At 43.6% G+C, this 72,089-nt stretch overlaps 2 protein-coding genes across 4 annotated transcripts in view; one reads left to right on the top strand and one right to left on the bottom strand.

The window, feature by feature from the left end:
- The window catches only part of LOC115460403 (charged multivesicular body protein 4c-like), a 55,397-nt gene extending 42,384 nt beyond the window's left edge, over positions 1–13,013 (bottom strand). The window contains exons 1-2 of the mRNA XM_030190184.1: positions 13,003–13,013; positions 6,544–6,770 (exon numbers count right to left, since the gene is read on the bottom strand). Coding sequence (XP_030046044.1) covers positions 6,544–6,736 — 193 coding nt within the window. The 5' untranslated portion in view covers positions 6,737–6,770; positions 13,003–13,013. The remainder of the gene's footprint in view (positions 1–6,543; positions 6,771–13,002) is intronic.
- A 30,432-nt stretch (positions 13,014–43,445) lies between these two features.
- ZFAND1 (zinc finger AN1-type containing 1) lies at positions 43,446–71,435 on the top strand. Of its 3 annotated transcripts, none has more exons than XM_030215973.1 (8): positions 43,446–43,509; positions 52,025–52,067; positions 60,847–60,886; positions 62,307–62,434; positions 62,543–62,634; positions 67,097–67,218; positions 69,258–69,413; positions 69,592–71,435. In XM_030215973.1, exons 1-8 carry the CDS (start codon positions 43,494–43,496, stop codon positions 69,760–69,762), a joined length of 768 nt encoding a protein of 255 aa, XP_030071833.1. In that variant the 5' UTR covers positions 43,446–43,493; the 3' UTR covers positions 69,763–71,435. The 3 variants fall into 3 exon arrangements, with proteins under 3 accessions (XP_030071833.1, XP_030071823.1, XP_030071841.1); XM_030215963.1 differs by lacking the exon at positions 43,446–43,509 and adding an exon at positions 43,689–43,754; XM_030215981.1 differs by lacking the exons at positions 43,446–43,509; positions 52,025–52,067 and adding an exon at positions 43,703–43,754.
- The last annotated feature ends 654 nt before the right edge of the window (positions 71,436–72,089 follow it).

Raw genomic sequence — 72,089 nt, 5'->3', positions numbered from 1 at the left:
CTCTCTCATGATTATTCATTATGGATATCCTGAAAACCTGACTGGCTGGGGTGCCTCCAAGACCAGGTTTGGGAACCACTGCTCTAGGAGATGTAGAAAATATTTCCTCACAAAAAAAGATGGTGGATACATGGAATGGGCGGACTCCCAATGGACGTGCTGAAGACAAAAGCAGCAACAGAATTTAAAATTGCATTAGAAAAGCACAAAGGGATCCCCTAGCAGGAAAACGGTGAGAGGGATGACAAGGACTGGCTGGTGTCTGCAGCACTATATCCAAGGGTACAACTGGGCGTACTGATTGGTCTTTATCTACTGTCATATACTACAACAGCACCAGAAACCAAGTTAGGAGGTTGCAATAATACAAATGCTTCTTTCTCTCCTTCAACAGTAGGAGCAAGGGGAGAAGTGTTAAGAACAAAAAAGGATGGAAAAAGAAAGCATAACTTGGTAATATGTAGACTGTGGGCTTGCCTGGTTGGTACCAGTGGGCTACAACTCCTATGACACAAACTGGGTTGGAGATGGAAAGTCAACCTTGCTGGTTTTGATAGCTGCTCTTATTATTCAAAAGTTAGAGAAAAGATTTTTTTTTTTGTTTGGGGGGGGGGAGGGGGGCTTTGCATGTGGGATTAAGTACGAGAACTTTTATGTTCTTCTGACCAGGCAATTTTCTACTACTGATTAGTTGATTCAGACTGTATTGGTTGGCATTTTATACCAAATCCTTCTATCATTTTATGCTGCTTTTGTTGGCCAGCTATAGCACCGATCCTTCCCATGCATTCCCACTTTTACCTAGAGTCAATGCAGAAAGCTAGCACGGATGGAAGCATGTGGTTAACGAGACATTTGCATGCAACTTTATGGCTGCATGATGTTTCATATAGAAGGTAACATCAAGCCTCTCAAGACTTGTTAACTGTAAAGTCTCAATATCTTGAAGTACAACCTTGGCACACCAGCACACACCTGAAGTCTCTTTATTTTTCTTTAGTTTCCTTTATTGAATAACAGATCTGTTCAAGAAGGCATACCACAAACATCCATCTTAAATACTAAAAAAAAATAAGAATGTACACAACCTAGACACAACCGAAATCTTATCACTTGACTGATTATCCTCTTTGCTATTAGGGAACAAGCACTATCACTTTTATCCCTTTGTCAAATATGGTCTCTCCATAGTCGATGACATAGTGTATGTTATAATCCAATTATCACTCAGGAACTTGCATGCAATACCATAATATATTCTTCTTTACCATGTATGTACGCACATGGTATGTATAGATAGATAGATAGATAGATAGATAGATAGATAGATAGATAGATAGATAGATAGATAGATAGATAGATAGATAGATAGATAGATAGATAGATAGATAGATAGATAGATAGATATAGACCATGAAGTGGAGTGGAGGAGTGGCCTAGTGGTTAGGGTGGTGGACTTTGGTCCTGGGGAACTGAGGAACTGAGTTCAATTCCCACTTCAGGCACAGGCAGCTCCTTGTGACTCTGGGCAAGTCACTTAACCCTCCATTGCCCCATGTAAGCCACATTGAGACTGCCATGAGTGGGAAAGCGCGGGGTACAAATGTAACAAAATAAAATAAACTGTTCCATGTATGTTATGTTCCATCTATGTTACTATGTATGTATACACCTTAATGCAACACCATTTGTAATTCTGTTACCTGGAAATGGCAATCGCCATTACGGCAAATGTAAGCCACATTGAGCCTGCAAATTGGTGGCAAAAATGTGGGATACAAATGCTACAAATAAATAAATAAAATAAATAAACACAGATAATTTACTCACAGTCAGATGTTCAGAAGTGTGGCCCCAGGGCACAGAGACTCCATAGTTCTGAGAGCTGTATCAGTGGTTGGAGGTAGAAATCTGAAGAGAGGCAGCTTTATTGCAGAGGTGAGAAAATAGTTGAACAGGTAGAAGTAGCCCAGTGCTGGGTGACTGGAGAGTGCAATATCTCATTAGGAAGATATATTCAAGGTAAAAAACCAAGTTCATTCCAAGGAGTGAAGCAGGACAACTGCTGTCTGAAGCAAGATGGAGAATGCCTCATGGAGAGGGAGGGAGAGGCTAAGAAGGGCTCACACAGGCCCAGGGAGGAGGGGGTAAATAGACCAATGGGGGCAGAGCCTGCCACTAGGTGGCAAGGGTGGTCCCAGAGGACAGCCCTCAATTAGAAGGAAAGGTCGGAACGCTGGAGGGGAGGGGACACAAGCCAAACTTGCCTGCAGGGAACGCTGGATGGGAGGGCAGGGCACAGGACAATCGCAGGACATGGAGGGGAGGACAGAATTGCAGGACATCGAGGGGAGGGCAGGGCAGAGGAGAATCGATGGACATGGATGGGATGGGAGGGAGGAGAGGAGAGAATGGCGGGCCACGGATGGGATGAGAGGGCAGGGCAGAAGAGAATCGCTGGACATGGAGGGGATGGGAGGCGAGGGGAGAATCGTGGGACACGGATGGGAGGGCAGCGCAGAGGAGAATCGCTGGACATGGAGGGGAGGGCAGAATCGCAGGACACGGAGGGGAGGGCAGGGCAGAGAAGAATTGTGGGACACCGAGGGAAGGTCAGGGCAGAGAAGAATCATGGGACACGGAGGGGAGGGGAGAGCAGGGCAGAGAAGAATCGTGGGACACGGAGGGGAGGGCAGGGCAGAGAAGAATCGTGGGACACGGAGGGGAGGGCAGGGCAGAGGAGGATTGCTCGACATGGAAGGGACGGCAGGACAGAGAAGGATCGCTGCAAATGTAGGGGAGGCCAGAATCGCTGGACATGGAGGGCAAGGGAGAGAGGAGAAATTGCTTCGACGAGAGCCTTAAAAACATAATCACCATTACAAGATAGCCTTGGAAGTGCCCGTTTCATTTTTTTGAGAAACGGGCCTTTTTTACTAGTTTCTCCATAAAGCTTATCTCTTAGCGCGTAAATGTATATTAATACACTGAAGGAAAGTGGAACTTTCTGCCTTAGCACAATGGCAAGTGTAGATGATTCAAATGGTAGTGATGGACAAAACAGCAGTAGAAAAGAGGAACCCAAAAGAATAAGCAGATTTTCAAAAGTTTGGGAGTCATTTTGGAAATTACTGCCACAAAAGCCAGGAATGCACTATTGAATGTTTGATTGGAAGAAGTTATATTGTAATAGGAAAATAATCAAAGCAGGGCTGGACACAAGAGATTGCTCGGTCTGTTTTTCATTATGAACTGTAAAGGGGGGAGCAGGGGAGAAAAAGGAAAAAAAAATAAAATGGAAGGAGGAATTTTTTTTTTAATTCAAAACTGTCACTGTGCTTTTAGAGTGACGTGTGGGAAAACAGTTGAAAGTTTTATGACTGTGATAGTTTTATAGAGCTGGCAATAAAGAAAAGTTTGTGTGACATCATATGACGGCAAAAACACATAGATTTTTCTGTGACCCGAGTATAGGCATGTTCAGGGGTGGAATCTGGGCAGAGTCATGGTGTACACACATTATTTTATGAAATATGCATATACATTTATACATGCTCTTGACCAACTGTAGATATCCACAGCTTCCATTTAGCCACAATTTCTGCAGGATTTTTATAAAGACATGAAGGGGCTCATTTTCAAAGCACTTTGACTAACAAAGTTCCACAGGTTTCTATGTAACTTTGTAATTCTAAGTGCTTTGAAATACATCTCACAGGTATCTATGTATCTTCATAAAATAAACTTGGAATAGAAGCTTTTTTTGTCCTGCCCTCATAGGTGCCCTGTTATGAAATTACTCTCATTATGTACGTTGTCTAAAAAATCCATACTAAGACAGTATTATTAGCTTCCATACAACTCAAGCCAGTGTTTCTTATTCTATTTCAGTTTACAAAGCTGGTCATTTGTTAAAGTTTATCAACACAGTAGTCATCATGGGTGGGCTGAACAAAAAGAAGTGAACAGTAATTGTGCTTATTTAGATGCTATGAAAGGCAAAGTATAAGCATTTCTGGTACATTTATGCTACACTGATTACAAAGAGAGCTAATCCAATCAGAATGATAAAATGCACTGATTCTTCTGTGCTTGCACAGTTCATTTGGTAAGACACTTAGGACCCGATGATAAGTTTCCCGGCACCATTCCGAATAGCGCTGTAAAATTAGCGCCAGAACAGCATGGGGAAACAACACCCTGATGTTCAAAACTAATAGCATGCAAATTTATGTGTTTTATTAGTTTTGATCATTGGGTTACTTCTGTGGGAGGACTGTGCCTGGGCATTTGCCCATGGCACAATCCTCCCGCAGAAGTTGACAGGTCCAGGCTGTCAAAAAAGGCTGGACCTGTCAAACAAACTGATGCAGGCTGGAGGTCTGGTGGACATGCAAGCTGGCCAGCCTCCCCTCCCCGGACAGAGGACCTGGTGATCTAGCTCCCCCCCCCCCAGCAGAGGACCTGAACCAACCCCCAACCCCCTAACAGAAGAGAGGGCTGGAGGTCCAACCCCCCCCCCCCCCCATATCTTAAGATGACAGAGAAGGGAGTAGCACTCCCTCCTCCTTCCAGCACTGACTCCAAAATGTTGGCGCCCTGCCCAGTGCATCCTAGGATGCGCCGGGTGGGGCTTCCCTACCGTATAACGGAGCGTTGGATCAAAGGAAAGTGCTAGATGTGGTGTACTTAGATTTTTAACAATGCTTTTGAAGCAGTTCTGCACAGGTGACAAATGTTGTGCCCTCATTATGGGCCAAAACATGGCTGACTAGTTTAGAAATTGGTTGAGTGTAAGGCAACAAAGGGCAGTAGTAAATGGAGTTCACCCTGAGAAAAAGAATGTTACCAAAGGTGTGCCGCAGGGATCGGTTTGCAGTCTGATTCTTTTTAACATTTGTTGTAATTGATATTGTAAAAGGGTTGTCTGGTAAATTTGCCTCTTTGCAGATGACACTCCGCAATAGGATAGAACACAGCCATCAGCTAACTCTGTTGTGCCAATCACTATGATCATACTTCACCTCTGCTGAAACAATATCATTGGCTCCCCATTGAGCAAAGAATCACTTAGAAAATTGCCACCCCCACTTTCAATGCCTTTAGACTTGGTATCCCCAACTATCTCTCTTGTTTAACTATTCCTTATTCCTCCTCCCAAACCCTCCATTCACTAAATGATCACCGCTTAGTTTTGCCTTCTCCAAAATGTGCCCACTTGGAATCAACCCGTCACAGCGCATTTTTCTTCCTGGCTCTCCGTAGCAAATTCTCTTTTAAGGATTTTAAAACTGAGCTGAAAACCCGGCTTTTCCACTTAGCTTTTGGTGAAACAGTTTGCTGAAATTACCAATGTTACCCTTCCACCCTGTCCTTTTGTGTGTTTGCTTTATCCTCTTTTTGCAATGCTTATGTCTCTTAACACCTTGCCTTCCTATACATTAATGGAGTTATTTTCTTGTTTCCTATTTTTTAGCCTGTACACCGCTCTGTTCTGCCTGTCAGCCAGAGCGGTATGGATAGTTATTGCAAATAAATAAATGAGAAGGGATCTAGTGACGCTTAAGGAATGGTCTAGAATTCAGCAGTTAAGGTTTAATGCAAAAAAAATGTGGGGTCATGCATTTGTGTTGTAAACAGCCAAAGGAGCAGTACAGTAGGGGTGAGCAGCCTCGGTCCTCAAGGGCTGTAACCCAGTTGGGTTTTCAGGATTTCCTCAATAAATGGGCATGAATCTATCTGCATTCAACAGAAGCAGCACATGCAAACTGATCTCATACATATTTATTGGGGAAATCCTGCAAAGCTGACTGGGTTTTGGCCCTTGAAGGCCGAGGTTGCCCACCCCTGGTATAGGGAGTGAAGTGCTTCTGTGCACGAAAAAGGAGCAGGACTTTGGCCACCTTTAAGATTATCACATACAATCTCACCCTAAAGACAGAAGGTGACAGCAAAAGCCAGATGGATGCTTGGGTGCAATGGGAGGGGAATGGCCAGCAGGATAAAAGGAGGAGATAGTGCCTCTGTATATAGTGCCCCCCCCCCCCCCCCCCCGCTCCCAGCGCTCTACTACTACTACTACTACTACTTAACATTTCTAGAGCGCTACTAGGGTTACGCAGCGCTGTACAAATTAACAATTAAGGCCGGTCCCTGCTCGGAAGAGCTTACAATCTACAAAAGTACTAAAAAAAAATATCCTAACTTGTAACCCACAATGAGTTCCTGATATAGTGTCCAAGAATGTATAACCCAAATTAAGCATTTACTCTCCGGCCATCTCGTCGTGCTGCAGCATCATCACTAATGCCCCCAAAAGTGCCAAGCATCACTCGGCTAAATCAGCTTATATGATGGAGTGACAGCTGCCCCTCAAACCCGCTCCGCACAAATTCTGGGCGACTACCGTATTTGGGGAAAAGTCCGAGTAAATTATGGGTTACAGTGAAAAAAGCCCTTTTTCCCCCCCAACCTCACTGAAAGCCCCTCCCCCCTCCCAGCAGAAGCCAATAAGAGAAATCCAGGGCTGACAGCTCCTCTCACCTCTCTTGTTCTTGGTGCCGTGTTTGCGGGCTGTCGCCAGCTCCTGTTCTATCTTCTTCTCCAAGTACTCCTGTTTCTTGGTCAGCATTTCCTCGGTCTCCCGCAGTCGGCCCAAAGCCTCCTGAGGCGTCGGAGCCCCGCGGCTCCGGGAAGAGCCTCCAGGGCCCTTGAAAAGTTTCGTCAGTTTACTCATCTCCCCTCGGTGTCTTTGCTAGTATTCACCACAGCTCCGTCTCCGGGACCGCGTAACACGAAACCCACCGGAGCGAACCCGAGCGACCAAGTTGCTTCCGGCACAGCAACACCTGTGCGGCCGTACTGTGACGTCGACAGAACGCCAGCTTTGTGACGTCAGAAAAGAAGCAGGTTCTACCGGGTCGCTCGCCTGGGGCTTGGGCAGGAGAGGTGTGTGCAGACTCTCGTGGCACTGAAATTACTCATTCACTGCCTGAAAATAAACTTGTCAGTTGTCACACGTTCGTTGCATGGGCCCTCCCCCGTGCTATTATACTGAAAAAAGTTATAAAAATACTGGGACAAAAAGTAGTTGCAAGACGGGCCCCGTACACCTTGTAAATGTAATCAAATGACTTTCTGAATGGAAGCTGAGCTGCTTAGAGAAAAAAAAAGTGTTGACTTTTAAATGTCATTTTTTTCAACTTGATTCCTCGTGGCCGGAGGAAATAATATTAAGCGTTAAAGAGGATGTCATGTTTTTTTTCTAGTGCATTTTGAGTTTAGATTTATTACTTGCTTTTTTCCAGTAACTATCTTGAGTAGACAGGTGTGGTAGCGGCGTTAGTCCACTTTTAAGGTAATCAATAGAAATAAAACATGGAAAAGAAAATAAGATGATACCTTTTTATGTCAAATACAAAAGGGTATCATCTTATTTTCTTTTCCATGTTTTATTTTGTTTTATTTCTATTGATAACCTTAAGAGTGGACTAACACGGCTACCACACTCCTCTACTATTGATTTCCAATAACTAGTAATTATTTTATGTAGTGCTATTGAATGTGCACAGTGCTAGTGCTCTACAATGGTGATAAGTATTCAAAATCCATATGTTCCTGCATCAGAGAGCTTAGAATCTAAGGGGTCAATGCAGTGAAGTGTGCTAGGCTGTAGCTTGGCAAAAGTGTATATACAAGGGCCTATGCACAAAGATACCACAAGCCTCAACATGCAGTTACCTCCAGACCAGGGGTGGACTGACCATATGGGCAACTGGACAGTGCCCGAGGTCACAGAGGCTCTCTCCCCCCACTGCAAACTGCAGCCCCCCCCCCCCGAGCCTCAGTGGGCCCTCCCTAGTCCCACCTTGAAAGGCCCTGGAGGTCTAGCAGCCTCTTCGGTTCCGGGGCAGGAAAGAACCCCACTCTTTCCTACCTGCTGCTGCTATTCTGCCCGGCACCACCGCTGCCACATTTTGAAAATTGCCATTGGATGCTGAGACTTCCTTGCGACTTCCGAGACCCACAAAACTACCTCAGGAAGTCTCTGCAGCCATTTTGAAAGCATGACAACGCTAGGCAGAGCAACGGCAGTGGGCAGGAAAGAGGAGGGTTCTTTTCTGCCCCCGAAGAGGCCACTAGACCACCAGGGCCCTTCAAGGTAGGGCCCAGGAAGGTGCAATAGTGTGCAGGAGGTGGATGGGGGATACGGGTAGTGCCTGGGGGGCCCAGAGCATTGTCAGTCTGCCGCTGTTCAGACATTACTGGACAAGTGATGCACAGAGGAGTTGAGCATGGGTATTAACTTATGTGGAAGACATGGTTGCAAGGTGCATTGAAATGAATGTTGAGGCCATTAAGCTTTCCACTCCACTAGGCCAACAAGGTCTTCCTAAGGTAGGCATGGGGAGGGCCTATTGGGGGGGGGGGGGGAGAAGTAATCATGGGGGAGGAGAGACAAAGAGAGGAGGGCTGCTGCCAGGGGGAGGGGGCAGCTTGGCTTGGCTCGGGACTGGGACTTTTTTGGTCATGTGTGGGAGGGGGGAGAGTTTCGTTTACGGTTTCAGTTTCTACCGAAACCAAGTGATCAATTTTGGTTGCAGATTTGGTTTCAGTAAAAGCAAAGATCCTGGGTTTGGTCAGGCTTTAACCCCATCCCAATTTGGTCTGCAACTGCAACTGAAAAAAAGACCCTTTCCCTGGTGTTTTGTGCATCCCCCCCCCCCCCAACGACTCCCCCCCCAGATCATAACTCAAATGAAGCAGTGAAGCAGTAGCGATAACCATTCGCTTCTGCCTCCAGTGTCACCATCTTGAAAATGGGGTTGCCCAGCTTCCCGGTGCAGGCCAGGGGAGGAGGGGGTCAGTCTGCCATATAAGGGAATTTTTCCCTTATTTGGTAGTTGGGCAGAGACTACCAAATAAGGGAAAAATTCCCCTATATGGCAGACTGAAAACTCCCACCATCACCACCACCGTGCATCGCAGGATGCAGGGGCTGGGCTCCGCCATTTTTCAAGATGGTGGCACCAGAGACAGGAATGAATGTGCATTGTTCCTGCCTCCTTTGAGATATGACCTGCAAGAGAGGTTGGGGGATGAACTAGAAACCAGGAAAAGAGGGTTTTATCAATCACAGTCACAGTGAAAGTTGGGATGAGGGGTGCACTAGACATTAGGGAAAGGTGGGTTTTATTTACAGTTAGAGTCAGGGCAGAAGGGAGATGAATGGGTGGGGGATGCACTAGACACTAAGGATGTGTGATTAAGTTGGGGGTAGCTGGAGAGGGCTGATGCAGACTGCTGCAAATATCCTTTTTTTTTCTTCTTTGTAATCACCTTTCCTGTCAGTGCCTAAACTAATCACTGCTCAGGCACTGGCAGGAAGGTGACATTTTTCAATGAGCTGTGGATTACTGGCATAATTATAATGTGGCAGTAATTTGCATGCTCATTGATTATAGTATGCCTCAGCATTTCTCGAGCTCTAATTTCATGGTAGAGCTGCAGCTCTACCACAAGGCTTTCTGAATCTGCGCCACCGTGTGAAAAAGCATTTTGTGCATGAGCTAACTGCACTCAATACTTCAGGTCTTACAGGTACAACACATTTAAATCCCATGGTAATAAATATATTAGGTATTTAGCGCAGATGCATATAGGTGTAGACAAGACCCAAAGAGGAGCTGATGCAGAAAGCTGCATGTTAGAACCATGTGCCCATGGCTTAGCGCACAGTTTCTAATGCAAACCTTAACAAGAAGGTTTTGCTGACTCATACTGTACACTAAGCATATGCAAATTCAAAGTGTACAAAACTTGCACACTGATCAGGGTAAGCCTACTGGGCACATGCGCACAAGGTTCTCTGTTGAAAAGGCAGCTAGTACTGTGCACATTTCCAAGCAAAACAAATCCGTTAGCACCCATCTGTGCCTATGCTGGAATATTATTCTGAGGATAAAGGTCATCATTGAAAAAATTGTATGTTCAAGACATTTTTGCAATACCGATATTTATGCGCAGTACAACATTCCAGCACATGCGCAGATATAGAGGTTTTTCTACAGTCATCTCCCATTCTGTTATAAAAAGTTGTTGGTACTGTTATGCTCTCAGCAAAAAGAAGAAACAGACATTAATTACTATGAACTGGCATTAAATCCTCTCAACTAACCCTTCTACACCTCCTCAGACCTGGCACTCAAGTTCTAGCGTGATGCTCACATACTTCTTAGCATTAGGCCAAATAGCTAATGGTCTTACTACCATTCATTTTAGTATGCTGTGCCCCAGTGTCCTATGTGTGGGGTTGCATAGTGTTACCTGTTCTGTCCTCTGACAGCCTTGCACTAGTTTATAATGTGATCTTAAAATGTGTTTAATGTTTTTGCTGTTATTCTCACGTCTCAGGATTTTCATTGCTGAAGTTCCCACTGCAAAGATATGTGAGCAATGCATTGTGTGTAATGTAGTTCACAGGCAATGCAGCCACACTTGCCTGTCTGTATAAGAACTGTTACTATTGGTTTGTGCTGCTGCCTAGACCTCCTCACTTTCTCAGCCAAGCTTGGCTCCTTTGTCTACCTGCTATCATTTCCTGGTCATTCTTACTATCTCTGTCCTGAGAGGTCAACCAGGTACGACCTTTCCCTCCAATCGAGGGCTGTCGTACCAATCGAGGGGGAATACCTGAGGAAGGAGATGATGGGCTGGGAGGAAATACGAGAAGTGGAAGGACAGTGGTCCAGGCTGAAAGAAGCTATAAATAGGGCCACGAACCTTTATTTAAGGAAAGTAAATAAAAGCAAGAGAAAAAGGAAACCGATATGGTTCTCCAAGCCAGGGCAGTGCCGACACGGTAAGCGAGGTAAGCATGGCAGGAGGGCACCATCCTCTGGGGGGTGCCCCGACGCACCATGCTTACCTTGCCCTCTTCTCCCCAGATCCTTGTCCTTTTTTTTTTGTTTAAATTTACCTCTCCGGCGCGTGGCAGCGTAGCGTTAGTGAGGAGGCGGCGCTCCCCCGCCCCGACATGTCAGTCTCGTCCCTTCGCTCGGTTCCGCCTTCTGACGTCAATGACATCAGAAGAAGGCGGGACACTGAGCGAAGGGAAGAAGACACGTCGGGGTGGGGGAGCGCCACCTCCTTCTCACTAACGCTATGCTGCCGCGCGCCGGAGAGGTAAATTTAAACAAAAAGGAAAAGGATCTGGGGAGAAGAGGGCGGTTAGTGTAGTGATCGTTTTCGGGGGGGGGGGGGCGCGCCGGCGGGGCCAACTGCAGGGGGGCGCCGGAGACCCTAGGCACGGCCCTGCTCCAAGCAAGTGGCTCAGAAAATAAAGGCTGAAGAGTTGGCGTTCCAGAAATACACAAAAACTCAAGAAAAGGAACACGAGGAGGAATACAGGATGAAACTGAAAGAAGCCAAGAGAGAGATACGTCTGGTGAAAGCGCAAGCGGAAGAACAAATGGCTAGAAATGTAAGGAGGGGTGACAAAAATTTCTTCAGGTATATAAGTGAAAGGAGAATGGCTAAAAAGGGAATTGTGAGACTAAAAGATACTGCGAACCGCTATGTGGATAATGATGAAGAAAAAGCAAATTTGCTAAATAGATACTTTTGTTCTGTTTTCACAGAAGAAAATCCTGGAGAAGGACCGCGATGGACTGCAAAAAGTACAAATGAGATTGAAGTGGATAGAGCACCGTTCACGGAAGAGAGTGTGTATGAACAGCTTGAAAAGCTAAAGGTGGACAAAGCCATGGGACCGGATGGGATCCACCCCAGGATATTGAGAGAGCTCAGAGAGGTTCTGGCGGGTCCTCTTAAAGATTTGTTTAATATATCCTTGCAGACGGGAGAGGTTCCGAGGGATTGGAGAACGGCGGAGGTGGTCACTCTTCACAAGAGTGGTGATAGGGAAGAAGCTGGAAACTACAGGCTGGTAAGCCTCACTTCGATTATTGGAAAAGTAATGGAAGCGATGCTGAAGGAAAGGATAGTGAATTTCCTGGAAGCCAATAAGTTGCAAGATCCGCAACAACATGATTTTACCAAAGGGAAATCGTGCCAAACGAACCTCATTGAGTTCTTTGATTGGGTGACAGGAGAATTGAATCAGGGACGAGCTATGGACATAATCTACTTAGATTTCAGCAAAGCTTTTGACACGGTTCCCCACAGGAGGCTCTTAAATAAACTGGATGGGCTGAAGATAGGACCCGAAGTGGTGAACTGGATTAGGAACTGGTTGACGGACAGAAGCCAGAGGGTGGTGGTGAATGGAATTCGCTCGGAGGAGGGAAAGGTGAGTAGTGGTGTGCCTCAAGGATCGGTGCTGGGACCGATTCTGTTCAATATATTTGTGAGTGACATTGTCGAAGGGTTAGAAGGTAAAGTTTGCCTATTTGCGGATGATACTAAGATCTGTAACAGAGTGGACACCCTGGAGGGAGTGGAAAACATGAAAAAGGATCTGAGGAAGCTAGAAGAATGGTCTAAGGTTTGACAATTAAATTCAATGCGAAGAAATGCAAAGTGATGCACTTAGGGAATAGAAATCCTCGGGAGACGTATGTGTTAGGTGGGGAGAATCTGATAGGTACGGACGGGGAGAGGGATCTTAGGGTGATAGTATCTGAGGATCTGAAGGCGACAAAACAGTGTGACAAGGCGGTGGCCGTAGCTAGAAGGTTGTTAGGCTGTATAGAGAGAGGTGTGACCAGCAGAAGAAAGGTGATGTTGATGTCCCTGTATAAGTCGTTGGTGAGGCCCCACCTAGAGTATTGTGTTCAGTTTTGGAGGCCGTACCTTGCGAAGGATGTAAAAAGAATTGAAGCGGTGCAAAGAAAAGCTACGAGAATGGTAAGGGATTTGTGTTACAAGACGTATGAGCAGAGACTTGATGACCTGAACATGTATACTCTGGAAGAAAGGAGAAACAGGGGTGATATGATACAGACGTTCAAATATTTGAAAAGTATTAATCCGCAAACTAACCTTTTCCGGAGGTGCGAATGCGGTAGAACGAGAGGACATGAAATGAGATTGAAGGGGGGCAGACTCAAGAAAAATGTCAGGAAGTATTTTTTCACAGAGAGAGTAGTGGATGCTTGGAATGCCCTCCCGCGGGAGGTGGTGGAAATGAAAATGGTAACAGAATTCAAACAGGCGTGGGATAAACATAAAGGAATCCTGTTCAGAAGGAATGGATCCTAAGGAGCTTAGCCGAGATTGGGTGGCAGAGCCGGTGGCGGGAGGCGGGGATAGTGCTGGGCAGACTTATACGGTCTGTGCCAGAGCCGGTGGTGGGAGGCGGGGCTGGTGGTTGGGAGGCGGGGATAGTGCTGGGCAGACTTACACGGTCTGTGCCCTGAAAGGGACAGGTACAAATCAAGGTAAGGCATATACAAAAAGTAGCACATATGAGTTTATCTTGTAGGGCAGACTGGATGGACCATGCAGGTCTTTTTCTGCCGTCATTTACTATGTTACTATGTCCTCTAGGACCACCCCTTGCTATCCGATGGCAGGCTCTGTCCCCATTGGCCTATTTACCCCCTCCCCTCCCTGGGCCTGTGTGAGCCCTTCTTAGCCTCTCCCTCTCCATGAGGCATTCTCCATCTTGCTTAAGACAGCATTTGTCCTGCTAAACTCCCTGGAATGAACTTGGTTTTTTACCTTGAATTTATCTTCTTAATGAGATATTGCACTTTCCAGTCACCCCGCTCTGAGCTACTTCCATAGTTGCCAACTTTTCAAAATGATTGGGGGTGCTGAATTTTTTTTTTTACAAGTGGTGCATTTCCCCCTCCCTCCCCCTCCCCATCTCCTGTCCCCCTCCCTCATCCCCCCTCCCCCTTCCCCCTCCCTCCCTCCCTCCCAGTTCCAGGGTCCCTCCCTCCCAGTTCCAGTGTTTCCCCCTCCCTTCCTCCCTCCCTCCCTCCCTCCCAGTTCCAGGGTCCCTCCCTCCCAGTTCCAGGATCGTCATCCCTCCCTCCCTCCCTCCCTTCGAGTTCCAGGCCCCCTCCCTCCAAATTTTAAAAGTCATCTATCTTACCTCATCGCGGTTAGGGCGGCAGCAGCGGTAAAAAGCATTCAGGCTCGGCTCGGTGCTTAGTTCAGTTTTCCCTTCTCTCTCTCTCAGCTCTGGCCCCGCTCTTGCGGGAACAGGAAATGAGGGCGGGATCAGAGCTGAGAGAGAGAGAAGGGAAAACTGAACTAAGCACCGAGCCGAGCCTGCATGCTTTTTACCGCTGCTGCCGCCCTAACCCCGACGAGGTAAAATAGATGACTTTTAAAATTCGGAGGGAGGGGGCCTGGAACTCGAAGGGAGGAGGGAGGGAGGGAACGAACTTCCAGTGGGTGAACTATTGGGGGTGCTTGAGCACCCACAGCACCCATGGAGTCGGCGCCTATGGCTACTTCTACCTGTTCAACTATTTTCTCACCTCTGCAATAAAGCTGCCTCTCTTCAGATTTCTACCTCCAACCACTGATACAGCTCTTAGGATTACCTGAAACACGGCACCGTAGACAGCCATCAGGCATTGGCTGTCAACTCTGCAGCCGCTCCTCCTCTCGCCTCTCACATTGCTGCGCTCCTCCGAGGTCTTACTCCAGGGGCAGTGACGTGGAGGCGAGAGGAGGAGTGGCTGCAGAGCTGACAGCCAATGCCTGATGGCTGTCTACTGTGCTGTGTTAGGTTTTAAAACATTTTTGACCTTTTTCTTTTTGTAGCGGCTGCTGCTGCTCAACAGGAGAAGCAGCAGCGGCCAGAAATGGGAGCTGGCGCTGCGTGCTTCGCAGGAGACTTAGCAGGCAGGCAGGCAGGCATGCATGTAGGTAGGCAGGCGGGCGGGCCTGGATGGAAAGAAGGGGATAAAGAGAAAGACACTGATGGAAGAATTGGGAGAGGGGGTAGACAGAAGGATGAGGAGAGAAAGAGGGAAAACAGATGGAAGGATGGGGAGAGAAAGGGAAAACATATGGAAGGATAGGGAGAGAAAGAGGGAAAAAACAGATGGAAGGATGGGGAGAGAAAGGGAAAAAACATGGAAGGATGGGGAGAGAAAGAGGGAAAAAACAGATGGAAGGATGGGGAGAGAGAGAGGGAAAACAGATGGAAGGATGAGGAGAGAAAGACACTGGATGGAAGGTTAGGGAGAGAAAGCGGGAGATGAATGGATGCAGAGAGAAAGGGGAGAGACTGGAAGGTTGTGGAGAGAGAAGGGACACTGAACAGAAAAGGGTAGAGAGAGAGATTAGATGAAAGGATCAGGAGAGAGGGTAGATGGGTGGAAGGATGGGGAGAGAAAGAGGGAAGACGCTGGATGGAAGGGTAGGAAGAAAGAGGAGACAATGGATGGAAGAATGCAGAAAGAAATAGGGGAGACACTGGAAGGATGGGGAGAAAAAGGAGAGCTGCTGGATGGAAAAGGGGAGTAGAGAAAGACTGGAGAATAAGAGGAAGGGGCATGGGGAGAACAAGGGTGAGAAAAAGATGAAAAGCCATAGGTAGATGAAGGAAATTAAAGAATGGATAGTAAGAATGAATTAAACCTGGACAGAGAGAGATGCTGAAAAATATTGAAGAACGCAAAGAAAAAGGAGAGAAAAATGACAAATGGCGCAGAAGAGTTAAGCGAAAACGAAGGAAAGCAGAATCAGAGACTGGGACCAATATGGAAAGAAAAACAAAGTCACCAGACAACAAAGGTAGAAAAAAATAATTTTATTTTCATTTTAGTGTTTGAAATATGTCCAATTTGAGAACTTACATCTACTACTACTACTTAACATTTCTATAGCGCTACTAGGGTTACGCAGCGCTGTACAATTTAACATGGAAGGACAGTCCCTGCTCAAGGAGCTTACAATCTAAAAGACAGGTGTACAATCTAAAGACAATCTAAACAATCTAAAGACAAGTGTAGAGTCCGTCTGATAGGGCATACTATATTTCACAAAAGGTTAGGTGCCGAAAGCAGCATTGAAGAGGTGAGTTTTAAGCAGAGATTTGAAGATGGGTAGGGAGGGGGCTTGGCGTAGGGGTTGAGGAAGATTGTTCCAAGCATAGGGTGAGGCAAGGCAGAATGAGCGGAGCCTGGAGTTGGCAGTGGTGGAGAAGGGAACTGAAAGGAGGGATTTGTCCTGTGAGCGGAGGTTACGGGCGGGAACATAGGGGGAGATGAGGGTAGAGAGGTAGTGAGGAGCCGCAGACCGGGTGCATTTGTAGGTAAGGAGGAGAATCTTGAATTGTATGTGGTATCTGATCGGAAGCCAGTGAAGTGACTTGAGGAGAGGGGTGATATGAGTATATCGGAAATGATCTCTAATGAAAAAAAATCATGTTATTTTTTTCTCTTATACTAGTATAATATTTTCAATGATGTCTGTTTATATGCGCCATAGCTGGTATAAGGGGTGTGGCTAATGTGGTTGTGGCTATCATAGGAGTGGACAGTCACAAAACAGAGGGAAAACAGCATACAAAAGCAACCAAACAAACAGAAAAAGTAAACACTGGGCCTTCAGGAATGAGAAAAATGCAATCCTTTATTAATGATGAATACCCGACATGGGCCGTGTTTCGGCGTACAAACGCCTGCATCAGGGGTCAAGAAACTCTTCTAGGTCAGCTAGTTAGCTAGTAGATAAAGATGATTAACAGACAGGTTATGTTCCCCGGTGTTTGAACAGCTCATAGATAAAACGGTTTATGCGGCTGAAGGCTGAAGGCGTTTTATCTATGAGCTGTTCAAACACCGGGGAACATAACCTGTCTGTTAATCATCTTTATCTACTAGCTGACCTAGAAGAGTTTCTTGACCCCTGATGCAGGCGTTTGTACGCCGAAACACGGCCCATGTCGGGTATTCATCATTAATAAAGGATTGCATTTTTCTCATTCCTGAAGGCCCAGTGTTTACTTTTTCTGTTTGTATCATAGGAGTGGAGCCATATGTGGTGACCCCGCCCATAATGAGTACCAGCACTTTTTTTCTACAAAAAAAGCACTGACGAGCAGACATGACCTACAACTTTTTCTGGCTTTCTTGAAGAGAGGTTCCTGAGGAGGGAGGTGTGTTAGAACAAAGAAATGCTGGACTGTTGACAAAATCAGTATTTTCAAACATCGTGTATCAACAGTTTGACGTGTTTGTACATATATCTTCTCATGTGCTCGAATGCTCTTCTGTGCATAAATAATTGCAAAACTGTATTCACAGAAAAGCATTTGAGCACAGGCAGCTCCAGTGCTGATACAATATTGCGTGCAGATCAATTTCATTTGATTTCCTGACTGCATTGGGGAGCTTTTGTATGTGTCCGTTAGGAAACCATAGAGCCCAGTAGCATATAGCCGTCATCCATGGCTTTCCTTATTGACCCCTAAGTGGGTACCTGATTCAATGGGAAGTAAAAGAGCTTGAGCAACAATCCAGCATAAATTGTTGAGAGAAAAGACTAGCAAAGTTAACTACAGAAGACCAAAACTGATATTGAAAAAGTGTTTTAACAGCAAGGAATAACATACAAGCTGTCAGTTTGCAGTTCCTGTGCTCTTGTACAGCCTGGACTCAAAGATCTTTAAAACCTGGAAGTAAGGAAAAAAGAATATCTTGCCCAAGGTTATAACGAGGGTCACTGGTTGCTTTCCTGGTTCAAAATCTTCTTCTCTAAAACTGCTCCTCCACTGCCTAAATCCTGCTTGATTCTTGTGGGGGAAATTACTATGAAAGTCTGTTAATGAAATTTAAATCATGCTTATTTGTACTAAGTTTAAAATATTAAATACTTATTTAGCATATGCAGAATTGAGTATAACATAAAATAGAAAGACAGTATAAATAAAAAGAGCATTCCTCACCTCTTGAAGTTACCTCTGTTCTCATGCTTCTGTAGTAAGGATTGTGAATTACAAATCAGCTTTGTGATGCGTTCTTATACTTTTATAACCCTTCTAACCAGTCATTAGATTAACTTCTCCTGTTACACAATTAGATGCTTTCCCTATGATGATTGTTTTATCATTAGTCTAGGCAGAATATGCCAATACTGCATAAGACACATTATATAACACCCTCCCCCCCCCCCAAAAAAAAAAAAAAAGAAAAACAGTGCTGTTAATCATTCATTTTAAATTTATATTGTTGTTATTGGAAGTAAAAAACCTTATAGCCCAGCCCTTAACAGAACAGCTGTAATAGGGCTCCTTCGGGCAATCACCTCATTGGCATAAAAAAACCTTCCACAAATCTTTTAACCATTATACTGCAGAAGTAATGATGATTTAAACCTATCTTTAATGGCGCCAAGAAGTGGTCCCACAGACGATGGCCAGCATTTCACTGTACTGCTGTATCAGGGGCGTAGCTATTCAAGGTCCAACCAGAAATGGTGCATGTGCACCCCGGCGACACAAGATCCAACATCCTTCAATCACTCCCGCCTTCCCCCCTCCTCCCCACAGGTCCAGCAGCAGTGCTCTTCCTTTCCCGTCCTCAACCCCCACCATAGTGCTTTCAATTTTACAATACCGGTGCTGCCCGGCAGCAATTCAAACAGGCCTGCTCTGGGGCCTTCTCTCTGCCTCCATCCCGCCAGCGTAAACAGGAAGTTGTATTTCAGTGGGCTGGGTGGGACACAACAGAGGGAAGGCCCCAGAGCAGGCCTGTTTGAATCGCTGTAGGGCAGCTCCAGTACTGTAAACTTGAAAGCATCATGGTGGGGTTGAGGGAGGGAAAGGGAGAGCAAGAGCACTGGTGCCTGATCTGTGAGGGGGCAGTGGCTTGGAGAGAGGTGTTTAAATTGCAGGAGAAGGGGCAAGAGAGATATGAGGTGCTGGACCTGCGGGGGGTGGGGGTTGAAGAGAGGTGCTGGAACTGTGGGGAAATTTGGACAGAGGTGCTGGTCCTGCAAGGGGAGCTGGAGGTGGGAGGGAAGAGAGAGAGAGAGGGCATGGAGGTGGGAGGGAAGGGAGAGAGGGGCTGGAGAAAGATGCTGGACCTGGTGGGGAGAGGCTGTAGGTTGCAGAGAAGGGAGAGTGGTGCTGGACCTGTGGAGGGGGGCTGGAGGTCACAAGGAAGGGAAGAAATGTGAGCAAGTGCAAAGTGATGCATGTGGGAAAGAGGAACCCGAATTATAGCTACGTCATGCAAGGTTCCACGTTAGGAGTCACGGACCAAGAAAGGGATCTAGGCGTCGTCGTTGATCATAAGTTGAAACCTTCTGCTCAGTGTGCTGCTGCGGCTAAGAAAGCAAAAAGAATGTTAGGTATTATTAGGAAAGGAATGGAAAACAAAAATGAGGATGTTATAATGCCTTTGTATCGCTCCATGGTGCGACCACACCTCGAATATTGTGTTCAATTCTGGTCGCCACATCTCAAAAAAGATATAGTGGAATTAGAAAAGGTGCAGAGAAGGGCGACAAAAATGATAAAGGGGATGGGACGACTTCTCTATGAGGAAAGGCTAAAGCAGCTAGGGCTCTTCAGCTTGGAGAAAAGGCGACTGAGGGGAGATATGATAGAGGTCTATAAAATAATGAGTGGAGTTGAACGGGTAGATGTGAAGAGTCTGTTCACGCTTTCCAAAAATACTAGGACTAGGGTGCATGCGATGAAGCTACAATGTAGTAAATTTAAAACGAATCAGAGAAATATTTTCTTCACTCAACGTGTAATTAAACTGGAATTCAGAATGTGGTAAAGGTGATTAGCTTATCGGAGTTTAAAAAAGGTTTGGACAGCTTCCTAAAGAAAAAGTCCATAGACCGTTATTAAATAATTTGGGGAAAATCCACCTATTTTTGGGATAAGCAGTATAAAATGTTTTGTACATTTTTGGGATCTTGCCGGGTATTTGTGACCTGGATCGGCCACTGTTGGAAACAGGATGCTGGGCTCAATGGACCTTTGGTCTTTCCTAGTATGGCAATACTTATATACTTATGTAAAGGTGCTGGATCTGGGGGGCTGGAGGTTGGAGGGAAGGGAGAGAGGTGCTGGATCTGCAGAGTTGGAGGCCTGAAGGGAAGTGAGAGAGGTGCTGGACTAAGGGGTTGAAGCAAGAGGGGGTCAACAGTGGCGTACCTAGCATATTTGACACCTGGGGCCGATCATTTTTTAACACCCCCTCCTCTATATGAAAATATTATTTTTAGTAATAATCCACGAGTCACACAACAAGGGTGTACCTAGGAAAGGCAGCATCTTAAACACTGCAGTGAGCACTAGAACATCAATACACCCATTGTAAAACTAATCAAGACATTATTAAAAATGATTCTGCCAACAGAAAACCATGTCTTTTTCACAAATATAGAACACCGATACATCCTCACCAAGTACAGAATAAGTAACCACAAACTAAAATTAAACTGAACCCCCGAGAGGCCAGATCCCGCATACAATGCAACACCATAGAAACAGTGATACATGTCCCCTAGTACTGTGCAAAATATAAAGATAGCAGACATAAATTTGAAAAACTGACAAATACCAATCACCACTTTACAAATTAACAAATAGAAATAAAACAAAAAATAGAAAATAAGATAATACCATTTTATTGGACTAATACATTTTTCAATTAGCTTTCAGAGGCCAAAACCTCCTTCCTCAGGTCAGTACTGCTGTTACAGTCCTGTCCTGACCTAAGGATGGAGGTTTTGGTCTCTGAAAGTTAGTAAAAAATGTATTAAAATTAGTCCAACAAAAAGATCACCTTATTTTCATTTTCTATTTATCACCACAGCCATAATACTACTTTATTCTAAAGCAAATAAATAAATCTTTTTTTCTACCTTTGTCGTCTCTGGTTTTTGCTTTCCTCGTCTTCTCTTCACTCTCTCCCTTCCATCCAGTGTCTGTCTGCTTTCTCTGACCATTCCATCCACTGTCTTCCCTCTCCCCCTTTCCATATGGTGTCTGCCAGCTTTCTCTGCCCCTTCCATCCACTGTCTGCCTTTTCTCTCCCTTCTATCCAGCATGTGCCTCCCTCTCCTTTTTATATGATGCATTCCAGCATCTCCCCTTCTCGCCATCTTTCTCTCTCCACTCTCTGTTCCCCATCCATATCCATCTTCTGCTTATCTCCTGTCTATTTTACTTTTTTCTCTTCATGTTCACTGTCATTCCCTCTTACTCCCTCTCTCTCCTATCCAGCTTGGAGAAGAGACGGCTGAGGGGAGACATGATAGAGGTATATAAAATAATGAGTGGAGTGGAACAGGTGGATGTGAAGCGTCTGTTCACACTTTCCAAAAATACTAGGACTAGGGGGCATGCGATGAAACTACAGTGTAGTAAATTTAAAACAAATCGGAGAAAATGTTTCTTCACCCAACACATAATTAAACTCTGGAATTCGTTGCCGGAGAACGTGGTGACGACGGTTAGCTTAACAGAGTTTAAAAAGGGGTTAGACGGTTTCCTAAAGGATAAGTCCATAAACCACTACTAAATGGACTCGGGAAAAATCCACAATTCCGGGAATAACATGTATAGAATGTTTGTACGTTTGGGAAGCTCGCCAGGTGCCCTTGGCCTGGATTGGTCGCTGTCGTGGACAGGATGCTGGGCTCGATGGACCCTTGGTCTTTTCCCAGTGTGGCATTACTTATGTACTTATAACCTCCCCTCTGTGTCTCTGTCCCTATTCGCCCATGTTCAGCATTTGCTCTGTGTCCCCATCCCTTCCCATGTTCTTCACCCTTCTTCCTCCCTCTCTCCTGCACTCCAAACCCAGGGCCAGTATCTCTCTCCTCTGCTTCATAGTACTGCATCTTGTTCTCTCCCTCCCCTGATCCAGCGTTTTCCCAGTCTCCTCTCCCTCATGCATCCCACCTTTCTCTTCCCTCCCCTTCTTGCTTCACTTAGATCTAGACTAGCATCACTCTCACTCCTTTCTCCACCCCCCTTCAGTTCTCAACTGCTCCTTAAGCTGCAGTTTTCTATGGGTGGCAGCCTAATGCACTGCCCCTGTGGTTCCCTCATCCAGAAGCCACTGTGCTTGTCATTATGATACCCTGAGCTGGTCCTGAAAGGGAAGGGGAAGAAAGCCATGGCACAGAATACACAAACTTTGGAACTCTGACTTTTTCTCTCTTGCTGGTCCCTTCAAAAAAAAAAAAAAAATCCGGATGGCTGGGACCATAGCAGGGATCTGCAAGTGCTACAACAGCTCACAGGCCTTGCACTGAAGATCACTGTAATGTACATCAATGAATGCAATTTAAGAAGTGGTGGCATAGGTAATGTTTTCTTCTAGAAAGGAAGGCCTGCTGAAGACAAACACATCCACAGTGCAGGATTTGCAACTATGAATAAGTTTGCTAACCAAATCAGAGATTCCTAGAAAAATCAAAGAATACTTATTTTATTTATTTATTTATTTATTTATTTAGATTTTGCTCACACCTTTTTCAGTAGTAGCTCAAGGTAAGTTACATTCAGGTACACTGGATATTCCTCTGTCCCAGGAGGGCTCACAATCTAAGTTTGTACCTGGCCCTTCAACTTAAACTCAATAAATAGTCTGCTGCTATCAGTGCATACAAGATAATCATCAAAGAATAAGTCTACTCTGATTTTGACAGAGTCCTGTACAGCAGTTCCAAAGAGTACAAGATCATTCTTCTTGACAAATCCAGTAATGAAAATGATTATTGGAATGGCACCATGAGTAAGGAAGGAGTTAGAAAGGCCAGATTAGATAATCAACTTATTTGCCTGAGTAACTTCTCACTTCACAGTATCATCCACTCATTAGAGAATGATTTGAACTAGAAGTTAAAGATCTATTCTGATCAAATGCATCTTCTTTGATCACACCTCTTTATATTACACTGGATGAATGCTAAAATGGATAATCAGTCATATGTCATCATCCTGGTATGAAGATTACATCATATGCACTTTCCTACACCTTCCACTGCAATCCTTTTTTATTCCACACCTCAGTCGTACCAACATCAAAAAACATTCTGTTCTGACATAGAAGCAGCACATTCTAATTAAATAGAAAATGATTAACACTTGAAGCTAGGACCCATTCTATCAGGCATACACCCTACCCTCCCCCCCCCCCCCCCCCCCCCCCCACACACACACAAGTTGCTTTGCGTTCTCATCATACCTCATCAAACAATAACTCATGTGCACACAATTATGGGATAAGCATAGGCTGCAGCTTGATTTATTAACAACTTTAAAATTTTCAATTAACATCAGTAAATGATCAACCCCCCACCCCAAGCTACAGTTTTCAAAAGGCATAACATCAACAGCTGCCCCCACCACCGTTCACTATGATAGCAAAGCAGCAACTTCTGCTTCTTGCTGTCGCCGCAACTCTTCCTGGCTCAGCTCTAACAGCTATAAAGTACCTCAAGGGAACAATTTTATAACTATCCCACCAATTATATAGCATAAAACTTTATAGGAATAGATATTCTTTTAGATTTTAAATCTTATCAAATTACTCTTTATTAACACAATTATTCCATCATTATTTAAAATCCACACTTTTATAGTCCATTTCAGTTGTGTTCAAGATCTTCCAAAGTTCATAACATACTTTCTTCAGTTGTGTTCAAGGTCTTCCAAAGTTTAGTTGTGCAAACGGACTTGTTTGCTTTTGTTTGACTGGATGTGTGCGGGATGAATCCACTGAATGGATCTCCTGTCTGAGAGACAGTGTCAAAAGAAGTCGGATGTAAAATCTGCTTATTCCATTGCAGTTGCCTTATACACAAAGGATGAATTAGAATGATATATCGCTGTGCTTATGCGATGAATAGACAGCTCCTGAGGACGCCGTTGGTGAAACACAGCACTGTGTAGAGCTGCAAGAAAGGAATTGTTTGTACAAAGAATTTATGGACAATAAATTGAAACAGTAAGAAAGTATGTTATGAACTTTGGAAGATCTTGAACACAACTGAAATGGACTATAAAAGTGTGGATTTTAAATAATGATGGAATAATTGTGTTAATAAAGAGTAATTTGATAAGATTTAAAATCTAAAAGAATATCTATTCCTATAAAGTTTTCAGCTCTAACAGCAACAGCCCTGGCCTGTGTGGACCTCCATACATTTATTCTGGGTCACCCGACCCGCCTTTAATGACCTGGCTCATCCCCCATGAGCCATTGCTCCTAGCTCAGGTTTTTTTCCCTCTCGCCCCGAGCCTTCCCAAACAGGCCCAGCCTGCGTTTAACTGGGCCCGTCAAGACAGGCTCTCGGGCCTTTTCAGATTGTGAAGAACAAAGGGGACTGATTCCTGAACAGGAAGTGGTAAGTGGTCCTGCTTTAACTCTCAGCAGGTACTGTGTGCTAATGGAACATTAATGTACAACTTGCAATAAAAATAGTGTGAACAGCCCCATCAAATTTGGACCTTCCGCATGGTAAAGTCCCCCATTAAGCTGTGGTAACTAGAAATGTTAGTGCATTTTAGTAAAAGGGCTCCTAAGTAAGGAGAATAGACAGGCTAGATGGTTTATGGTCTTCATTTATGAGTGGAGGAGTGGCCTAGTGGTTAGGGTGGTGGACTTTGGTCCTGGGGAACTGAGGAATTGAGTTTGATTCCCGGCACAGGCAGCTCCTTGTGACTCTGGGCAAGTCACTTAACCCTCCATTGCCCGCCGCATTGAGCCTGCCATGAGTGGGAAAGCGCAGGGTACAAATGTAACAAAAATTAAAAAAAACAAAATTACCATTTTTAAGATTACCCTGACAAACCTTTGTTTTTGTTTTGATTTGTTTTACATTTCATTTTTAGAAGTTTCAAAAGCTTAATCACATCTTCAATGCAACAAAAGAAATATAGAAAATAAATGCCACTAGCAGTCGGTGGCACATACTGAGGGCTAGATGTTTTAATCCCCACCCTTTCTGAGGAGCGTCGTTCTCGGCTATGCTCTTGGAATCGAATATCAATCGTAGTGCAGAGTCTAATCAGATCATCCAACCCGGTAGGAAGTTCACGGCCAGCCAACTCATCCTTAATTGGGGCGCCAACCCCTGCCAGAAGGTCGCGACCAGACTCTCATTATTCCAGGTTAACTCAGAAGCCAGAGTGTGGAACCAAATGGCATAGTCGCCCAAATTCTGCGTTCCCTGCTTTAATCTCAAGAGTGCCGAAGTTGCAGAGGTAACTTTCCCAGGCTCTTCGAACACTGGTTTAAATTGGTCCAGGAAACTGCGGAGATCATGAAGCACCGGATCGTCATTCTCCCAAGGAGGGGACGCCCAGGCTAAAGCTTTCCCGGACAACAATGACATAATATAGTTTATCCGGGTTCTATCGGAAGGAAAGTCTCGAGACTGGAGTTCAAAAATTATCTCACACTGATTGAGAAAACCCCTACAGTCCTTAGGATTATCGCCATATCTCGGGTGTGACTTGAGACAGATCTCTGACGTACCCGGCACCGCACCCGAAGGTGCAGGCGCCGAACCTTGAGGCACCCCAGGGTCCGGGTATCTCGTTTGCAACATACCCTGTAGATAATTCATTTCTTTAGCGAATTCATCCATACGCGCAGCCATTTCTTTAGCAAATCCTTCCAGATGGGGTTTTAGTTCATTAAAGAGGCTAAAAAGGTGTGGCACCTGCCTCAACAGCATGGATGGGTCCTCCGAGCTAATGGCCTTGCAAACTGTCACACTTCCACGCCTGTCACGATGGCCGGCAGTGGCTGGAGAACCCCTCAAACAGGCAGCACAACACAGACCGGACTGGAGTAGCTGAACAGGAGTAGCAGCAGAGGCAACAAGCTGGACCAGGCAAAGCAGGAACCCTAGTCTTCACCTGCACTTAGCCGCTATTCACCAGGAGTTGAGCCCCTGGCTGCAGGCGGCTGGCAGGACTTACCGAACAGGGCAGGATTGGACTGGAACAGAAGCACAGGCAGCAAGCAGGAGAAACGTCCACGAATCAAACAAGGTCTTGGGCAGGCAGCAGCAGAAGAATAAGCCTGTGAACAAGCCAGGTCTGGGGCAGGCAGCAAGCAGAAGAATAAGCCAGTGAACAAGCCGGGTCTGGGGCAGGCAGCAAGCAGAAGAAATAAATCAGGAAACAGACAAGGTCTAGCTGACACAAAGAGTAGCAAGGTAGCACTGCAACAAAACTCTCACAGTCAAGACTCCACTGAGGACCTCTGTTGCAAGGCAAACTAGAAAGCTTCCAGGTGGTTAATAAAGGCAAACAACAAGGAAGTTCACCAGGTAAGGGTGCTGCTTTGTTCCAAAAATCCCAAGCCAGTCTGGAAAACCCGAACCGGACCGGCATGACTTCTGGAACATGGGAAACGGCAAGTATTTAATCCACAGCAGCCACCAGGTCCTGCCAGCAGGGGGCGAGATGCATGAGAGGCTGAAACATGGGCAAAATCGTAACAGGCAGCCAGGCAAAGACAGGTACTGAACCCTAAGAATAAGTGGAAGTGTCTCAACTGGCATTTTTAACACTTCATACATGGTAGCCAAGGGAGCAGTCAATGGAGGCTTTGGAAAATTAAAAAATCAGAAGGTATTTTTTCCTTAATTGATTCTCCAATTATTCCATCCTTCTAAGTAAAAAAAAAAAAAGCTTTATCCTTAATCATTGCTCCATTCAGTCCTTGCATTCCAGACATCTTTGCCTTTAAAGAAACCAGTCTGACAGAATGCTGGTCCAGTACTTGGGTCTTGACCTGAGCAGTCCCAGATACCACTGAGATATCAGCCACAAACTTAGAAGCCATATTCAGTAAAGGAGAATTGACTACCTGAATGGCATCCCAAAGTGACTCCAAAGTCACTTGTATCAGCCTCTGCAGCACAGCCACTACAGCCTGAGAAGCCCACCTCTTCAATGCTGCGTTCGGCACCTAACCCTTACCGTTCAGTGAATCCAGACTGCCCCAATTTGACTGCCCCGATCGGACCGACCGTTCACTTGTCTATTAGATTGTAAGCTCTTTGAGCAGGGACTGTCTCTCTTTGTTAAATTGTACAGCGCTGCGTAACCCTAGTAGCGCTCTAGAAATGTTAAGTAGTAGTAGTAGTAGAAGCTTCTTCCCTTGCTAGAGCTGGATCTCACAATTTCCTGCTGTAGTTGTTGGTTTCCAGCTGAAACATGGTTGTTCCTGGATGAAGAAGTTGCCACCGGGGATCTTTCTGTAAATGGCATGAAAGATAGCTTTTGCATAAGCCTTGGCTGGCCTAGAGCTTTTTGGGTTGAAGCAAGTCCAGTTTCTGCACAGGACTCGGTGAAGCCCCACTTGCACTGCTGCCAGAAGCGCACTCCTGAAGAGAGCAACACCCTTGAACCAGCGGGGCCCACAAACCATCAAGTGTAACCTGCCTTTTAGTCGGGAACAGCATTAGCATTGGAGAGTGCTACTTGGTTCTCCAATTTCTCTTTCCCATCTTCATGAAGGGTCCAAGCAACTAGAATGCACAGCACACAAATTCCCCCTTCTCCCTTTGGCTGCACAAAACTTTAATTAAGAAGCGGCAGAGTTTGAGGCATGTAGAGGCTGACCAAATTTCTGTTTTGGTTTTGGCACTGAAACTGACCCGAAATCCAAAATCTGAGTTTAGGTTTCAGCCAAAAATATCACGGCATTTTAAGGCTGAAAATGAAATTCTTTCCCCCCCCCCTTCCCCAACTGAACTCCCTACCACCCCCAGGTGGCACCACTCTCCCCCCACCCCAAGCATCAGCAGGCCCTCTTCAGGCCTACTTTAACAAGCTCTGGTGGTCTAGTTGCTTCCTCTGTTGCCAGCGCCTCTTTGAAATGGCTGCCAAGACTGCCGTGGGAGGTTTTGGCAGCCATATTGAGATTGCTCTTGCTTATGCCGGTGCCAGTCTTAAGATGGCTGCTGGGATCTCGCATGGCAGTCTCATGAGGCTGCCATGGGAAATCTCGGCAACCATTTCAAAGAGGTGATGGCAAAGGACAAGCAGCAGGTAGGAAAAAGTATGTGTGTGTTGTTGGTGGTGGTGGATTTCTGCCTCCAAAGAGGCTACTAGATCATCAGAGCTTGTTAAGTAGGCAGGGGAGGGCCTGCTGATGCTCTGGGGTGCTTGGGCGGGAGGTGGTGGCAGCCTGCAGGGATCTGTTATCTGTTGGGGGTGCACAGTGTTAATTTGCTTGTGAGCCCTTGTACCTAGGCCGAGGCTTAGGAAGGACCTTGGCCAAGGCCTAGGGTAAACCAAATAGGCACTAAGCAATACCATGGCCACAAAGCCTCGCACAATCAGGACAATCAACAAGCATCACCAGAAAAGCGAGATAGACCACTCAGGCGGGCCTCATGGCCGATCCGGAACCCACTCATACAGAGTTCAAGTGTATGGGCCTCACGGCCGAACTGGAACTGAGTCATACACTAGGGAAAGGAAAAGAAAAACGAGGGGTCCCAAAAGGGACTGGAGCTCATGCAATGCACACAGTGCTAGCTAGTGACACAAGGGAAGGGCGACAGACAAAAAGCTGGCAGGTAAAGACTACGACCAGTGGGAGAGAATGCAAACAAAGGCTACACAGAAACACAGGTAGCAGAGGGCAAAGCCCACAGGGAAAAAGGGAAAGCCGAGGACAGAATGGGACACTGTAGACACGGACTCTACAAGAGCGAAGCTCCACAGGAATGGCTGAACAGGGAAAAACAGGCTGAAGGAAAAGGCTGCTCTCAAATAAAGACGGGAAAGAAGCAGGCACACAAGAGTACCAAAAGGGATAAGGCAGACACCAGTGAAAGGCTGCCTAGCAGAGGCAGGGCTTACAGAAGGCAATACCAAGCTCTGCACATAAAGGGTTAACACTGAGGAAAGGGAAACTTAAACAGACAGGAATGATTACAACGGACAGAGAGGCTGCCAACAGAGGCAGGACTTACAGAAGGCAAATACCAAGCTCTGCACAAAAAGGGTTAACACTGAGGAAAGGGAAACTTAACAGGAATGATTACAACGGACAGAGAGGCTGCCAACAGAGGCAGGACTTACCAAAGGCAAATACCAAGCTCTGCACAGAAAGGGTTAATACTGATGAAAGGGAAACTAAACAAACAAAGCAGGGACAGCTTACCACAGACAAAATAACACCAGAGCCAAGCAGAGGACAGACCCAGGTGCAGTGTAGTGAAACAATCAAGAAAGCACATGCTGGTAACAACCAGCACACATAGAAACCACAAGCAACAAGAAGAGCAAACAAACTCCAGCGAATACACAGTGTGCTACAAGCACAGACTGAGAGAGGGAATCAGGCTCAGCTTACAGGAATCAACGCTAAAGCGTAGGCTGTAGGGAGAGGTAAGTTTAAATAGATCTGACCTGACATCTGCTGCTTCAGACTTCAGCTCTATCCCTGACAGGCCAATCAGAAGCGAATCCCAGTCATTCCCCTGCCTGTCTTAGCAGAATCATAACATACAGTGGGGTGGGCTGCATCTTCCAACAGGGGCTTGGGGGGGGGGGAGGGTCAGGAATAACTTTTTGCTTTCGGCTTCAGTTCTGGCCATAACCAAGCCACAGATATCGGCTGCGGATTTGGTTTCAGTCGGCCTCTAGAGGCATGCCAGAAGCCTAATTATACTTTTGCCACATATTGTTTTACATACAACCAAAGTTGTTTAAATATATCATGGATAAAGAACACATTTGCCAATGCAATATCTGTTCTTCACTCCAAATCATGCATTTCTGAGGGACTGTTGGCTTTCTTCTATGATCTGAATGTTAAGCCCAACAGCTAGGTTCTTCCCTGGTTAAGGGAGGGAGGAGGGATATTGGATTTAACACATGCCCTTTTCACATGGTAACACCCTTGGAGAAAAGTCCTGTTTCTGATCTGCACTTGTTGTTGGGTGGGTAAGGAGAAAGGGTTTTTGTGGATGCAGAGAATGTTTACATTTAATTCATAAGAACTGCAATACTGTGTCAGATCAAAGGTCCATAAGGTTATATATGCAGTGTGTCACATATGCGAGCATTGGTCATCAGATGTGTCCTGACTGAAAAAATTTGAGAACCACTGCATTAGATTATTCATCTCCAAAGATCATCACATGATGTGGTACCCACCAGTCAGCATTCTACAAAATAGCCCCCACACTCTGGAATGCACTTCCTAAAAGGCTTTGCTTAACATAAGACTGTCTACTTCAGGATGCAGGTGAAAGTGTGGCTCTTCACTCAGGCCTTTAATAAAAGAAGTAACTAACTTGCTAGTCACACACACACACAAGGAGTGACATAGGCTGCATATACTGTAGCAGAATATGTTTATCCACTCTAGCTGAAATAATATTCAAGTACCTTTCTGACTTCACATGCAACTTTATTTTTTTAATTAGTCTCCTTATTTTCTAACTCCTGTTACTCTGTCTTATCTATCCATATATTCCATCTTTGCTTACACCCTGTATTGCCTATTAAAATGTTCTATTGCATATCACGTTGACATTGGAATGTAGCATACTATGCCATACTTTCTATTGCTGTAATTGTCAATTGCTTATGTTTGAATTATTCTTGCTGTACACTGCCTTGAGTGAATTCCTTCAAAAAGGCAGTAAATACATAGTAACATAGTAGATGACGGCAGAAAAAGACCTGCACGGTCCATCCAGTCTGCCCAACAAGATAAACTCATATGTGCTACTTTTTGTGTATACCTTACCTTGATTTGTATCTGTCATTTTCAGGGCACAGACCGTACAAGTCTGCCCAGCACTATCCCTGCCTCCCAACCACCGGCTCTGGGACAGACCGTATAGGTCCGCCCAGCAATATCCTCGCCTCCCAACCACCAGCCCCGCCTCCCACCACCGGCTCTGCCACCCAATCTCAGCTAAGCTTCTGAGGATCCATTCCCTCGGAACAGGATTCCTTTATGTTTATCCCACGCATGTTTGAATTCCGTTACCGTTTTCCTCTCCACCACCTCCCGCGGGAGAGCATTCCAAGCATCCACCACTCTCTCCATGAAAAAATCAATCCTAATACATAAATAAATAAATAAAATATCCCATTGGAATAGGATCTTCCTTCTCCAAAATGTTCCCTGGTTCCTTATACATCTAAAATCCATTTTCTTGCACCATCATTTCATCTATACTTTGGGGGTAAATTTATAAAAGTTTATTTCCACATGTAAAACTCTGTTTTAGATACAGATCATTTCCAATCTGACGAAGAAGGGCAACCTTCGAAAGCTAATCAAGAAATGTATTTAAGTTATGTCCAATAAAAAAGGTATCATCTTATTTTTTTTTTCCATGTTTTATTTTGTTTGATTTCTATTGATAACCTTAGATACAGAGAAAAAGGCTTTTATAAAATCTTGTGACTGTATACACATATAAAAACTGTACACATGAAAAGTGTTCACCTACTTTACCATTCCCAGGGGTGTAGTTTGGGCAGGGCAGGGCAGAGGCAGGGCTGTAATGTCCATGCATATTGTATAAAATGCAGGTCTACATGTGTAGAATACATGCATACATTTTGACCATCTTTGGAGCAGGTGTAGGTCCACGAAGCTATAGCATAGGATGCCTTAGGCCCTGTGTACTAAGGTGCGCTAGCATTTTTAGTGCATGCTAAAAATTAGCACTCACTAACACTAGAGACACCCATAGGAATATATGGGGTCTCTAGCATTAGCATACAGTAAAAATGATACCATGCCTATAGCGTGGCTTAGTAAACAGAGCCCCTAATGTGGTTGGTGGTATAAATTTCACATAATTCTCTATTTCCATCTGCAAATATGGAGAATAATTTTTAAACCAGGAAAATCTCTCACTCTGTTAGGCTGGTCATCATCCTCCAGATTCTATAAAGGACGCTCAAATTTGGGCACGATCCTTAGATGCACATGCAACTAAATTGGGTAACAAGCTAATTAATGTCAGTAATTGGGCACAATCAATGATTGATGTTAATTGGCACCAATTTGGATTTGCAAGCGTAGCTTGCTACATGCTATTTTATAAAACCGTGTGCCCAAATCCCATAGCATATAATCCAAAAGGGGGCATGGCCATGGGAGGGACATGGGCAGGTCAGGGGCATTCCAGAAATGTGCATACAGCGTTATAGAATACCACAGATGCGTGTACAAATGGGGTGCCAGGAATTACATCAGGTTTCAGCAGACGCAAGTCCTAGCACCCAAATTTAGGCTCGGGAACACTCTTTATAGAATAATACTGGGTGCCGATTTTTTTCCAGCAGCTAAATTTGGATTCCATTTACTGAATCTGCTCCTATTTGTGCTGTCAACAATGTGATCTCTAATGTAATATTAAAATATGACTTTACATCTTTCAGAACTCCACTGAAAGATATGAGACAAGGTGTATGAGGACTGCTTGAAAAGTAGCAGTTGTAAAGTTTTTTAAATGTTTTTATTGCCATTTAGAAAGCTTACTTATAAACTCTTTGATATTTACAGGAGATGGTCACTATGCAGTTAAGCCTTCAGTGATGATGACCCAGTAACACAGCAAAAGGCAACACACACACACACACACGCATTAAGAAACTGCATAAATCATTAACTTGCTAGTCACACATCTTAGTAGATAAAGTAGACAACTTAAATGCCTCAAAGGAGCAATTTGGTCTAATACAGACAAAAGTGTTGAGTGGAGACAGAGAGCATGATCTTTGAGATCATGATTATCAAAGTCAGCAGGGAAAAGAGAAGGGGAAATTGAACCAGGATCTGTAATTATGGTGTTGGCAACTTAATCTTTTATTAAAAGAATCTATAAAAGGACAAGTATTTGTAGTTATACTATGAGAGTGGAAGGGCTACAAGGTAAAGAAAGCTAAGGTTTCCTTGTGCTGAGAACACCCAGGGTTTTTAACAAGGAGAGAGGTTGGATTAAGACAGAAGACAGCCTGACGTCACAAGTCTGAAGCCGTCTCCTCCCATGCAGCCACCATATTAGTACACCCATAACACGCTGCGTAACCCTGGCAGCGCTATAGAAATGCTAAGTAGTAGTAGTAATAACAAACTATCAGCTCATCTCCACATTGTCATTGTTATTTTATCTCATACCGACTTGTGCAGCATACAGATATACACAGAGGAACTATAACAAAGGACTAACCTTTCATCGGTTAGAGTAGTAATTTGTTCTAAATCGTATTCATTTTGTCATTTGGAGGGGCTGGTTATAGGGACAACCTAGCAGACATTTTACTGGTGCCGGGATTTTTTCACCTAGTAAAGGGCCATCAAAACAGACATCATGTTATGAGAATCAGGTTTCAACATTTAGAGTTTTTATTTTTAAGTACAAAGGGGTGTTTTAAACCTTAATTAGGTTGAAACCTGGGAGCATTTAAAATCCTGTGTGTAGATCAAAAGAGAAGATGGTATATGGGAACATGCTTCTTTTGTTTTGTGGAATGCAGTGGTATATTATAAAAATGCACTTGATATTTTTATTCCTTCTATTTAAAAGAGAGGTATTGAATAATGAGAGAAGAGCTACCTTCATGCAAAAGTTCTGTCCAGAGTTAGTCTAAATGCCCTTCTTTTTCCTCAGTTAGTTCTGCTCCTGTCCCCTTCCCTTTTTGTGTGTGACCTTCCCTCCCCCCCCCACCCCATTCTTCTATCTTTTCTTGTGTGAGTGTGTCATTGCTTTCTTATCATATTTTGTAGTTCTTTTTCTTATCTGAAATGTGTTTTAACATTGTAAACTGCAAAATGCTACTAGTCACTCCTGGCAGTATAGCAAATCTCAATAAACTATAACATTTTCCAATTCAGTTGTATATATTTATTTCTTCTTTAAGTCTGTTTGGACGTAAATGGCATAAAAAAAAAATCTTTCTCTCCCAGCTATGTGTTTAATTGCCTTTTTGATGTGCTGACAACACAAAATTTGAAATTTCGAGGTTCTAAGGCTCTATTGCAAGCAGTCCATTTTACAAACTGTATGTTCTTATTTAATGTCTATTAAGGAGTCCAGACACAGCAAATCTATGCACTCAGTTCGTAAAACTGGATTTCTGGTGTTTATAGTTTGCATTGACAGTTTGCTGATGCTCTATGACTTCCTGATTGGTAAACCTGCATATCAAATGAGATTCATGTGTGCCTATAAAGTAAGCCAAGATCCAGTAGGAAATCATGTACTTTTGGTAATTAAAGCTGTGGCAGAAAAATATTTGCAAGTACAATTTATTATGCAGGCTAACAATACACCATCAAAATACAAATTAGCAACCAGCACACTCCTTTATCCTCCACCTTTTAAGGCACTGCCTATCTAGCTGGAACAGCTTTAGACATTTTACAGATGGACCACTCATAGGCAGTCCCTTATTTCTGCTAAGCGTTTGCTATTGTTTAGGCGGGTGACTCAATATAACTAGAAGCTCCTCATACTGGCTTCAGTCCAGCCCAGATAATGGGCTAAGGGTGCTCCTGCCTTTTCAACCTCCTTGGTTTTTAATTGATTGACTGCCCTCTGGCTGTCACAGTAACCTTACACTTCCTCTTAAATTTTAAGGACATAACAGGAGGTCCAGAAGGATTCTGGGGAGGGATATATATAAACAGAGATTCATGCCTGCTTGGCAGAAAGTATGCTCCATTAATTCTGTGTAGAGCATTTTGGGCTTTCCCTATTACCAAATCGTCAGGAAAACAACTGGCATTTCCTCTTCCCAGCTGTACTCTGATATAATGGCATGAGGACTCACCTTTATCAGATGTCTGCTGAGTTTTTGTTATTAGAGGACCAGCCTCTGCATTCCAGGGGGCAGCGCCTCACAACAACCTGTTAGGTAACATCCTCCTTTTCATTCTCATGTTGCATAACAATGCTATTAGTGGCATATCCTCACAGCTTGAGGCAATGCATGAAACATTTATCCAAACATGGAACAAAAGCTTAACTGTAAAAGATGTCTATTTTTCCCTCTGAAAGATCATCATTTGCCAGATTTTGGACTTAGAAGATTCTGTGGCTGAAGAATATTTACTGAGATCAGAGGATAATAATATTTTTAAAAATGGCTCAGCAGCCCTGCATACTGAATAAACTTCCTTCCTATGGTCTTAAAAATTGACCTCTGCTTGCTGCATAACAATCAGCTTCATTACAATATGCATAGGCGGTCAGTGGCCCAACTGTTTGGGGAGGCTAAAGGGGCGGGGTTAGGGGTGGGGCCAGGGGTGGAGCTTAAATCCATAATTGTCTGATAACACACAGAAAAAATAAATAAATAAAAAGTCGCAATTAATACCTTTTATTAAATTTAGATATTAGATATGTATCATATGTCAAAGAATAAAGTGGTTGCTCAAAGCATATACTAACCACAATCGCTCAACTGCAAAACACTATGCACAAATTTGTGCAAAAACACACTCAGAACCTTACTGTACCATAAATATTACACTAGGCAGAACCTAATACACCAATATAGGGGAGAGGAGGGTCGCTGGGCATGGGTGGTTGGAGGGGGGCAGGGGAGTGAGAAGGGTTGCTGGGCATGGGTGGATGGAGGGCAGGGGGAGAGGAGGGTCGCTGGGCATGGGTGGATGGAGGGGAGGGCAGGGGAGAGAGAAGAAATGCTGGACATGGATGGAGGGGAGGGAAGAGTGAGGAAGGAGATGAGATGAGGAAAAAGGAAGAGAGGAGAAAAACTGCACATGGATGAAGAAAATAGGCAGAAGCTGGATCCACTGGTCAGTCAAGTCTGTGGAGGACCAGAAATGAAGAAGAAAGGAGGAAAGGAAAGAAATAAATGGAAAGGAAGCCCTGGAAACAGAGTTAAGAGGATAGATAGTAGCAGAATCAGATATTGGGCCAGAATGATCAGAAAAACAAAGTCACCAGACAACAAAGGTAGAAAAAATAATTGTATTTTCATTATACTGTTTGGAATATGTTCACTTTGAGAATCAGGTGCTCAACATAAAAAGTTTATATTTATTTATTTATTTATGGCATTTTATCGCACATTAAACATGAATTAGATTGGATCCTGGGATCATTTAATTTTTTTTGCTGGAGTAATGCATTGCCCTTCCCCCCAAGGCTCTCTCCCCAGCTATAGCCAGCTCTGCAATTTTTTTTTTTGGGGGGGGGGGGGGGGGGGCGCAGAGGGGAACCGGGGAGAGAGCCTGTTGTTAAACATTTACCAGCACACCACTGCTGTCATGTGTATTGATATCAAGTGTACAGCGCTGCGTACGTCTAGTAGCGCTATAGAAATGATTAGTAGTAGTATTGCAGACTGGTCAAGTTTAAGATATGGGATAATGTAACTGTATTACAAATATCTGTTTTTCTATTAAATATATATGTGGTTTATATTCATGAAGGGCAGCTGTTTGGCAGACTACTTAGAAATCCATCATACCTATATACATAGTGTCCACCCATATTAGCTCCAGGCCCACCCAAAATGTCAGGTCTGGCTACGCCACTGCCTGCTCCATCCCTGTCTTTCATTCCTTTCCCTCCAAGACCATTCTTATATCTCTTACCCTATACCCCGTTCTTTTCCTTCCTCTCTCCCCTTGCAAGGTTCAATGTCGCTCCCCCTTCCTCCCTCCAAGGTACGGTCTCCCTCCCTCCATGGTCCGGTTTCTCTTTCTCTCCCTCTCCCCCTCCACAAAGTCTGGTGTTGCTTTCCATCCCTACTTGGAATGCTCTCCCGCGGGAGGTGGTGGAGAGGAAAATGGTAACGGAATTCAAACATGCATGGGATAAACATAAAGGAATCCTGTTCCGAGGGAATGGATCCTCAGAAGCTTAGCCGAGATTGGGTGGTGGGAGGCGGGGATAGTGCTGAGCAGACTTATACGGTCTGTGCCAGAGCCGGTGGTTGGGAGGCAGGATAGTGCTGGGCAGACTTATACGGTCTGTGCCCTGAAAATGACAGATATAAATCAAGGTAAGGTATACACAAAAAGTAGCACATATGAATTTATCTTGTTGGGCAGACTAGATGGACCGTGTAGGTCTTTTTCTGCCGTCATCTATTATGTTACTATCCAGCTTATTTTCGAAAGTGATCGCTGGCCATCTTCCGACATAAATCGGGAGATGGCCGGCGATCTCGCAAACGCGGCCAAATCGGTATAATCAAAAGCGGCTTTTTTGACAGCATCACCATTTTCTCGTCGTCTCGCCGGCGAAAGTTCAAGGGGGCGTGTCAGCGGCAAAACGAAGGCGGGACATGGGCAGGCATGGGCGTGGCTACCAGATGGCCGCCTTTCGCGGATAATGGGAAAAAAAAGCGGCATTAAGCAGTATTTCGCCAGCTTTACTTGGTCCTTTTATATTCACAACCAAGCCTCAAAAAGGTGACCCAACTGACCAGATGACCACCAGAAGGAATCGGGGATGACCTCCCCGTACTCCCCCAGTGGTCACCAACCCCCTCTCACTAAAACAATAAAACTAAAAACCTTTTTTTGCCAGCCTGTATGCCAGCCTCAAATGCCGTACCCACCTCCATGACAGCAGAATGTGTTCTATCCTCTGACAGCCTTTCCCTGGTTGTGATGTGGATCTCGGGTGAGTGTGACACCTTTTCTGTTAGGTGCACTGCAGAGTCACATCAGCAATGCATTGTGGTAGGTGTAGGGTAGTGGGCTCTACTCCCATGGTGCTTTTCCCCCTGCTAACTGGGTCAGAGTGTGTCCAGTTTTGTTTCTGGTAGTCCATGAGGTAGTGGCCATTTTTGTAAGCCACTTTTAGATCCCTTTCATGTGTTACCCACGTTAGAGAACTTAGTTATTACCTTGAATGTGGCTGAAAGAGGGCATTGTACACCATTCTGCCAGCTCTGACCTACTGCTCATCTCAGTACCAGGGAGACTCTTTGCCAGTGGGGCACAACCTCTGATCTGCAGTTAACTGTGAGTAAACATGCTTATTCAAATAAAGGACTTTTTCAAAGAGATTAGTCTTCAGGTGTCAACTGGTGTGCCAGGATTATACAGCAGCAACAAGTCCTAGAGGCCTGATTGTATGCAGGTCCCTGGAGCACTTTTAGTGGGTACCGCAGTGCACTTAAGGCAGGCGGACCCAGGCCCTTCCCCCCTACCTGAAACACTTGTGCTGGTAAATGGGAGCCCTCCACAATCCACAGTACCCACATGTAGTTGCCCCCTTCACCCCTAAGAGCTATGGTAGTGGTGTACATTTGTGGGTAGTGGGTTTTGGGGGGGGGGGGAGTTGGGGGACTCAGCACCCAAAGTAAGGGAGCTATGCATGTGGGAGCTTTTTCTGCAGTCCACCGCACTGACTCCTAGGGTGCCCAGTTGGTGTCCTGGCATGTCAGGGGGACCAGTGCGCTACAAATGCTGGCTCCTCCCATGACCAAATGCCTTGGATTTTGTCGAGTTGGAGATGGCCGGCATTTTTTTCCATTATCGCTGAAAAACAAACCCGGCCATCTCAAACCCGGCGAACTCCAAGGCATTTGGCCGGGCTCAACCGTATTATCGAAAAAAAAGATGGCCGGCCATCTTTTTCGATAATACGGTTCCGGCCAGCTGTAGCGTCGCCGCCAATATAGATCGCCGGCGACGTTCAATTATGCCCCTCCACATTACTCCCCCCCCCCCCCCAACGTCCGGTATTGCTTTCCCTCCCTCCCCACCTCCCCACAAGGTTGGGTGTCGCTTTCCCTCCCTCCCTCCCCCTCCCAAGTTCGGTGTCGCTTTCCCAATCTTCCTCCCCCCCCCACCCCAACAGGATCAGTGTCACTCTCCCTCCCTCCTTTCCAACAAGGTCTGGTGTCACCCACCCTTCCTACTTCCCTCCTCTACAAGTCCAGTGTCGCTCGCTCTCCCTCCCCCCGCCGGAGGGTCCTGTGTCACGCACACTCCTTCCCCCCTGCAAGCTCTGGTGTCACTTCTCCACCTCTCCGCTCTGCTCCCGCTGCAGCCTTTCCATCTTCCAGGCTGCCTGCAACATTAGAAATGTAAGCACACTGCCTTTGCTTGGCCCAGAAGCCTTCTCTCTGCAGCGAGTGACCTGCCTATGTGAAAACAAGAAGTCGCAATAGAGAGAAGGCTTCCGGGCCAGTCAAAGGCAGCACGCTTACATTGCTAACGCTGCCGGCAGCCCGGAAGATGGAAAGGCTGCAGAGGAGAAGAGTGGAGAGAAGGAGGAGTGACACCGGACCCTGCAGGAAGGAGTTGGAAGGAGATGCCGCCATGCAAGCCGTTTGGGGGAGCAATGCCCCCCTTCACCCCCCCCCCCCCCCCCCAAACTATGCCCATGTGTGTGATTGTTGGAACTTAACAAAGCTTCTCCCAGCACATTTTGATTTTCTTGTTTTTTTCCCATGATGACTGAGTTAGAAAGACCAAGCTCACCTAGTCATCTTCTAGGAGCTCCTAAGGGTTCTCAAGATGCCCCTTGAATTATGCCCTTTATCATGCCCTGTGAGGCTGCAATCCAGCAAACCTTTAGGATGTCCCTAGTGAAGTCTCTGGATGTCAGGTGGATAGGTGTTGCTACACTCTCAGTACCGACCTGCACTCAGCCCTCCAACTCCGCTATACCTGGTAGGTCACTGCAGGCTCTGCTTCTCTCATCAGACAGGATCACCAACCTCTCCTCCTCAGTGCAGGATTTGCATATCAAGATTAAACACAAAGGATAACCAAGCTCTCTTCACCTTGTTAAGTAAACATAGCAAATAGACTCTCGGCAAATATGGAGAATGAATATGTCTAAGCACTCTAGTCCAATAACAAAGTAGGTCAGCTAGGGTTAAGTGACTTGCCCAGAGTCACAAGGAGCTGAAGAGGGAATCAAACCCAGTTTCTCAGGATCAAAGTCCACTGCACTAAACAATAGGCTTCTTCTCCACTAGGCTACTGCTTGCTTGGTTTTACTTTAGCACAGTCACGCATTGGCTCAAGAGCAGAGCTCTAGTTCTTCCACCCCTGCGGTCTGCTGATTCAAGGATGGCCAGATCTGTTTTGCCCTAACTCAACCAGAGCCAGCACTGGACACATTGGGGCCCAAGAAAGGAATCAAATGGGCCTAGTCAGGTATCCTGAAGCTCTACCTATGTGACACCAGTAAGCTTCACCAATGGAGTCCCTTGCAATGCTGGCATGTCTCCCAGACACCTACTAAGCAACCTCTTCTTTGTCAGACCACTAGCTACTTTTGCATCTTTTTATCAGCGATAAATATATTTGCTTACATATTCACAGAGAAAGGAACTAATTCTCCAATATCAGAAGTTCTCCCTGGTGAGACACAAAAAAAGGAGGCAGTAATTTTAGTACTTCCACAGTTATACTTCGGCTTCTTTCACAACTGCACAAATTACTTTTATTGGGGAACAATGACTCAGGCTACATAACCACAATAAATATATACAAACATAAACAATGATGTTTAAAATAAGTATAGTGTTCTGAGCAAGGATGTTAGATTGAGAACAGGAGATGGCATGACAACAAAAAGTTGCAGCTGGCTCAGCATGTGCAGCATATGGATGTACACAGTACCCAGCAGCACACTATTAGCCGCCAAGTTCATACAAAGTTAATTATGTTCAGTGGAAAATAAATCTGTCAGCTGCCTGCTATGTGAATATTCCATCACCATTTCATTATTGCTACCAAGTATTACATATTATGGGCATTTGCTTTAAACTTTGATTGTTTTAATTCGTTTATCTAGACCTTACATTCACATGGTATTGCTTGTTAAACCCAAAGACGAAACTTAAGGGTGGTTAAACAATTTGGAATAAACTGTGTTGTGCTGTATAAGTTGTTCTTTACTTTTGCAATGTATGTATGGATGCCTGTTCTGGTGTGCATATAATAATGTTTGAATAACTATCTATACTTATGCCTATGATTTCTGAATATGTGGCATCATTAAAGGACAGACTTTAACTTCTTGTAACACCAATTGTATGATGTAACCTGACATGGCTATACCATGACAGTGCTCTGTAAGCCACACTGAGCCTGCAAATAGGTGGGAAAATGTGGGCTACAAGTGCAATAAATAAAATAAATAAATAAAAATTTCATCTTTGTTAAATGTTTCAGACATATCCATTGACTTGCTCCCATGATATTACTGAATTCTATTGTTCTGTCTCACTGTATTTTCAAATATAAGCCACATTGAACCCATGTTTGTTTGGGATAATGTGGGATATAAATGTCAATTAAAAAAAAATCCTTTATCCTTCACCTTTTAAGACACTGCCTATCCAACTGGATGGTAATGACACAAGGAAAGCAAGTTTGGTCCAGTGAAAACTAACTCAAAATAACCAGTTCCTTAGGTGGGCTCTAGTATTACCATATTGAAAATGTGACCATACCATGCCTTTAATAAGTTAAACGATTAACTGGCTTTCTTGAAAGCATTATGTAACCTTCGTATGCATGACTAGGAGCAAAAGCACACATGTACAGCCACAAAACAATATTTTAGGGTGGATAGTGTTCACAACGAGCTCCTTTTATTATCGACCAGATAGAAGAGCTTTCAGTTTTGGCACAGTATAAGTCATCACAAGAAAAAAAATATATATATATAAGAAAACCAATGGACTGCATTGGGGCTTATAGCAGCACATTTAGTTATGTTTCAACAAATGAGAGATCTGCATGAAACCAAATATTTATTTTTATTATTTTGACTTGTATATCCAACAGACTGCCAAGACCTGTCGCTTCTTCCTCTTCAACATCAGCAAAATTCGCCCTTTCCTCTCTGAGCACACCACACAAACTCTTGTCCACGCTCTCATTACCTCTCGCCTTGACTACTGCAACTTACTCCTCACCGGCCTCCCACTCAGCCATCTATCCCCCCTTTCAATCCGTTCAGAACACTGCCGCACGTCTTATATTCCGCCAGAACCGATATACTCATATCACCCCTCTCCTCAAGTCACTTCACTGGCTTCCGATCAGATACCGCATACAATTCAAGCTTCTACTCCTTACCTACAAATGCACCCGGTCTGCGGCTCCTCACTACCTCTCTACCCTCATCTCCCCCTATGTTCCCGCCCGTAACCTCCGCTCTCAGGACAAATCCCTCCTTTCAGTACCCTTCTCCACCACTGCCAACTCCAGGCTCCGCTCATTGTCTTGCCTCACCCTACGCCTGGAACAATATTCCTCAACCCCTACGCCAAGCCCCCTCCCTACCCATCTTCAAATCTCTGCTTAAAACTCACCTCTTCAATGCTGCCTGCCCTTCGGCACCTAACCTTTCGAGAAATATAGTATGCCCTATCAGATTGTCTCTACACTAGTCTTTTAGATTGTACACTTATCTCTAGATTGTACACCTGTCTTTTAGATTGTAAGCTCCTTGAGCAGGGACTGTCCTTCCATGTTAAATTGTACAGCGCTGCGTAACCCTAGTAGCGCTTTAGAAATGTTAAGTAGTAGTAAAACCACTTTTCCTGCGCAAAACAGAGTAATCCATGTGTATCTAAAATTAAAACTTCTACAAAAATGATGAGGTGAAGATGTTGATTACATGTGCCCCAATGAAAAGAGTTTAATTTTACTTCCATTTAATTTCAATAAATTCCACCGTTATAACACCAAGCTTCCCAGGCAGATTACAACAGTTAACATGAACCAATCAGGCAACAGGATATCCTCAATGAGATTTGGCCCTGGCCTGTATTCTATAGAACAGTGTAGAAAAATTAGCAGAAAATAGTGTTTATTAATGCTGTTTTTACCAGCTACAATTATTTTTAAAGCTGTTTTAGTGATATTCAATTTTATTTCATTATATTTATATTTAGATATGAGAAGCTTTAAAAAAAAAATCCCTTATCCTCCACTTTTTAAGGCACTGCCTACCTTACTGCAAGAGCTTTAGACTTTTTACAGATGGACCACGCATAGGCAGTCCAATATTTATGTAATAAACTTTTGTGTTTTGGGTGAATTAAAACGGCGGCAAGCTCCGCCTTACTGGCTTCAGGCCTCAGAATGGGCTAGATAAGAATAATAGTTCATGCCATCTCCTATTCTCAATCTAATAACCCTGGCAGCGCTATAGAAATGCTAAGTAGTAGTAGTAGTAATAACCTCCTTGGTTCCGACTCGAGTCACCACTCCTTTGTGTAACTAATTATAAACTAGTCATTCACTAATCAGTTCAGCCACCAAAGACCCTAGAGACTTTGGCATTCACCACGAAACGGGACCAATGGCTCTGCCACTGTGCTTGACTTTCTAAGAGTAAAGTCTAATTTTGCTTCATTTTTTAACATCCATTTCTCACATAACACGTCCAGTTCCTTATCACCCCCATACGTCACAACACTGTGCCTGTCGCTTTGTGATGACATCACTAAGTGATAAACGCTACAAAATTATTAACGTAGAACTAAGTGCAAGAATAACCCCCATACGACGCAAAACTGAGCAGGAAGCTTTCTCCTCCTGTGCTTGTCGCTTTGTGATGACATGACATCACTAAGTGGTAAAAGCTATAAAACTATTAACGTAGAAGTACAACTATATTACGTGCAATATTTTTCCGGCTATAAGAAAGACTTTTCTAATGGTTTCCCCTTGCGAAGAGTTCAAAGTAAAGGCGCGTGTAACTGACTGTGTGTGCGCAAGCGTGGTGGGGTTGTTGTTATTTATTGCGTAGGCTCCGAAGCTGGGCGATGGCGGAACTGGATGTGGGGCAGCACTGTGGAGTAAAGCAATGCGGGCAACTAGGTAATGGCGGGTATTCAACGTGGCTTTAAAGCGCCAAGATTCTGCAGGCTAGTGACTGTTTTTATATAACGCACCAGGCCTGTAGGAGAGGCGCCATCTCTCATTTCTGTTCATTTATGTTTCCCGCAGTTCGTTGCGTTTGTTTTGATTTGGCATTCCCTTCCTACTCCATCCAGGCTAGACTCTTTTGGTAGTTTGTTAATGTCAGGGTTACACCTGTGTATTAAAGGTTTTCTTTTATTTTGTACCAATGAAAAAATATTTAGGATATATATACACTGTGTTAAAAAAAAAAAAAACTATACAAACTTGTTTTCTGCAAAACTTGACAAATTTCAATGAAATCTGGGATATAGTATCCTGATTAAATTTGCAGTAAGCCTACAGCAAATGCTCAACATGGCCTGGCATGTCAAACATGCGTGGGAAACATAAAGGAATCCTGTTCAGAAGAAATGGATCCTCAGGAGCTTAGCCAGATTGGGTGGCGGGGCTGGTGGTTGGGAGGAGGGGATAGTGCTGGGCAGACTTGTACAGTCTGTGCCCTGAAAATGACAGTTACAAATCAAGGTAAGATATACACAAAAAGTAGCACATATGATGAGTTTATCTTGTTGGGCAGACTGGATGGACTGTGCAGGTCTTTTTCTGCCATCATCTACTATGTTACTGTCTTGGAGTCTTTTTGTCCACTGATCAACTGCAGCATTAATGACAGCATGACTCGAGTTGGCCTACCCCTCGGCCAGATGCTGTTTCAACTCAAAAGTGTCGCAAATCAACCTTTCATAAACACACTACTGAGTAAGACCCCAGGGTTCAGGTGTTAAGGGCTACAAGTCCAGTGAAATGAAATCTGGACTCATTCTGTGCAGGATGATTTTATGAGCGCGATGAGCAGCTGCGCTGTCTTGCTGAAACATATAAGTGTTGCCAGTAGTTTCTGTGATTGTAAAACTTCACGATAGTACTCACCATTAAACTTTGCACCTGGGTCAATGAAGAAAAGCATTGTGCATCCCATTTTGGACACTCCAGCGGAGACCATGACTGATTTGTTGAATGTTAAGTATGTACGCAGAAGACAGCAGTAGCAGCAATATCGCAATTCTTTACTGCAGTCTGTGCGTGAAGTTGGTCATTTTGGGTGTTGAGAAAATTTTCATGTTTGAGCCACCTAGATGAAATCAACATCATGTGAGGGGAACTTGTGAAGGAATTGCTTGGACTGTCATACATGGTTAGATGTTGCGCACACCTCCACTTAAGACACCATAGGTCAAAATCACTGTGGATGATTAGAAACACTGTTGGCTGAGAAATGCTGGTCACAAGGATGCACCTAAACTCACAAATTCATTTGTCAAATTAGTTGAGCAACAAATCAGTCATGGTCTCCGCTGGGAGTGTCCAAAATGGGATGCACAATGCTTTTCTTCATTGACCCTGGTGCAAAGTTTAATGGCGAGTACTATCGTGAGGTTTTACAATCTGATCAGGCCCAGCCTGTTTCTCACAATTTCTTCAACACATTCTACGCTTCAGTCTATGAGAATCATAATGTTTCTCAAGATACAAATTTTTAATATGGATCAGATTCTCCTGACTGAAAACTATGGTAACTGCTTAAACTACTACTACTACTACTATTTAGCATTTCTATAGCGCTACAAGGCATACGCAGCGCTGTACAAACATAGAAGAAAGACATCTGCTTGTGTTATGATGATAATCACTAGGTGGTGGTGATGTCATTTTAGATGGGCAAATTTATTCAGGATAATATATCCCAGACTTTATTTTATGCAGAAACAAGCTTTGTATAGGTTTTTTTTTTTTTTAACTTGTGTATATATGGCCCTGTTCTTTCACACCCTTCTCTTCTTGTCCTCCAAGAGATCTGCTCATTACTAAACATTAATAAGTAAAAACAAATGTAAGGTGATGTGATCTCTTGCAGGATTCACACTTCAGGGCCCCCACAGAACACTTATTTATTCTTGGTCCTCTACCTTAATCATGCTGAGTCTGCACATTCTTTGCCAAGGTTTACTCTAGGGGGAAGGGATTTCTCTTCAGGCCCTGGCATAGACGCTGATGGAAACTTTTTTCAGTTTTAACTGAAACTGCCACAGCACCTGTCTGAAAGCTTTTGGCCAAAACTGAAACTGCAGCTGAAACTCATCGCCAAAACCGAAAATTCAAGTTTGGGTGCGTGAATGTGAACCAGTGGGGGCAGTCTGCATCCCTCTGCTAAACTCACAGTCTGTAAGCCAGAATATAATAATTAAAATAAAGACCATATTTTACCTCCAAGCAAAATAGCCTCTGCACACATGGATCGCAGCTAATAACAACTGAAAGTAAAAGCCGGTGATGGGAGGCAGGGATAGTGCTGGGCAGACTTATAGGGTCTGTGCCAGAGCTGGTGGTTGGGAGGCGGGGTTGGTGGTTGGGAGGCGGGGATAGGGCTGGCCAGACTTATACGGCCTGTGCACTGAAGAGGACAGTACAAATAAAAAAGTAGCGCACATGAATTTATCTTCTTGGGCAGACTGGATGGACCGTGCAGGTCTTTTTCTGCCGTCATCTACTATGTTTATAGTGACTGACTTTGAGTTACACTTGGAATAACAGCTAACGTCATAACTCCATAGGCTAATTCCAAATGGGCTTATCGTCACAAATTTACAGCTAAAATTTTAAAGCAAAAGCATTTATTTTGAGCACTTTTACCATCTAAACTAATGTGCAAGATAATAGCTGCATTACTTGCCATCACAGTTAAAAAAAAAAAAAAAATACAAAAAGTATTTCCTCCCCCTGAGTAACTTACAATTCCTGGTTGTTTAGTAGTGTAGTTGGAGCAGAAGCGATGCCTTAGTTCTGGCAGCCATTTTGAGAGCAGAGCTGGAATGGGCAGGAGTAACGAGGGACTGCTCCTGCCCCTGCCCCTGCCCCAACTACACCCCTACACTACCAGGTAGTGTTTCAGTTCTGAGTAGGGCTGTTGATTGGGAGTTGGAGTTGGAAGCAATTTTGGGTGGAGTCAGTAAAAATGTACTGACTCTGACTCCAGCGTCAAAATTTTTAAAAATTATAACACATGTTCATGTTAAATCTATAATTTTGTACTCAGATAATATTTGTCTTTGTTATATTTACCAGTACTTTAGATCCAGAACAAAAAAGTTGAAGCCTAACTTAAACCCCCAGCTCAGTCGGAGTTGAACAGTAGAAAAATAGAGGAGTTGGTGTTGATGGTTTGGTGTACTGACTCCACAGCCCTGATTCTGAGGCTGTACAGCATTCAAGGAAAGCTGTAGAGTTAGTATTAGCTTGGAATAGCAATACAGGAAGTGTTTCAGTATGGGTGTTAACTCGCGTGGAAACCCTTACGTCAGACAGGAGGCTGGCCTTGATGGACCTTTGCTCTTTCCTAGTATGGCAATAATGTAAAATGTGTGTTACTGCAGTCGTTTACTATTCTGCAGCCATACTAAAAAAAAGTTTACCTGTGCGTTGTGCCAGATCCAGGACAGTGTAGAAGGATTGGTTGAGAGGAGTGGGTGTTTAGTCACACCCGCTCTCTCACTCCAACTCAACCACCTTACCCCAAGTCTAACAACCTCCATAAGTACATAAGTATTGCCATACTGGGAAAGACCAAAGGTACATCAAGCCTAGCATCCTGTTTCCAACAGTGGCCAATCCAGGTCACAAATACCTGGCATGATCCCAAAAACGTACAAAACATTTTATACTGCGTATCCCAGAAATAGTGGATTTTCCCCAAGTCTATTTAATAACGGTCTAAGGACTTTTCCTTTAGGAAGCCGTCCAAACCTTTTTTTTAAGTCCGCTAATCTAACCGCCTTTACCACATTCTCTGGCAACAAATTCCAGAGTTTAATTACACGTTGAGTGAAGAAAACCTTTCTCCGATTCGTTTTAAATTTACTACATTGTAGCTTCATCACATGCCCCTTAGTCCTAGTATTTTTGAAAAGCGTAAACAGACGGTTCACATCTACCTGTTCAACTCCCTTTCCCTAACCTGACCTGACGCGACACCCTCCCCTCCCTCATTCCCCAACAGGAAAAAAAAATACTTCTTTGGTGGTCAAGTGGGCCCTCCTGCCCCCTGTCCTGCACAAATGCCCTAGTAGTCTAATGGACTCCCTCCCTCCTCCCCAGATACCCCTCTCCAATTAAAAAAAACTATCCTGGATAACTAATGACTCCCCCTCAAAACCCTTCCTTAAACCTCCTTGTGTCCCCCCTGGACTTGTGTTTCAAAAGAGTCAGGAGCGATACTCACTTGTTCCTACTGTCGCCCTCTTTAAAATGGTTCTCCCTGCCCACACAGTTGGGATGATGATAGATTGGTCCTGCCTGATACATCCCAGGATCAGAGGGGTTGAGGTGGGGCGCCCACTCAACAATGAGAGAAGTATTTTATTTTTTACTCTTAGGGGACCGGGGCGGGAGGAATGTGTCAGGTTGGAGACAGGGAGTGTGGCCAGCTACTAGAGGTGTCAGTAGTGTTTAGTTTTTTTGCTTCACTGTCAACTTTCCTGTCTGTACTTGAGCTGATCGCTGCTCAGGCACTGACAGGAAGGTTGATGTTTATTGATAAGCTGCAGATTACTGCTGTGATTTGTATGATCGTTGACTATTGCATACTGCAGTAATTTTGTTTTCTGTGTGTGGTTACTTTGCGATAGAATGCAGACTCTACCGCAAAGATTTCTGCATGGGCCCCTGTGTCTGTGATTCTTTTAGGCGAAATCAGTCGATAGGATATATACCGCCTCAAGCTTCTTTCTTCTTGGTCCCAACAAATTGAAGGCCAAGCAACTGCTCCACTACTCTGCAGAATAGCAGGCAGATGGGTGGGTAACATCTCTGGCATGATATACTTACTTCCTTGTCACCTATATCAGACCAGTCCAGACTAATGTGTTATGTTGTCCATCCACCAGCGGAAGGAGACAGAGAAAGTAGTTCGCTCTTTAAGGGTATCGTGCAGCCTGGAATGTTCAGTATTTTCTCTGTCTCCTAGCAGATGGTGCAGCTTCTCTGAATGGCTGGCAGTTAGCGCCTGTCCCAGCTTCTTCTGGGTGACAGTGGTGCAGGGGTGTGCTGGTAACCCGTGTTTGGGTTTAAGATGGTACTCAGTGGTCCTGGGTCCTTCATCTGCCAGCTAGGGTGATATCCAGTGGTTCTGGTTCCGGTTCCCTCCCCTCACTTACTTTCCCTGGTGGTCTGTCTATTGGGGCGATGGTTGCTTGTGGCATGGAGCACCTTTATTTGCCCTGTGGGGCTTCTTGTCTTCGGTGGAGGCAAGTATTTCTGGGTTTACTCTGCCTCTGAAGTGAGCTATGATTTCTTTCTGTTCCTTCAGGAGAGCCCGCTTATTTTAGATGTTGAAAAAAAAAAACCCCAAACAGAATTCTCAGCACACTTTCCATTTCTTTTTCCCCTTGCTTTCTGCCTGTTTTTATTGGGGGTCATGGTGCGCTTGTTTTCCTCATAGTGGTAGCTTTTTCTTTTTCTGTGATTTTTGGCAGGCTCTGTGCACATGTTGGACTTAGCGCTGGTGCTCTCTCGAGCTTTCTCGGGGGAAGGAGACTTTTCTCTTGTTCCTGCATTGGCCGCCGTGGTTCTCTCACTTGGCTCTTGGCCTTGCTGGGGGGCATCTGCTCTGGAATTGGACCTTGCGACATGGATCACTTGTTGTGCCAGCTCTGTATGACTCTGGTTTCTGCTGGGACACTGAGTTCCTTCCCCAAATTCGGGGGTAGGTATGGGCATGCTTGGGTCAAACTCGGAATGGCGTGTTGCCTTGTGCTCAATCTCGATGGGCAGGTTTGCAGTTGCCCACGGCCACGCAGGACCTGCGGAGTCCTACACCTTGGCTCAAAGGGCTTGCATGTCTGATGTGTCCTGTATTTTCTTCTAGAGATTCAGAGCATTGTTGCTTGGCTATTCGAAATACTTAACATTCCAGGCGTCACGGTACCCATAAGAGACAAATTGCTTGGAACTACTTTCTCTGTTTCCTTTTGCTGGTGGATGGACATAACCCATTAGTCTGGACTGGTCTGGTATGACTAAAGGAAAGAAAATTATCAGGTAAGAACATAATTTTTCGTTCACACTGGACACAAACTAAAAAGGTTAAAATTCTAGAGCTGAAAGAGGAATGGGCCTCAGAGAAATAGATTGTATAGAGCTACCATGATAGGCCTGCAGGCCTATTTTAACAGCATCAATGGATCCAAACACACAAAAAGTGTTGAAGTATGAGAGCCAAGTGTCTAGAATCCAGTTCCACTGTTTAGCTTGGACAGGCATTTTGATGAGCAGAAAGAATGATGGAGTTTACAGGAATGGAACCAACATAAACAAGGAAAACAAATAGCAAATGCACAAATACAGTGGTAAATATGGAATGGAATTGGGACTTGATATACTGCCTTTCTGTGGATTTTGCAACTACATTGAAAGCGGTTTACATATTCAGGTACTTATTTTTGTACCAGGGGCAATGGAGGGTTAAGTGACTTGCCCAGAGTCACAAGGAGCTGCAGTGGGAATCGAACTCAGTTCGCCAGGATCAGAGTCCACTGCACCAACCACTAGTCTACTCCTCCCAGGAACCATAAATAGATCAAGCCTAGACATATGCATTTATAGTATGTGTAAATGGCTTGGTCTCATGCTCTCTTTTTGTCAAAATATACTTCCCATAGTTTCCAATGTAATAGTACATAAGTAAAAAAAGTAAAAAAAATGCACGTATTAAAAATAAGATAACGCAAAATAAATGTGTAAATTATTGAGAGTTTTAAAATGCCCTGAAAAACAGGAGGAAAAATGGATGGTCTTTAAAAACATTAGTAACGTCCCTAATTTTGGTTAGCGATTGAAAGTTAAGTCTAACTCGCATCTATAACTATTATATTAGAAAATTATTGTAGTCCAGTTTTGGGATTCCTGAACAAGATGGACTCTGTGCTAGGAGCAGAGAGCCCCCACCGAGCTCTTAATACATCTGTGCTAGGAGCAGAGAGCCCCCACCGAGCTCTTAATACAGTGGTCTCCAAGCCTCCCCTAGAGGCATATCTAGCTAATTGGGTTTTCAGGATCACCATAATCATGCCTAAGAGATCCATTGTTAGAAAATGGCCTTGTGTATTCATTATGTCAAACTGAAGAAAAGCTGACTTGCTGCCCCCCCCCCCCCCCCCCACACACACACATAGGAGTAGCCTAAAGCATAGCAGCCAGCTCAGTAGATGCTGAGCACCCCCAATGTTGAGCAGGCACTCCAGGAAGAGGTAATTTGTATTGTGTTTGGCCAAGAATCAGGGAAACAAGACTTCAAATCACGCTGCAGCTCCTGGTCTTGGGTATGTCATTAACCCTCCATTTCCTCAGGTTCAAACTTACCTCCCCTGTTTACAAAGCTGCGCAGCAATGCTGACACAGCCCATTTAAAGTGATTGGGCTATGTCGGCATTACAGCACCGCCAGCTGCTAGCACATCTTTGTAAACAAGGGGGTTAGATTGTAAGCTCTGGGGAGAGGGAAAATACCTACCGTACCTGAATGGGGCTTGCTTTGCATGATAACTGAAAAAAGGCATGAGTTAAATCCACAATCTTGTCCCACCATTTTCAGTGCTGACCATTAAAAATGACATCGGGTTTCAACTGAAGTCACTGACTTAAACTGAACGGGTACCATTTTTTTTTTTAAATGACTGGCAATGAAGATAGAAGAAGGTATTAAAGATAAGTATGAGGAAGCTTGTAGGGTGGGTTAGTGGGGGTTCACAGCTAAGGGAGCCCAGGTATGTGGGTAGAACTTAAAAGTTTATTCATATTTCTGTTGGAAAACCACTTAGCAAAAATAAAATGGTCTATGGCTGTAAAGGTACTATTATATTAAATTATTCAGGGACCATCTTTGTACCATTGAATGACCATCAGTTTAGGATTTCTGAACACTGGCTGAGGGACACAAGCAGGCCTAGTTTTTGGGATGTCTGCAGCTAATATTGTTTCTATTTTGTTATTCTTGATCCAAGAATAGAATTATTTACAGGTGGTTACTGGAAAACTAAGTGGTTGTGACCATTGAAGCTTGTAGTTGAGAACACTAGGTCCAGAACCCCAGCTCAGGAACCAATGCTTAAAAAAATATTTAAGTGATTCTGCCTTAAATGTTGAAAAATGATAAAATCTGCCTTTTCATTTCAGATTTTCTTCCATTTGTGTGCAGTTACTGTTCAGGAATATTTTGGTAAGAAGAAATATTGCATTGTGGATCAAAGTTTCAGTGTACTAAAGTTAATGTATGTATTATGATGCTTCTCATAGGGTTAAGGTATATGGGGGAGGGGGAGAGAATTAAGGGGATCCTTCTACTGTGCTGCAGCAAAAACTGGCCTTAGCGCTCCCTTGCTTGAGTTTCCCCCAAGCGCTATGGCCATTTTTACCACAGCAGTAAAACGGATATTTTTCCAGTAACGGCCATGTGCTAATATTCAGTACTATAAAAATATATATCTTGCTCTGAAAGGTTGAGAAAGGCAACCTTGTCTAATAGCATATACAGTGGTGGAAATAAGTATTTGATCCCTTGCTGATTTTGTAAGTTTGCCCACTGACAAAGACATGAGCAGCCCATAATTGAAGGGTAGGTTATTGGTAACAGTGAGAGATAGCACATCACAAATTAAATCCGGAAAATCACATTGTGGAAAGTATATGAATTTATTTGCATTCTGCAGAGGGAAATAAGTATTTAATCCCTCTGGCAAACAAGACCTAATACTTGGTGGCAAAACCCTTGTTGGCAAGCACAGCGGTCAGACGTCTTCTGTAGTTGATGATGAGGTTTGCACACATGTCAGGAGGAATTTTGGTCCACTCCTCTTTGCAGATCATCTCTAAATCATTAAGAGTTCTGGGCTGTCGCTTGGCAACTCGCAGCTTCAGCTCCCTCCATAAGTTTTCAATGGGATTAAGGTCTGGTGACTGGCTAGGCCACTCCATGACCCTAATGTGCTTCTTCCTGAGCCACTCCTTTGTTGCCTTGGCTGTATGTTTTGGGTCATTGTCGTGCTGGAAGACCCAGCCACGACCCATTTTTAAGGCCCTGGCGGAGGGAAGGAGGTTGTCACTCAGAATTGTACGGTACATGGCCCCATCCATTCTCCCATTGATGCTGTGAAGTAGTCCTGTGCCCTTAGCAGAGAAACACCCCCAAAACATAACATTTCCACCTCCATGCTTGACAGTGGGGACGGTGTTCTTTGGGTCATAGGCAGCATTTCTCTTCCTCCAAACACGGCGAGTTGAGTTCATGCCAAAGAGCTCAATTTTTGTCTCATCTGACCACAGCACCTTCTCCCAATCACTCTCGGCATCATCCAGGTGTTCACTGGCAAACTTCAGACGGGCCGTCACATGTGCCTTCCGGAGCAGGGGGACCTTGCGGGCACTGCAGGATTGCAATCCGTTATGTCGTAATGTGTTACCAATGGTTTTCGTGGTGACAGTGGTCCCAGCTGCCTTGAGATCATTGACAAGTTCCCCCCTTGTAGTTGTAGGCTGATTTCTAACCTTCCTCATGATCAAGGATACCCCACAAGGTGAGATTTTGCGTAGAGCCCCAGATCTTTGTCGATTGACAGTCATTTTGTACTTCTTCCATTTTCTTACTATGGCACCAACAGTTGTCTCCTTCTCGCCCAGCGTCTTACTGATGGTTTTGTAGCCCATTCCAGCCTTGTGCAGGTGTATGATCTTGTCCCTGACATCCTTAGACAGCTCCTTGCTCTTGGCCATTTTGTAGAGGTTAGAGTCTGACTGATTCACTGAGTCTGTGGACAGGTGTCTTTCATACAGGTGACCATTGCCGACAGCTGTCTGTCATGCAGGTAACGAGTTGATTTGGAGCATCTACCTGGTCTGTAGGGGCCAGATCTCTTACTGGTTGGTGGGGGATCAAATACTTATTTCCCTCTGCAGAATGCAAATAAATTCATATACTTTCCACAATGTGATTTTCCGGATTTAATTTGTGATGTGCTATCTCTCACTGTTACCAATAACCTACCCTTCAATTATGGGCTGCTCATGTCTTTGTCAGTGGGCAAACTTACAAAATCAGCAAGGGATCAAATACTTATTTCCACCACTGTATACTTAAATAATTAAGCCTCAACTGCCTTGGGGAAAGTCATAGACTTTTACAATATCCAACCCCAACGGGGCTATCTCTCATTAGCTTAAAAGAGGACTGCAAAAACTGAAGTGGAAAACAATTCTAAAGTGAAAAATAAATAGAGAAAAAGCCACTGCAGAAAAAAACAGTCACTCTTAGTAGCAAATAAAAAATATAAACTCAAAAGTTGCCCTTACTCAAGTTTATATTTTTTGTTTGCTACTGAGAGTGACTGTTTTTTCTCTATTTATTTTTCACTTTAGAGTTGTTTTCCACTGCGGTTTTTGCAGTCCTCTTTTAAGCTAATGAGAGAGAGCCAAATTAAATCTTACCACATTGCCATTTCTTTTTTCGGCCTTTTTACCCACTGCGATAAAAAGGGCCTCAGTGTGTGGCAAAAATGGCCCCCACTGCTAGTGCAGGGCTCTTTTTACCGCAGCTTGGTAAAGGGACCCCTTAGTATTTATTTGCTTTATTTCATTTACAATAATGTGGCTGCCCTGTGAGATTAATTTGAAGTAGGATTTTGCGGTGATAGCAGCAGCTCTTAATACTTTATAAGATTTTGTTAGTGTTTTAGCTTTGATTCATTAACAGTAATATGTACCAACATTAGGTAAAACATCTACCTTAAAAATGTCTTCTATTTAGAATAAATTCCAAACATGGTATATGGATGTTGTACTCTTAGAGGCATTTTTAGGATGTGAGCCTTGGTTACATTTAATTTTCTGGAGCTCTGCTTTCTTTGTGGCTTTTAGTAATAAGCTCCTGTTGCAAGGGCTGCATTTAAAGGTTATTAAATTATATCCTGTGGATGGTTACGTCTATGGTTGCAAAATAGAACTGAACTATCCTAGTTTAAAAGCAGAACCATTACAGTGCCACTTATTTGTGCAATATTTATTTTATTCTTGAGGAGACGGTGGTGTTTCTAGCTTTTGAAAATTGCTTCTATGTAACCACACCCAATGCTGTGAAATTGGGAGAGAAGGGGAAACGCACTGTTTATTTTTGGCTGATGGGGCCTGATTTTTTTCTTCTGGCTGTGCTTCTCAGTTCTGGGCTTCCTCAGACATCCACACTATACTAGCATGCATATCCACCTACCCTATATCACCCCTAGCCACATGAACACACACTCGCCCCAGCTTCAGTAATGCATACACACCTACTGCCTTTAAAACTATGTGCCATTGAATTACCTGTCTTGTTCATATGATGTGGGGGGTGGGGCAGTTGGTTGCACAGGCCTCAGCACGCCAGAGTCAGGATGGCAGCAGTGAGAGTGTTAGAGAGGGTACTAGTCAGTGGTGGTGAAAGTCTCCAGGAGCTGTGGCAATGAACATTGTACCAAAATGAAGGGGAAATGATGAACCCTGGCTCCATGGCTCCTGTAGTTACATTAATGAAGGCTCAAGATATCTATGACATTGGACTTTTGCTGATGACATGGTAAGCTGCGGGCATAGGTATCATTGTTTCCTCTGCATGGGCAGACTGGTTAAAAACATAAGAGTAGCCATACCGGGTCAGATCAATGGTCCATCTAGCCCAGTATCCTGTTTTCCAAACAGTGGCCAAGCCAGGTCACAAGTACCTGGCAGAAACCCAAATTGTGGCAACATTCCATACTGCAAATCCCAGGGCAAGCAGTTGCGTCCCATGTCTGCCTTAATAGCAGACTATGGACTTTTCCTCCAGAAATTTGTCCACACACAAACTACACTGTAGACAGTAGAAAACTCTGCAAGAATCAGGAGGAACAGCGTCAAGTTACAATGGCTGCTGGGTGTAATACACTCACCCGACAGTCCCGAGATAAGTGCGCTCTCAATGAAGTATTCTAGTTGACAAGCTAACAAGCTATTTATTACATGTTATAGATATGTATGAGTATTATTATGACGTACTGAGTATTGTACTTGTAAATGAGTGCTTTTCATAGATGTTAGGACATAAGAAATGGTATAAATGGGAGATAGACATTTCTATTGTTAATAATGTTTTTTACGGAGTTTTCTACTGTCCACAGTGTATAGTTTATGTGAGTACAAGTGTATATCTATCTATCTATCTATCTATATATATAAGCACTGGGTGTGCTTATATACAGCAATGAAAAATTAAACATCAAAAACAAGGAGATTTTCAATGATTGAGAAACTTATCCACCCTCTAAGAATAGCCTTTTACTTTAGGGTTGGCATTCTGCTTGGGGGAGTTATTTCTCCTGATGTTTCTTTGGATATATTTAATACTTTTTACATTATTTGATATATCCATATACATACACTGTTCTCAGTTGATTTGGAATTGAGGAAGTCCCTTATGTCCTTTAATATATTTGGTATTTTGTATCCTGGTTTGTTATTATTTGATCATTAGTATGCCAGTGGTCTTATTTGGAATTATATATTATAGTTTGGTTTACCCTAAGGACATAAAGCACATCCAAATGTCTTTCTGTTTTGTGATTTCAGAAGGACTATTCCAACTTTACCCTTGCTTCATCACTCAGTTGTCTGTCAGTGTGTGTGTGTGTCTGCACTGCTTTCTTCCTACTTCTAGCAGATCTGATTTATACTATCACCCTAACCACACTACCATTCCAACATTGCAAACATTTGAGAGCGAGTACTAACGTGGCTATGATCCTCTTTATCCATGCCAGACCAGTCTAGACCAGCGAGATTTGCCCTCCTCCCAGGAGGTAGAAACGGAGCAAATCGGCTCACTACTACTACTACTATAAATCATTTCTATAGCGCTACCAGTCGTACGCAGCGCTTCACAATTGAACATGAAGAAAAGACAGTCCCTGCTCAAAAGAGCTTACAATCTAAATCAGGACAGACAGGACCAATAAGGATAAGGGTAGGACAGACAGAAGGACACATAGGGAAAGGGGACTATTGAAGAGAGGAAGACAAGATAAAGGTTATGAGCAAGTGACAAGTTAGGAGTCAAAAGCAGCATCAAACAGGTAGGCCTTTAGCCCGGATTTGAAGGCGGCCAGGGATGGAGCTAGACGTAACGGCTCAGGAAGCCTATTCACATTTATATAGGCTGGTGCTGCTAGGAAGCGAAGCAGGATGCTTGTGTGGCAAGAGGCAGAAGGGCCTTCTAATTGGCTGGCTTGCTTGTTACACCCATTCAAAACCCAACATTATCTGTACAAAATAGCAAAAAAACTTGTCAGCCATAGAGATTTTCATTTGGTTGCCTGTGTGCCAAAATGTGTACCTTTAAATGCTGATTGTGCCATTACGCATTACCGGCAAGCACCACCGCAGGCAGACCAGTGTCCTTCATGGCTAGCTATGCTGCGGGTAGGCCAGTGTCCCTCTCTACAGACTGACCTGTAAGCAGAGCATGTAGTGGTGCAGGTTGTGCTGTGTTATGACAGTGTTCATCACTTTTGATCATGTTCCAGTAAGGCTAACACTCCCTTTTCTTTGCGCTAAGGGTAAGCCAGCAGTCATCGCTTCTTCCTGCGATGGTTGTAGGCTAGTGCCTTTCACAGCTCTGTACTCTAGCTTAATACCAGCACTCATCGCTGGAGGCATCTTCCATCACTGCTGCCTGCTCTAGAGTGAAACTAGTGTGTGTTGATGCCTGTGACAGCTGCTGTGGAATCTGCACTACTTGCACGAATCTAGCACCCTTCACCACCGCTGGCACTAGAATAAGATTAAAATGCATCATTACTATCCACGCTAAAACCATAACATTTGATTGGCAAGCTTTTATCAGGACTGTCTGTGCTTGTTAAGGGCTAGTGCTCTTCATGGTCACTCACATTAGGTGCAGCCCAGTGCTTTTCATGGCTGACAGTGTTAGCAGAAAACAGTGCTGAACTTTTACAGCATATGAGCTTGAGGCCAATATTCATCCCTGAGCCAGAACTCATCACTCCATGTCTGGTGGGTTCCAGCACATATTAATGTCACAGATGCTAGGTAGAACCAGTGCTCTTTGCCGGCAGTGTTAAAGGCCAACATTTGGAATGGCATTAGAAGCAGGCCAGTGTTTGACTGGACGTTGTCAATATTGAAGATGCTGGGAGAGGGCAGCACTTATAAATGCAGGTTACCTTAGGGGCAATTAAACACCGATTGATGCGGATAGCATTCAGGGTAGTTAAACACTTATCACTGCCCTGGGTATAGGTCAGGCATACTGATCTGGTTGTTTGGGTGGGCTGTAGTATTTGCTAACTAGTGTCGAGGTGTAATAGCAGCACTGTCATTGATAAGTATTGCTGCTGATGACTACTGAGCTGGATAAAGGGAGGGTTTATTGTTCCTGATAGTCAAGGATCCATCCTGGCTATTTACCAATAGCCATTAGTGGCTGAGAGCTAAAAAAAAAAAAAAACCAGAAAATGTTGGTAGATAAATACCATATGGCCTATTCAGTCTGCCCATCCATTCCATTAACTATCCCTTCTTCTCCCTTAGAGATCGTGTGTACTTGTCCCAGGCTTTCTTGAATTCAGATACAGTTTTTATCTCTACCACCTCCACCAGGAGGCCATTCCACAAATTCATCAACCCTTTCCCTGAAGAAATATTTTCTCAAGTTACTTCTGAGTTTGTCCCCTTTCACCTTCTTCCTATGCTCCCTCATTCCACATTTTGCTTTCAATTGAAAGGGATTCGCTTCCTGTGCATTTTTGTAATGTATTTAAAAATCTCTATCTTGTCTCCCCCCCTCCTGCCTTTCTTCCAAAGTATACATGTTGACATCTTTAAGCATGTACCCATACGCTTTTTGCTGCTGACCATTTTAGTAGCCGCCTTCGTACCAACTCCATTGTGTTTATTTCTTTTTAAGGTGTTTGTCTCCGGAATTGTACATAGTACTTGAAATGAGATCATACCAAGAACTATCACCTCCGTTTTCCAGCTGGCCATTTCTCTCCCTGTGCAACCAAGCATCTTTTTACTGTCAACATTTCTACCTGCTCGGCCACATTAAGATAATGTAAATATGATCACTCCCAAGTATCTTCTTTCATGCTCAGGAAGTTGTTCTTCACTCCCTATAATGTTCCATAATCTGGCTTTTGCAGCCCAAATGCATGACCCAGTACTTTTTAGCATTAAATCTTAGCTGCTAAATTCTAGGCCATTCCTCAAGCTTCACTAGCTCCCTCCTCATGTTAATTCACACCATGCCCTGGTGTTCACCCATCCAGCTTGGGTGATGCTTTCCCCTGGTTTGGCACGGTGAAGAAGAAAGTAACATAGTAGATGACGGCAGAAAAAGACCTGCATGGTCCATCCAGTCTGCCCAACAAGATAACTCATATGTGCTACTTTTTGTGTATACCCTACTTTGATTTGTACCTGTGCTCTTCAGGGCACAGACCGTATAAGTCTGCCCAGCACTATCCCCGCCTCCCAACCACCAGCCCCGCCTCCCGATCTTGACTAAGCTCCTGAGGATCCATTCCTTCTGCACAGGATTCCTTTATGCTTATCCCACGCATGTTTGAATTCCGTTACCGTTTTCATTTCCACCACCTCCCGTGGGAGGGTATTCCAAGCATCCACTACTCTCTCCGTGGAAAAATACTTCCTGACATTTTTCTTGAGTCTGCCCCCCTTCAATCTCATTTCATGTCATGTCCTCTCGTTCTACCGCCTTCCCATCTCCGGAAAAGGTTCGTTTGCGGATTAATACCTTTCAAATATTTGAACGTCTGTATCATATCACCCCTGTTTCTCCTTTCCTCCAGAGTATACATATTTAGTTCAGCAAGTCTCTCCTCATACGTCTTGTAACGCAAATCCCATACCATTCTTGTAGCTTTTCTTTGCATCGCTTCAATTCTTTTTACATCCTTAACAAGATACGGCCTCCAAAACTGAACACAATACTCCAGGTGGGGCCTCACTAACGACTTATATAGGGGCATCAACACCCCCTTTCTTCTGCTGGTCACACCTCTCTCTATACAGCCTAACAACCTTCTAGCTACGGCCACCGCCTTGTCACACTGTTTCGTCGCCTTCAAATCCTCAGATACTATCACCCCAAGATCCCTCTCTCCATCCTTACCTATCAGACTCTCCCCGCCTAACACATACGTCTCCTGTGGATTTCTATTCCCTAAGTGCATCGCTTTGCATTTCTTCGCATTGATTATTATGCTTTACCTGATAGCTGTCTTTCCGTGTGTTCTGCTAGACCAGTCCAGAATAATCTGTCCTAGTGTTTCAAGTAGAGTATAGATGTTTAAAAAAAAAAGTGGGGAGGGGGGATAATGTATTAGCATGAGTAGTTTGTTGTATTAATGATGACTTTTTAAATTACAGGAAAAGGAAGCTTGCACAATATCATACTGATCTGCTTCCTTGTTGCACCAGCATATCTGTATCTATATATAGAGAAGATGAGCAGATCTGCTCTATCTGCCCCTCCTTAGGGGAGGGCAAATCCCACTATTCTGGCAGGAATCAAGGAGCAACAGATATTAGGCAAAGCATAACTGTCCTTTATTTCCAAATGTTATCAGTAGAAATCAAACAAAATAAAACATGGAAAAGAAAATAAGATGATACCTTTTTTATTGGACATAACTTAATACATTTCTTGATTAGCTTTCGAAGGTTGCCCTTCTTCGTCAGATCGGAAATAAGCAAATGTGGTAGCAGATAGTATATATGAGTGAGACATCCAAGCCTTACTTTGACAGTCTGACAGGGTAGGAGGGTGGGGGTGGGTAGGAGCTATGCATGGGGACATCAAAGCAAATGTTTCCAAATGTTTAAATCGACTGCATTTGCCCTTGCTTCACAGCTGCGACTTACTAATGGTGAACCTTTTTGTTTTTCCTAAGTCTTGAACACAGAAGCAGGGCTTCTCACAGTTGTCCAGAGGTAAGTTAATATCCTTCTTAAAATCTGTAGACTGTTTAAATGCATTTTAATAACAAATGTAAGGACATTTAGTGCAGTAGCCAGGCTAGACGGGTTCAAAGTGGAGAAAATATGGTTACATATGGTTAACTCTGAATAAAGGGTTCATGGTACAGTAAAAGTCTGTTCTAATAGAACTGGTTGCCCAACAGAGCAGCAAAAGAGAAAAACTGGACAAGAAAGATATTCAGACTTAAGAGGATTTGGACTTTTTAAAAAATTCAGTAACTCCCCTTTTTCAACGCAGGGTGAGTTAAAAATTCAGGTCCTTGCACGAGACAACTTGCAATCCTTATAACTGAGGTAATGAGAATGAAGTGACTTGGTTTATGACCTATGGAACTTTGTAAGTGAGTGCTTTGAAAATGTGCCCCAAGGAGTATTTGTGGAAGAAGCAGGATCTGAACCTGGTTCTCTGCCCTCTGCTCTAACTGCTAGGCCATGTTATGGAGGTTTACGCATAGGCATAGTTGCTCACCTAATTTTGCAGAATAGTGAGCTTTGTGGTAAAATATGTTCACTGAAAAGGGATGACTTGTGATTAGAGAATTCTGTATCTTTTTTCCTTATTTAGCTCCTCAAAGCCCTTAGAGAAAGATTGCTTTGCTGACTTTTATTTTTCTGCTGAAGTGCCAACTTTGGATCCAGCATCAGGACTTTCCATTGGAGTCCTGACCATATCACTAGGAACAGGATAGCAGAAAGAAGCCAAAAGCAGAGATTAAATCAAAATCTAATTATAAAAGTTATCATAATCTATGGAGTGAATTGACTTCAGATGATCAGGAAACTGCTTGTTCACACTTGTAAAAGTGACAAAGAGAGTGGAGTGTCATTTTTCAGATGTGAAATCACGTTCAAGAATTTTCACTGTTTCGTTTCTGTAGGCATTCTTTAAAAAAAAAAAAAAAAAGACGGCAACTTGTCTGTCCTCTCCTCACCCCAACTCCCTAGCCCTTTTTTTGTTATTGTTGATCTCAGAAACATGACAAAATCATCTCACTACTCCAACAGAAATATAAAACCCAGTGGTCCTGATGTGCCATATGGATAAATCAAGGACAAGTGGGGAAAAAAACTAGCATAAGGCAACCAGTCTGTCTGTGAAGGAAAAAAATCATTACTGTAATTAACGACTTCAATATAGCAAGGACACAGCGCAGTGATGTCTGTTTGTATTATTTGTTTAGATATGTTATTATTATTGTGATGATTTCTTTTTATTGTGTATGTTGATTTTGTATCCCGCTCTGGATAAGAGCGATTTATAAATGATAATAAATGAAATGAAATAAAACATGATAGGGAAGAAACAGTCATTTTTCTGTGTGCTTTGGTAATTCATGCAATTGTTGCTTTCACTTTTTTTTTAATTCTTCAGGATAGCACAAGAAATGAAATTGTGAAGTTAGAAGGACACACGGTTCATCCGTGTACATTTAACAGCTGTGATGCGAAGGAGCTGGTGTTGCTTTTCTGTTCCTTTTGTGACAAACCCTTTTGTCTCAGGTGAGCAGAGTTCTTTAGAGTGTCTCACAGAGTGATACGGACACCAGTAAGTTTCTGTTTTGTGAGTTCTTGACTAATTGGTACTGTGTAATGTTAAATTGGTTCTAGGCATCGCCACCAGTCAGACCATAAGTGTGAGAAACTGGAGTGCCCAAAGCCTCGTATGGCTGCCACTAAACAGCTTGTTCAGGAGATTGTAGGCAAGTGTTACACAGCATTTACATCTTACAACAAGAAAAGGTTCGGGGGGCAACAAATGATTAAGGGGATACAACTCTTCTTATTAGGATAAACCGAAGGTCCATCTAATCCAGTATCCTGTTTCCAACAATGGCCAATGCAGGTCCAAGTACCTGGCAAGATCCCAGAACAAAGAACAGATTTTATGAGGCTTATTCTAGAAATAAGTAGTAGTTTTTTTCCAAGTTCATCTTAATAAAGGCTTATGGACTTTTCTTTTAGGAAATTATCCAAATCTTTTTTATACTCTGCTAAGCCAGCTGCTTTTACTACATTCTCTGGCAGCAAATGCCAGAGTTTATATGTTGAGTGAAGAAATATTCACCAAGGACAACCTGCTCTCATGTTCTTATATCCGTGTCGTCCGGTCCGGCTTTTATGCCTAAGTAAAGAAATAGAGATTTGTGAAGCGTGAGCAATTCTCCACCGTGCATGTGCGAGTGCCTTCCCGCCCGCCTCGAGAACACGGTTCCCTCGGTTTCTTTTTCTCCGTGTAAAGAGAGGCTGTGCTTTTTCAGTGTCTTCACTAGTCTCGTTTTATTGAGCTTTTGAATGCCTTCAACCTTCTTCTTATGCTTTTTCACCTTATTTCTAAAAAAAAAAAAAAAGTCCCTTAATTTTTTCTTAGTTTCTTGTGCCTGTGTGTTTCCTTTATTTTTTGATGTGGGCTGCCTTTAGGCCCTGACTCTGGTCGGGAACTCCTTTTTTCGTGCCTTGGCCCCTTTTTCAGGCACCATCGAGTCATTTGATTTGGCCGGCGAGGTCTTCCCATCTATGTCCACAAAGACTGTGGCTTCAAATGTTGTACCGGGTCAACCGGACCATCTCGGGAAAAGACACCCATTCTTGGTGTCTTCAGTGTATTGGGCCCAACCATAGTCCTGCTAACTGTGTTCTCTGCCTTTGTATGAAGAAGAGAACCCAGGTTTCCCGAGAGGCTCAATGCAAAAAGATTTTTGGAGCCAGGATCCTTCTTCCATTTTCTGAAGGATTTTCTTTTAGTTCTGGTACTTTCCTTCACCTCACTTTTTAACTTTGCTGGCTGTTGTTTGCCTTCCATCCTCTTTTTTTTAATAATGGAATACATTTGGTCTGGGCTTCCAGGATGATATTTTTGAATAGCATCCATGCCTGATTAAAATTTTTGACCTTTGCAGCTGTTTCTGTAATTTTTGTTTTTACCATTCTCCTCATCATAGACTCCATTATGAAAGTTAAATGCTAATGTACAGTGGTGGAAATAAGTATTTGATCCCTTGCTGATTTTGTAAGTTTGCCCACTGACAAAGACATGAGCAGCCCATAATTGAAGGGTAGGTTATTGGTAACAGTGAGAGATAGCACATCACAAATTAAATCCGGAAAATCACATTGTGGAAAGTATATGAATTTATTTGCATTCTGCAGAGGGAAATAAGTATTTGATCCCCCACCAACCAGTAAGAGATCTGGCCCCTACAGACCAGGTAGATGCTCCAAATCAACTCGTTACCTGCATGACAGACAGCTGTCGGCAATGGTCACCTGTATGAAAGACACCTGTCCACAGACTCAGTGAATCAGTCAGACTCTAACCTCTACAAAATGGCCAAGAGCAAGGAGCTGTCTAAGGATGTCAGGGACAAGATCATACACCTGCACAAGGCTGGAATGGGCTACAAAACCATCAGTAAGACGCTGGGCGAGAAGGAGACAACTGTTGGTGCCATAGTAAGAAAATGGAAGAAGTACAAAATGACTGTCAATCGACAAAGATCTGGGGCTCCACGCAAAATCTCACCTCGTGGGGTATCCTTGATCATGAGGAAGGTTAGAAATCAGCCTACAACTACAAGGGGGGAACTTGTCAATGATCTCAAGGCAGCTGGGACCACTGTCACCACGAAAACCATTGGTAACACATTACGACATAACGGATTGCAATCCTGCAGTGCCCGCAAGGTCCCCCTGCTCCGGAAGGCACATGTGACGGCCCGTCTGAAGTTTGCCAGTGAACACCTGGATGATGCCGAGAGTGATTGGGAGAAGGTGCTGTGGTCAGATGAGACAAAAATTGAGCTCTTTGGCATGAACTCAACTCGCCGTGTTTGGAGGAAGAGAAATGCTGCCTATGACCCAAAGAACACCGTCCCCACTGTCAAGCATGGAGGTGGAAATGTTATGTTTTGGGGGTGTTTCTCTGCTAAGGGCACAGGACTACTTCACCGCATCAATGGGAGAATGGATGGGGCCATGTACCGTACAATTCTGAGTGACAACCTCCTTCCCTCCGCCAGGGCCTTAAAAATGGGTCGTGGCTGGGTCTTCCAGCACGACAATGACCCAAAACATACAGCCAAGGCAACAAAGGAGTGGCTCAGGAAGAAGCACATTAGGGTCATGGAGTGGCCTAGCCAGTCACCAGACCTTAATCCCATTGAAAACTTATGGAGGGAGCTGAAGCTGCGAGTTGCCAAGCGACAGCCCAGAACTCTTAATGATTTAGAGATGATCTGCAAAGAGGAGTGGACCAAAATTCCTCCTGACATGTGTGCAAACCTCATCATCAACTACAGAAGACGTCTGACCGCTGTGCTTGCCAACAAGGGTTTTGCCACCAAGTATTAGGTCTTGTTTGCCAGAGGGATTAAATACTTATTTCCCTCTGCAGAATGCAAATAAATTCATATACTTTCCACAATGTGATTTTCCGGATTTAATTTGTGATGTGCTATCTCTCACTGTTACCAATAACCTACCCTTCAATTATGGGCTGCTCATGTCTTTGTCAGTGGGCAAACTTACAAAATCAGCAAGGGATCAAATACTTATTTCCACCACTGTATTAGATTTCCTGTGTGTACTTACTCCAGAGATTATATCAAATCTGATCATGTTACGATCACTGTTATCAGGTGGCCTTAGCACCATTATCTCCTGCACCAGATCATGCGTGCCACTGAGGGCTAGGTCTAGATTTGTTCCCCATCTGGTTGATTCTTGGACCAGCTGTTCCATAAAGCATTTATTGATTTCATCAAGGAATTTTACCTCCCTAGCATTCCCTGATGTTACATTTACCCAGTCAATACTGGGATAATTGAAATCACGCATTATGACTGTTACCCAGTTTGTTAGCCTCCCTAATTTCTGCTAACATTTCTGCATTGGTCTGCTCATCCTGGCCAGGTGGACAGTAGTACACTCCTATCACTATCCTTTTCCCCTGTACACATGGATTTTCTATCCATAGGGATTCCAAGATGTGTTTTATGTCGTGCAGAATTTTTTTAGTCTATTTGATTCAAGGCCCTCCTTAATGTATAATGCTATCCCTCCACCAATTTGATCTACCCTATCACTGCGATATAATTTGTTCCCTGGTATGACAGTGTCTTATTGGTTATCTTCCTTCAACCAGGTCTCAGAGATGTCTATTATATCTATTTTTTGGTTTTGTGCAATATATTCTAACTCTTCCATACTAGTTCTTAGGCTTCTAGCATTTGCATACAGACATTTCAAACAATGTTGTTCCTATTTACAGTTTGCTCAGCAGATGACAATGATAATTTACAGTCTTGAAAATCCGTCTGCTCTTATTGGAAGACACCTGGTCTACTATGATCTCTATTTCAATCTTGCTATTAGGATGCCCTATATTCCCCAGGATACCTTGTTCCAAACCATGCACTTTTGAGCGACTGTTGACCTTCCCTCTAAATAGATTAAGGCTCTTCAGTTTGGACAAAAGACAGCTGGGAAGGGGATATGACAATAGCTTATAAAATCATGAGTGAGTTGAAATGGTGAATTCTCCAAGGACAAAGAGGCCATATTCTCACAAGTGGGTGACATCATCCACGTCGCCTGGTGCGGAGCACTTTTAAAGCATAATTGACTTTAAGAGCATCTAGCATCCCCACTGCACATGAGCGAGTGCCTTCCCGTGTGCCACAAGAGTGCGGAACCAGCAGTCTCTCTTTATCTGCCTAGAGGAGAGAACACACTGTCCTGTGCTCCTGGTGTGCGAGTTGATTTTTCAAGCTTTTTGGTGATAAATAGATCTACTTTATGGGATCAGATGGGTACTTGTAACTCAGACTTGCCAATGTCAGAGACAGGATTTTAGTCTAACTTAGCTTGGCTTTTCTTATGTTTGATCTGTTTCTTAAAGCCTTCAGCATTTATAGTCAGAGCAGAAATTGGGACAGAAGACATTGCAGATGAGGACCACTTGCTGCTCTGACTGTTTCTGGTTGTAAATAGCAGGTAAATTGCAAGTAAACCTGTTGAAATCCACACCTGCTCTTGAATAATTAAAACAAGTCACAAAGTTTATGCATGGATTTTCATGAATATGTACAGCATGACTGCAGAACCAGCCCTTGATGTAAAATGCTGGTGCTGATGCATTACTTTCTGAACGTCTCTTTTTCTTAGAATCCAAAAAAGGTAGCCCAGGAGCCAGAGGACGAAAGGGAGCCAAATCCAGTGAAACTGCAGCAAGAGTTGCACTGATGAAGCTGAAGCTACATGCACTGGGGGAGAAATCTCTGCCACAGGTTAGTTTTAGTGGTCTTTCTCCTTACAAAGGGCTTCATGTGCTGAAATATGAACGGTGTCCTTTAGCAGAGTTTACCAGTTGGAAGGTATTATTCCTGCCTCAGCAAGAGGCCTCATTCTGAGAATCTTAAAGCTGTGTTTTATGGACTTAGGACTAAATTCTATAAATGGTGCGCAAAAAACTACAAACGGCAGTTAGCATCATTTATAGAATAGCACTTGAAACTGGGAATCACAAGTACATTTAGGAACAACCGTTTACACCACTGAAAACTTGGTGTAAATCCCCACGTGTAAATTAGGCATTGATCCCCGATCCACCCATGACCCTCCCATGGCTAAGTGAGTAAATTTAAATTAAATCCAATTAGTACCAATAATTGCTTGTTAAGCCAATTGGCACTAATTGACTTGCTATTCAGTTAAATTGGGTGTGAACTCAAATTTGCAATTTTTAATGACTTTTATAGAATTTGGGGGTTAATGTACTTGTTTAGTTTGGTTTCTTATAGATCTTTAAATCGGAGCCGGCTCAAGGGGAGCTAGCTTTTGCTTTTGCATTTCCACCTTGGGGCCAGTCTTTTTTTTATTGTCATTTCATTATATGTTTCCAGTTGGCTTAGCCTAGTTTCTACCCCCTTCTCTTGTCAGTTTTCTACTAAGTCCTTTTACAGGATACAGTTTCTTTTTCTTTACTCTCCCTGTCTTTCCCTTCTTCCCTTACATATCTGTCTCTGACATTGATCCTTTAGTTTTCTGTTTTTTCATCCATGCCTTTTTACCTACTTATAATTAGACTTCATTCCTCGTTGTCCCCTCCACTCTAGTCTTCTTTTTATGTTTTACTAGCTTTCCTACTTTTGCCTCCAAAGAATTCCTACATTCCCTCTTGCCCCCACTATTTAGTCCTCTTTCTACCATCTGCACTCATCCCCTCACCATCCTCATCTTCCCTCCTCTATCACACATCCCCTTTCCAGCTCTAGTCCCTTTCTTATGATTAGCCCCTCTTTAGGCTCTCATTCCCTCTTTTACCTCCCCCATTTCCATCTTCTCTCACCTTTTTCTAAGACCTGCCCTACATCAACTTTGGCAATTCAAAACGTTGTTCTGTTTGTAAAAAAGAAAGTGCACCTTTTGGGGAGGAAAATAAAGCAGATTTCCTCTTATTTTGGGGTTTTCTGCTGGCTTCCATGTTCCTGGTTGTGTTGCAGGAATGCTGGGTGCCTTGAGACGTCCACCAAATATAAAACAGTCACAGGAAAGGAACATCTCCTGTTGGACTCTAGATAGCCACATTAGAGGAGATGCCAGTACATTCTTACATAGTTATTGTCTTTTCCTTCTTTGGATATATGGCACTGTGTAGCCTTCAAAAGCATTTCACAACAGCCAAAGTTTGTGACTCAGCAAAATTAAGTGCTCTTTCATTAGTTTTGATAATGTACCGTAAAAGCAGGTGTTATGTACTTCTAGATTTTTTTTTTTTTTGTCCATAATCGCCCTCAGTCTCTGCCTCTGCCATTCTTCCCTAAACAGTCATGCGTGAAAGGCATTGCTGATTGGCCAGTGTAGGCTGTAGCTGCCACTGTAGTGGCCATCGTCTTTCCTCCCTTCTTGGGCCTCAGTGCATCATCTACGTGGCACATCCAGTCCTGACCAACACAATTGGTTGTGAGACCAAACCTGCATTCTCCATGCCACAGCGCATACTATTCAAAGGCAGTATTATGGAACATTTGTAAATTAGACTTTTGGATAAGATGTGCAAACATCAACAGTGCTTGGCCTGTTCCTTTAATATTAATCTGACCATAACAAAATACATTGACAAGCCAAGGAGAACTGTGCCATTTAGCTGGATGCCTGACAAGTCTGTGTTACCTATGTAATTTTGGTAAAGCTAGACAAATTTTGTTCACCGTTAGATCTTTTTTTTTTGCAAATGAAACTATGTTCATGGTTCCACTTTATTTTTTTTTTTAATTGACAGTCCCTAGTTGCGTAGAAGTTTTGACTTTTTACTTTCTTGTTACAGTCAGAAAGAATTTACTTTCAAGTATTCTTACCGAAGGAGAGCAAAGAGAGAAGCATGCCCATGTTCTTCTGCAATAAGTGGAGTATTGGCAAAGTAGTAGACTTCGCAGCTTCCCTGGCAAATCTCAAAAACGACAACAATAAATCCACTGCAAAGGTAAATTTTGTTTTCAAGTGGTTCACTTTATACACATATGGATCTGATTTACTAAGCTTTATTTCTTTATAAACACAAAATTGGGGGGTGGGGGCAGCCTTGGTGGATCAGTACTTTTAAAGGACTTTATCATTTGTTCTGCATCTAAATTAGATAAAGATCTGTGTTTGTTTTTCAGAAATTGCGACTGTGCCACATGACATCGGGGGAAGCTTTGCCACTGGACCACACTTTGGAAAGCTGGGTATCAAGTGCCGAATCCCCCCTCTACAATGGCGGGAATATAATTTTAGAGTATCTGGATAATGACTGCACAGCCTTAACTGATATCAGTGCTTACTTAGTTTAAACCACTGCAATATGAGCAGCTAAGTCGCTGCTGCTGGAGCTCTGCAGAGATGCACAGCAGAAATATTGAGAAGATAGAAAATAGTGATCAACTTATTTTTATTAGGTTTTGAGAGAAAATCCCAGCTTTTGTGACAGATTTCTCTCCTCTCTCTGTGAAGTGCTTTTGGTTTTCAAGAAATAAGCCTATTTCCTTCCAACCTTTAATTCAAAACACACTTTATTCAGGTTTATGACTCCACTGTCTCTTTGGAAGTTGTATTAGACAATAAGATCTCCTTTGCACCACGCATTTCCCATATCATTCAGCCGTCATTTGAAACATTGAGGAGAACCAGCTCATCATGTTGGTTCTTGGATCAAAGAGCTACAAAGACATTGTCTTAGGACATAAATTGCTTTGATTACTGTAACTTATTCATGGCTGGCACCCCTCAATATCAAATGAAATGGCTTCAAATTATTTAAAATATCGCTTTTAAGCTACTTTATGACACAAAAAAATTGAATCATGTTACCTCTCTACAATGCAAACATTGGCTTCTGATAGTGTCCTGTTTGAAATTTAAGATCTTGTTAGCCACATCATGCCTGATTATACAGTCATTTCAAGTTATTTCATGCGGTTCTGATTCCATATTTTCCAGCACTTATACTTCCATCATCGCAGGCTAACTTACTAACTATCCCTTCACATACGAAACTCAAGACTAGACAGCTCTGGAAGTACTGTCTGTAGCTGTCTAGCCCCTAAGTTATGAAGTGCACTCCCTAGTGAGCTTAGACTGGAAAGCTGTTCTAAGTTTAAAATGGGTATTAAAACTTGGTGATTCCAGAAATGTGAGTTACACTGATTAGTGCCTGATATGTTTTTGATTTGTTTTTTTGAGCTGCAGGAAACAAATTTTCCTGTCCTACCTTGTGTATCTTTGTTACCTTGTGTCTTTGGGGTGAAAGCGATAGTATAACAATTCCATCCCATCTTTTGTTTTGTTTCTTTGTCTTGTGAGTCCTTTTTAATATGTATATTTATAAACTGCGTTAATAGTTCCACTAAAGGTGGTATCCCAAATTCTGCAAAATAAATAAAGGAACAAAAAACCTAATAATCTGTGGTACTATGACCGTTCTGCTTATCACCTGCCGGGGCTGTTCCCATTGTGAGTAAAAACGTAAGACCGTTTAAGACACATAAGATGGCAATCTTTTTCTAAATTGTGATAATCCTTGCAAGCAGATACCTATTTTCTTCCCAAATACCATTCTTTGTTCATTCAATTATCTTGAATGTTAGATGTAACCATGTGGGCGTCGGGTGATACAACCTATGGTTTGGTCCAGCACTAAGAAACATATGTTTGATGCCATCTTGAGTTTTGTGTTTTCTAAAAAGAAGAGTGTTTTGATAATAGAGTTTATTTTAATTTGCTAGTATTGTTCTCACTGGGTGGTGGTCTTTGATAGGGGACCAGTGACTAAACAGAGGTCTAATAGAGGTCTGGACTTGAAATAGATACAAGACCTTTAAGAGGTTCTATGACCTTTTAAAGACATTTGCTCTGTTGTCGCTTTACATTACATGAAATTAATAATAGTTGGTCTTAGCACCACAGATTATGCTTCTTATTTTTTTGCTTCTTTATGATGTAAGTGTTTGGGAAACTTGATGTTTTTATAAGCAAAATAAATAAACTCTATATAGCCAATTGTGTCTAATATTTCTTAAGTACCCCCTCTTGCAAAAGTCTTCCTTCCTTTTCGTTGATAAAGAACATGGCTGCTATTGCTGTTCTTGATGATTACTAGACAGTACAGTCTTTGAAATGGAAAACCATTGGTTACAAGGAAAGAAGTAATGACCTGCTTCTCATAACGGTCAAGGGAATGTGACACATGTCAAACAGATCGTGAGACATGCTCCTCTTGTTTTATTGGGGAAATGCTCTTCAAGCATATTTGTTGTGATCTATGAGCTCCTTTTACAAAGGTGCACTATCAATTCTGGCATGGCAAATACGACAAAGCCCGTAGAAATTAAGCTTTGTCGCATTTGCCACACTGGAATCACTAGTGTGGCTTTGTAAAAGGAGCCCCATGTTTTTTTTTACCTACTGGTGTGTGTTTGTGTATAGATATAGTGAAAACATTTGAAAAGAATTAATCTTTTCGACTTACAATAGTTTGCCTAAGGTTAACTAGCCCCTGTGTTCCACTGTTGATGCTGGTACAAAGTGGGTGGAATCAGTAGAGGTGTGTGCCCTTTTCAAATGATCTAATCCAAACATGCACAAATAGCATCTTCAAGAGCCACATGCAAGTAAGAGTTTC

The sequence above is a fragment of the Microcaecilia unicolor genome, chromosome 1 (genome assembly GCF_901765095.1).
Source record: "Microcaecilia unicolor chromosome 1, aMicUni1.1, whole genome shotgun sequence".
NCBI classification, from domain to species: Eukaryota; Metazoa; Chordata; class Amphibia; order Gymnophiona; family Siphonopidae; genus Microcaecilia; species Microcaecilia unicolor.
The sequence above is the reverse complement of the archived record's forward strand: the minus strand, read 5'-3'. Positions and strand labels throughout refer to the sequence as shown.

Bases quoted from the DNA above. Each gene is read 5' to 3' on its own strand.
- ZFAND1 (XM_030215963.1), top strand. From the start codon at position 43,700: ATGGCGGAACTGGATGTGGGGCAGCACTGTGGAGTAAAGCAATGCGGG. The intron at 60,887-62,306 runs GTAAGTTAATAT...TTAATTCTTCAG, and splicing joins CTTCTCACAGTTGTCCAGAG to GATAGCACAAGAAATGAAAT. The intron at 62,435-62,542 runs GTGAGCAGAGTT...AATTGGTTCTAG, and splicing joins GACAAACCCTTTTGTCTCAG to GCATCGCCACCAGTCAGACC.